We start from the raw sequence: 72,089 nt of genomic DNA, 5'->3' as shown, positions 1-72,089 counted from the left end.
TCTTGAAGTATGGTGATACGATACAATGGGAGCAGGACACGAGGATCTTCTTAATTCTAGTCTCTTGACAGGGAAAGGGGTAGCGGGACAGTCTTTGTTACCAATCTGGTACTGCGATGCGATGATGGTAGCTCACAATCCTCGAGCTCGGCGTTCGAGAGGGACGGGCCGCGGCAGCGCCAGCAGGTCCCGAGGTGGTCGTAGATAGGAACGGGCCGCGGCAGCGCCAGCAGGTCCCGACGAGAACGAAGGTTGCAAGAAGGCCGCGGCAGCGCCAGCAGGTCCAACGAAGATGAAGGTTGCAGAAGGCTGCGGCAGCGCCAGCAGGCAGGACCATAGTTCACAAGGCAGGGCTGCGGCAGCGCCAGCAGTCCGTCAAGGATGAGTTCTTCACGATGTCTCTCGACTCCAAGATACAACTGCCTTCCTGCTCTGGAGCTGCCCCAGTTATAGGTCTGGCGCCCTTTGATGTCCGGACCCTCGCACTTGGAGGTCGGGAGGTCCGGGATGAGGGAGTCCAGACACCCAGCAGGGGGGTGGAGCCAGCGCCCGGGGAGGCTGGGGGCGATCGGCACCTGGCGGGGGAGAGCCATCGACACTTCTTCCTCCCATTGACCTGCCAAGTGGTCCGTTCACCTCCTGGGTGGATGGTGGTGCCGGGATGTCGGGGCCTGGCCAGGCCCAGGGTTGGGGTCGAGCTGAGGCCACGCGGCCTCGTGGTGCAGTGTCCAAGATGGCGGCTGGGCCGGGCCATGGTGCTGACGGTTGCCCGGGCCAGTGATACAGAGATGTCCGGGAGCAGGAGTCCCGTAGGGGACGGTTTGCGGGTTGCTTCGGTGGGTCGTACCTGGCGAGCCGGTGTCCGGGCCCTGTCAGGCGGGGAGGGAGCGAGCCCTTCATGTGGCCTGTCCAACAACATGTCTGCCCAAACCAGTGCCCCCCTGCACACCTGTCTGCCCAAACCAGTGCCCCCCTGCGCACCTGTCTCTGCGCAAACTAGTGCCCTCCTGCACCTGTCTCTGCCCAAACCAATGCTCCACTGCACACCTGTCTCTGCCCAAACCAGTGCCCCCTGCCCACCGGTCTCTGCCCCCCACACCTCTCTCTGCTCAAACCAGTGCCCTCCTGCACCTCTGTCTCTGCCCAAACCAGTGCCTCCCTGCACCTGTCTGCCCAAACCAGTGCCCCCCGCGCACCTGTCTGCCCAAACCAGTGCCCTCCTGCACCTCTGTCTCTGCCCAAACCAGTGCCTCCCTGCACCTGTCTCTTCCCAAACCAGTGCCCCCGCACCTGTCTCTGCCCAAACCAGTGTCCGGGCCCTGTCAGGCGGGGAGGGAGCGAGCCCTTCATGTGGCCTGTCCAACAAAATGTCTGCCCAAACCAGTGCCCCCCACGCACCTGTCTGCTCAAACCAGTGCCCTCCTGCACCTCTGTCTCTGCCCAACCCAGTGCCTCCCTGCACCTGTCTCTTCCCAAACCAGTGCCCCCGCACCTGTCTCTGCCCAAACCAGTGCCCCCGCGCACCTGTCTGCCCAAACCAGTGCCCCCCGCGCACCTGTCTGCCCAAACCAGTGCCCCCTGCGCACCTGTTTGCCCACACCAGTGCCCCCAACCTCTGTCTCAGCCCAAACCAGTGCACCTGTCTCTGCTCAAACCAGTGCCCCCTGCACCTGTCTCTGCCCAAACCAGTGCCCCTCAGCACACCTGTCTCTGCCCAACCAGTGCCCCCACACCTCTGTCTCTGCCCAAACCAGTGCCCCTCTGCGCACCTGTCCCTGCCCAAACCTGTGCCCCACTGCGCACCTCTGCCTTAACCAGTGCCCCTCTGCCCCCGCACATGTCTCTGCCCAAACCAGTGCCCCCCTGCGCACCTCTATCTCTGCCCAAACCAGTGCCCCCCTGCGCACCACTGTCTCTGCCCAAACCAGTGCCCCCCTGCGCACCACTGTCTCTGCCCAAACAAGTGCCCCCCGCGCACCTGTCTATGCCTCAAACCAGTGCCCCCTGCGCACCTCGGTCTCTGCCCAAACCAGTGACCCACCGCACCTCTGTCTCTGCCCAAACCAGTGCCCACCTGCACCTCTGTCTCTGCCCAAACCTGTGCCCCACTGCACCTCTGTCTCTGCCCAAACCAGTGCCCCACTGCACCTCTGTCTCTGCCCAAACCAGTGCCCCCCTGCACCTCTTTCTCTGCCCAAACCAGTGCCCCCCTGCACCTCTGTCTCTGCCCAAACCAGTGCCCCCCGCACCTGCCTTTGCCCAAACCAGTGCCCCCACCGCACCTGTCTCTGCCCAAACCAGTGCCCCCCACTGCACCTGTCTCTGCCCAAACCAGTGCCCCCCACTGCACCTGTCTCTGCCCAAACCAGTGCCCCTCTGCGCACCTCTGTCTGCCCAAACCAGTGCCCCCCTGCCCCCCACACCTGTCTCTGCCCAAACCAATGCCCCCCAGTACCGCTGTCTTTGCCCAAACTGGTGCCCTCCTGCGCACCTCTGTCTCTGCCCAAACCAGTGCGCCCCTGCGCACCTCTGTCTCTGCCCTAACCAGTGCCCCCCTGCGCACCTCTGTCTCTGCCCTAACCAGTGCCCCCCTGTGCACCTCTGTCTCTGCCCTAACCAGTGCCCCCCTGACCCCCGCACACCTGTCTCTGCCCAAACCAGTGTGCCCTTGCGCACCTCTGTCTCTGCCCAAACCAGTGCCCCCTGCCCACCGGTCTCTGCCCCCCACACCTCCCTCTGCTCAAACCAGTGCCCTCCTGCACCTCTGTCTCTGCCCAACCCAGTGCCTCCCTGCACCTGTCTCTTCCCAAACCAGTGCCCCCGCGCACCTGTCTTCCCAAACCAGTGCCCCCGCGCACCTGTCTGCCCAAACCAGTGCCCCCTGCGCACCGGTTTGCCCAAACCAGTGCCCCCTGCGCACCTCTGTCTCTGCCCAAACCAGTGCACCTGTCTCTGCTCAAACCAGTGCCCCCGCACCTCTGTCTCTGCCCAAACCAGTGCCCCTCAGCACACCTGTCTCTGCCCAACCAGTGCCCCCACACCTCCGTCTCTGCCCAAACCAGTGCCCCTCTGCGCACCTGTCCCTGCCCAAACCTGTGCCCCACTGCGCACCTCTGCCCAAACCAGTGCCCCTCTGCGCACCTGTCCCTGCCCAAGCCTGTGCCCCACTGCGCACCTCTGCCCTAACCAGTGCCCCCCTGCCCCCGCACCTGTCTCTGCCCAAACCAGTGCCCCCCTGCGCACCTCTATCTCTGCACAAACCAGTGCCCCCCTGCGCACCACTGTCTCTGCCCAAACCAGTGCCCCCCTGCGCACCACTGTCTCTGCCCAAACCAGTGGCCCCCGCGCACCTGTCTATGCCTCAAACCAGTGCCCCCTGCGCACCTCGGTCTCTGCCCAAACCAGTGACCCACCGCACCTCTGTCTCCGCCCAAACCAGTGCCCCCCTGCACCTCTGTCTCTGCCCAAACCAGTGCCCCCCTGCACCTCTGTCTCTGCCCAAACCAGTGCCCCCCGCACCTGCCTTTGCCCAAACCAGTGCCCCCCACCGCACCTGTCTCTGCCCAAACCAGTGCCCCCCGCACCTGTCTCAGCCCCAACCAGTGTCCCCCACTGCACCTGTCTCTGCCCAAACCAGTGCCCCTCTGCGCACCTGTCTGCCCAAACCAGTGCCCCCCTGCCCCCCACACCTGTCTCTGCCCAAACCAATGCCCCCCTGTACCTCTGTCTTTGCCCAAACTGGTGCCCTCCTGCGCACCTCTGTCTCTGCCCTAACCAGTGCCCCCATGCGCACCTCTGTCTCTGCCCTAACCAGTGCCCCCCTGCGCACCTGTCTCTGCCCTAACCAGTGCCCCCCTGCGCACCTCTGTCTCTGCCCTAACCAGTGCCCCCCAGTGCACCTCTGTCTCTGCCCTAACCAGTGCCCCCCTGACCCCCGCACACCTGTCTCTGCCCAAACCAGTGCCCCAACCAGTGCCCCCCTGACCCCAGCACACCCGTCTCTGCCCAAACCAGTGCGCCCCTGAGCACCTCCGTCTCTGCCCAAACCAGTGCCTTCCTACACCTATCTCTGCCCAAACCAGTGCCCCCTGCGCACCTCTGTCTCTGCCCAAACCAGTGCCCCCCTGCACCTCTGTCTCTGCCCAAACCAGTGCCCCCCTGACCCCAGCACACCTGTCTCTGCCCAAACTAGTGCGCCCCTGAGCACCTCCGTCTCTGCCCAAACCAGTGCCCTCCTACACCTATCTCTGCCCAAACCAGTGCCACCCTGCACCTCTGTCTCTGCCCAAACCAGTGCCCCCTGCGCACCTCTGTCTCTGCCCAAACCAGTGCCCCCTGCGCACCACCTGTCTCTGCCCAAACCAGTGCCCCTCTGCGCACCTCTGTCTGCCCAAACCAGTGCCCCCCTGCCCCCCACACCTGTCTCTGCCCAAACCAATGCCCCCCTGTACCTCTGTCTTTGCCCAAACTGGTGCCCTCCTGCGCACCTCTGTCTCTGCCCAAACCAGTGCCCCCCTGCGCACCTCTGTCTGCCCAAACCAGTGCCCCCCTGCGCACCTATCTCTACCCCAACCAGTGCCCCCCTGCGCACCTGTCTCTGCCCAAACCAGTGCCCCCCTGCGCACCTCTGTCTGCCCAAACCAGTGTCCCCATGCCCGCCACACCGGTGTCTGCCCCCGCACCAGTCTCTGCCCGAACCTGTGCCCCCGCAAACCTGTCTCTGGCCAAACCAGTGCCACCCTGCACCTCTGTCTGCCTAAATACGTGGCTCCCTGCACCTCTGTCTCTGCCCAAACACGTGCCCCCCTGCGCACCTATCTCTACCCAAACCAGTGTCCCCCTGCGCACCTGTCTCTGCCCAAACCAGTGCCCCTCTGCGCACCTGTCTCTGCCTAAACCAGTGCCCCCTGCGCACCTACCTCTGCCCAAACCAGTGCCCCCTGCGCACCTGTCTCTGCCCAAACCAGTGCCCCCTGCACCTGTCACTGCCCAAACCAGTCCCCCCTGCGCACCTGTCTCTGCCCAAACCAGTGCCCCCTGCGCACCTGTCTCTGCCCAAACCAGTGCCCCCCTGCCCCTGCCTCTGCCCAAACCAGTGCCCCCCGGCACATCTGTCTCTGCCCTAACCAGTGCCCCCCTGCACCTCTGCCTCTGCACAAACCAGTGCCCCCCTGACTCCAGTACACCTGTCTGTGCCCAAACCAGTGCGCCCCTGCGCACCTCCGTCTCTGCCCAAACCAGTGCCCCCTGCGCACCTGTCTCTGCCCAAACCATTTCCCCCCTGCACCTCTGTCTCTGCCCAAACCAGTGCCCCCTGCGCACCTCTGTGTCTGCCCAAACCAGTGCCCCCCTGCACACCTCTGTCTGCCCAAACCAGTGTCCCCCTGCCCGCCGCACCGGTCTCTGCCCCCCCTGCCCCCCGCACCAGTCTCTGCCCAAACCTGTGCCCCCGCAAACCTGTCTCTGGCTAAACCAGTGCAACCCTGCACCTCTGTCTCTGCCCAAATATGTGCCCCCCTGCACCTCTGTCTCTGCCCAAACACGTGTCCCCCTGCGCACCTATCTCTACCCAAACCAGTGTCCCCCTGCGCACCTCGAGGGGACCCCTGAGTCCAGACCTCCTTGTACCATTTGACCGTACTCAAAGAATTGCTGATAAAATATCGTTTAACCTTATCCTTGTGTGGTGTCCGTCTGTGGGGGGGAAGTTACTTGTCTGTACGATCGCTGGAGACGGCTCCCCCTGGAGACCTCTCCCCGTTTACTCGGCCGACCCTCCCGGTCCGTCTAACAGTGCCCCCCTGCACCTCTGTCTCTGCCCAAACACGTGTCCCCCTGCGCACCTATCTCTACCCAAACCAGTGTCCCCCTGCGCACCTGTCTCTGCCCAAACCAGTGCCCCCTGCGCACCTGTCTCTGCCCAAACCAGTGCCCCCTGCGCACCTGTCTCTGCCCAAACCAGTGCCCCCTGCGCACCTGTCTCTGCCCAAACCAGTGCCCCCTGCGCACCGGTCTCTGCCCAAACCAGTGCCCCCCTGCGCACCTGTCTCTGCCCAAACCAGTGCCCCCCTGCGCACCTGTCTCTGCCCAAACCAGTGCCCCCCTGCCCCTGCGCACCTGTCTGCCCAAACCAGTGCCCCCTGCACATCTGTCGCTGCCCTAACCAGTACCCCCCTGCACCTCTGTCTCTGCCTTAACCAGTGACCCCCTGCACCTCTGTCTCTGCACAGACCAGTGCCCCCCTGCCCCTGCGCACCTGTCTTTGTCCAAACCAGTGCCCCCCTGCACCTCTGTTTCTGCCCAAACCAGTGCCCCCCTGCACCTCTGTCTCTGCTCAAACCAGTGCCCCCCTGCACCTGTCTCTGCCCAAACCAGTGTCCCCCTGCGCACCTGTCTCTGCACAAACCAGTGCCCCCCTTCACCCCTGTCTCTGCCTAGCCAGTGCCCCCCGGCGCCTCTGTCTCTGCCCTAACCAGTGCCCCCCGAACCTGTCTCTGCCCAAACCAGTGCCCCCATGCACACCTCTGTCTGCCCAAACCAGTGCCCCCCTGCGCACCTCTGTTTCTGCCCAAACCAGTGCCCCCCTGTACCTGTGTCTCTGCCCAAACCAGTGCCCCCCTGCGCACCTGTTTCTGCCCAAACCAGTGCCCCCCTGTACCCGTGTCTCTGCCCAAACCAGTGCCCCCTCACCTCTCTCTTCCATGCTTGCCTTTTCAGTCACAAATCCTTGGGATTTCGGGTGCTGGTCCGACGGAAGCATACACGAACTACAACTCCCAGAAGACATTTGGTGATCAAGCCAATACGCAGAACTAGTAACATGCTTTTCCTGAACGCAGAGACATGGTTGAGCTTCACCCAGAAGCGCAACTAGAGCCACATGTTGGGGGGGGGGGGGGGGCTGAAACTTTAAGCAACAGGCTGAGTGGAGCTGCGGGGGTCTTAGGAGGGATGAAACAACAGCGAGGCCTCATTCACAGGCAAACGGTCTTGTACAGACCTGTGAAGTGCCCTGTGAGCCCCAAGGGTGTGGCGGCCTGGCTTCACCCTCACTGCAGGAACAGGATCTGAGCTCACTCCCGCCCTCCGTGGAAGACCGAGCAGAAACAAGCACGCATGAAGCACCACCAGCAGCACTGCTTGCTGGCAGCGGATGGAGAGCGCCTAGAATCACCCCCTCCCTGTACTCCCTGCTTGCTGGCAGCGGATGGAGAGCACCTAGAAGCCCCCGCCCTCCCTTCACTTCCTGCTTGTTGGCAGAGGATGTAGAGCGCCTAGAAGCCCCCGCCCTCCCTTCACTCCCTGCTTGCTGGCAGCGGATGGAGAGCACCTAGAAGCCCCCGCCCTCCCTTCACTTCCTGCTTGTTGGCAGAGGATGTAGAGCGCCTAGAAGCCCCCGCCCTCCCTGCTTGCTGGCAGCGGATGGAGAGCGCCTAGAAGCCCCCCGCACACCTCTGTCTGCCCAAAGCAGTGCCCCCCTGACCCCCGCGCACCTGTCTCTGCTGAGCCGGCGGTGTCCTCGAGCGTGCACAGCTGAGAGGCTTCCTGCGCTCCCACACGGGTGCAGCCAGGGCAATCCATGAAAGAAAGGGCCAATCACAGGCAGGCTTGCAATGAGCCTCGAGCAGCCTCTGGTGAGAGGGGCCTGGGGGGAAGGGCCAAGCAGCAGCAGGTGTGTGAGCGGCTCCCCGGACGTATAAAGGCCCGGCCGGCCCGAGGCCCCTGCACGTGTGACCTGACTCTCCTCAACTCTCGCTGCCTACCTCTGTCGGCCATGGACGGAACGCCGACCCCCGGGCCGTGCAGGTCTTCATGAGGGACACCTTGGAGGAGGCCTTTCGGCGGGTGCTGCGCCGCTGAGCCCAGGGGGCCAGGAGGCCCTGCAGCACACCGCAGCCCAGCTCTACATGGCCGTCCGCGGCATGCCCGACCCCCCAGCCAGCCCCGGACCGTTCCTCCGCTTCTCCTGGAGACCTGCGGCTGCGAGCTGTTGCCCCCCGCCCCCCCCAGCAGGCCCTGGCGCGCCGCCTGCTGGAGGTGGTGGACCTACGCACACCAGGCAGGTGCTGGGCCACCTCTACCTGCCCCAGCTCCACCTGCAGGTCCATTACCCGGCCCAGCTGACGGACGCTGCTGGAGTTCAAACCCTGCACCGCGTGGACCTGGCGTTCGGCGAGACCTCCAGTCAGGAGGGGGGTCTCCCTCCTCATCAGCCTGGACCCCCAGGACGTGGAGGCCCTGCAGGTCAGCCGGCCCCGCTGGAGACCATCTTGAAGCCCATCAGGCCAGCGCCCCCTGAGGGGTCACCACACAGGAGGAGGGGTGCACAGGACGCTTTGAACTCTGACTGCACTCTCTGTGCCTGTATATTTGTAAATAAATGAGGGTTAACGGCAGCTCGACTCAGTGGCAGTCTGTCCACCTCCGGCTAGTCTACCCAGCCCGGACGACGGATGCCGCAGGAGCCGTCACCCAGCAGCGCGTGGACCTGGCCCTGGGAGAGGGCAGCAGCCAGGAGGGGGTCACCACACAGCAGCAGGGCCGTGTCTGCCTGCTGCTGGTGGTCCAGAGCCAGGAGCCCCCCCCCCCCCCCAGGCTGCTGGCGCGCCTCAGCAGCTGAGCTTTCGCCCTAGAACTGTAGGAGCAGGCATGAGGTGGGGGCCTGCATAGTGCCCATCAGGGGAGACTGGTGACTCAACTCTTGGTGCGTGACGCACTCTGTGTATATGAAAATAAATTGTTTTTTTTCTCCCGAAGCCTCGATTCTGCACCCTCATTCGTTTATTTCAGTTGTAAAGTGTTGCTGGTTGGGGGGGGGTGGGAGGCTCATGATTTTGATCCCTCCCTACTGCTGCTGCCGCTTACAATGCATCTTCGCCCTGCTGAAATTCACTCCCTACAGCCAGGCCTCCCTATACTTCCAACAGAGGATGCTTCAAATACTGCACGAGGAGCTTCACTCCCGTGGGGTCTTGGGGATCCTTGTCACCTCCGCCAAGGGCAGTGGTGCCCCCTTCGCCTTTGCTCCGCAAGTTCAAACTGCCTCTTGCCTGCGCACCACATACTTATGGGCCAGAAGGCTGAGTCCTATGTCGAAGGAATGTTTGTCTTTTTTTTCCATGGCTTCTTTAGGATGTTGTGAACCGTTGAGCTCCTTCCATATCTATCAGGCAGTTATGCCCATTGTGGTCGGATGGCTCAGTGAGTTAAACACTCGCTAATAAATATAATCTTTCTGGTAAATAACCACAACTATTACTTTACTTAAAGTGTGGGATTGCCAACTACATAGGTACCCCATATTAAGTTACACCTGTGAAGCTGCTTTAATTTCAATTAGTTATAAATTCATGTTTTTCAAAAGCGATTGCTTTCGGTTTCGCTATGGCGGCGTCACTTTTCTCATCCCCAAGAAGTTTCTTTAGAAATGAGGGTCTTGTTCTTACATGTCTCGTCCTAAGCGGAGCCCGTCTTCTGCCCTCCTGTCTCTCTTCCCCAAGGTCTCTCTCCTCGTCTTTCTACTTTCTATTGTCTTCTTTACCTCGCCCTTTCTCTTTCTTCTGTCTGTAACGATGCTGATTTCCTGGCCCGAATGGAACAATGCTCGTTTGATTTGAGATATATGCATTATCAAGAAAGCCTTGTGTCTTTACATCTGGGTCCCGTCGCGTGTGTTGTGACAAGTTGGTGACAACTCACTTGATGGAGCAGAGCCACTGTGAAGGTATTTTGTGGAGGGGGGGGGGGGTGCTCCTTCTCCGTGCGTCAGTGTACAGACGCTGGTGAGCAGTGGGGGGATGGAAGACTGCACACAAGATGACTGACTGGTCGTTGCTCTGCCATAGATGAAAAGAAGTAACGGGGCCACGGTGTCTCTTACCTACAAACCACTTTATGGATCTGTGCCAGGCCATCTAGGGCGCTTCCGGTGCTTGGGTATGTAGAGCGGTCCATCGGCTGCAGCGTAGTGCATCCGGTTCTAGAGAAAATAGCTTTTTATCCCAGTTTTGACATGCGTGCTTCGTGACCCGGCGAGACCCAGGCTGGACTTGGCCTGCCCTCAGGGATGGTGATTTTATCTTCCAGATCTGGTGCCAAGATGGCAGGTCTCTTGGCATGGCCCGTGTGTGTGCAGAGTCGCTGGGCCTGTACTAATTAGCGCCCATGTGGTCGCGAAGAGGCCCTCTGCCAGTGTCTCGTAGGCCTCTCAGTGGCACTAGCTGGAACTCCGCCCATTTTAGGCTGGCACTGGAGGCTACAAAAGCACTGAAGTGGGGCTGGCCAGTCACCCCTCCTCCACGGTTGCACAGGCACGCGCGGGTTTGCTCGGTGGCTGTGCTCTGCTTTACAGGCACTGCACCGGGTGCAGTGCTTTCGCCAGAGACCGGAGAAGCTTTGCAGAGCCAGGGCACACGGAGGGTGATGGTGCCCATGCTGATATGACGCCTCCCTGCAGGTCAGGGACCTCCTCTTCAGCTAAATAAACCTCACTGACTGAGCCCTTTCATACCTCCTCCTCTCACTTGCCTACCCACTCCCTTTCACCGGAACTCGGTGATTTTTCTCTCTGAGGTTCACTTGCCTAATCGCCTCCCTGCCGATCACTAACCCTCCTTCTCAGCGCTCTTCCTCCTCGGGCCTTCCCTTCATCCTGTCTACACGTGACTGATATCCCCGCCCGCCAGGCTACCCATCTTTAACCCCCTCAACCTTTGCAGATCACTGAGCCCCCCCACTTCTCTCCTCTTTAAATGTAGGTCACTGAATTCTGCACTCCTCTTCCCGGCTCCACCACCTTAGACTTACCGGTCATCCTTACCCCTTCCTGCAGGGCATTAGTCGCGCTCCATTTTTTTTTTGCCAAGGATTTTCCCCATGTCCCTCCATCAGGACCTTAAGTGGGCGGTTCTGCCGGGTCTCCAAATTAAAAACTGATGAGATGTTTTAAGAAAAGGGCAAAGTGGGCAGTTGCCCATGGACACCACCTTCCAAGGGTCCCTTATAAAATGAATGGGGCAGTCAGAAGTCGTTCTCATCTCTCTACGACTTCCTGTGCCTGTCTCTACCTATCCATACCTTACCACTCTACATTTTCATCTGTCTTTTGTTTCTCTAAGTGACGCTATGTCTTGCTCGGTCATACCTCTCTACCTAACTAGTTCACACCTCTTTATTTCTTGCTCTCTATTTGTCTTCGGACCTCTAACATAACCTTACCTTCTGCTGTTACTTTGCCTCGCTGTACTTTTCTGCTCTCTACCTCGCCCCTCTCTACCTCACATTTCTCTAATTTTCCCCACTCTCTACTGCTCTCTGGTATTTGATCTCCTTCTCACTAACCTCTTAATCCCTGTCCTTCTCTCTTTCTCACTAATCTATTCACCTTCTCCCTGCAAACCTGTTACCTATCTACTACCCTACCTCTCTGTCTGCCTCGCATATGTTTGTCACTTCTTTCTTTCCCCTCACCTCTCTTTATCTCCCTATTCAGATATATGCACCTTCCTCGTGTCTTTCACTATTCTGTCTACCTTGCCTCTGTCTACCTCATCGTTTTTAGGTCTCGCCTGGTGACCGCAGCCAAAAGTGCTGTCGCCAGCGAGATCTATTGTCACTGACTTGCCTCAGAAGGGAGACAGGAGATGGGCACGTGCAGGGCGGACTAGAAATGTGAACTTGCCGTGCACATCTCCTGTCCCCCTTGGTCCTTGCAAGCCTGTAATTTCACTTTTGTGTTCCATGCACACGCGCAACTCTGGATTTCCTTAAGCCCAGTGAGCGACGCGCTATTTCTTCTAACAGCCTGCAAGCTCCCACTCACCGCCTTGGTCTGCAGGTTGCCTGGCCGTCTCTTGGCACGCCGCAGGAGTATTCAATTCAATTTATAATTTTGATTTGGTACTTAAAAAGACACCATAAAAGCACATATACAATATACACACATGTTATAAAAAGGCTTTCTGTTAAAAAGAGATAAAAATTAAGTTTGGCTAAAACCATATTTCATTAGACAAGTGGGGAAAGGAATTCATTTTTAAGGGGTCAGGGAATGTTAAAGTCAAATTTCTCTAGTGTCCCTTAGCCGCAATGCTACCCGGATAAAGTTTATAGTACAGAATAGTGTGTAAGCGTCTTCGGCTTCCTGTAGGAACTTCAAGGCCAGTTTTGCTTGTCTTAACTTTGATTCTTTCAGAATCCCCACTAGGAACTTGCGTCTTGGGACTGAATAAAAAGGACACAATAAAACAAAGTGAAGGGTATCCTGCGGAGACCTGTTGTCGCAGCCGCAGGTACCCTTCGCCTCCACTGTGAGAGTGAACCCGGAAGGAACCGCAAATAAGTGATGAAGCATATTAAGTCTGAAGCGAGTCATGTAATAACGATCCTGAGCATTATGCATGACCCTCAGATATGGTTCCATTCCTTGCTTCACAGTAAGTTGACAGTAAGATAAGACAGTGGGCTTGTGTCTTTCACTCTCTGCCCTAATCGTCCGTAACCATTCTGGGAAAAGTTTTTTTACCATTGTTTTGCTCTCAACAGTTAGGGATTCTGGGGATGTGAAGAAGTTTGTGCAGTCAATCTCTTCTAGCGAGTCCTTAACATACTTCAGCCATGGGATGTTGTGTCCTTTATCACGTTTGAGGCAATCTATTATTTGTCTTGTTAAAACCGCCTCAGGGTTAGTCCATATTTTGACCCAAGCCACGAGAGGTTTGACTTTAATCCGGTCTTCTATAAATGGCTCTCCGACTTCCTCATGGATAATGTAGGCCGGGACGCTCTGGGGCACTTTCAAAATTCTTCTCAGGAATTTGTTTTCTTCTACCTGTATTTGCTGTACTTTGTTGTCTATAAAACCCCATACTTCTGCACCATAAGTAACCTTCGCACAGCAAATTGATCTGTACAAATTTAGTATTTGCTCTGGGGACCACCTTCCCAGTCTTTGGCCGTACCCCATAATGGCTCCTGCTGACGCCGCCAGTTTCATTGCGTGTTTCTCCACCAATGGTTTGAAATTGAGATGGTTGTCAAACAGTACACCCAAATATGAAAAAGTCTTAACCTGGTCAATCTTATGTGATCCAATATGATATGTGAAGTTCCCCATTTCCTTTGGTCCTGTTGACATGATATAGGATTTTTCCAGGTTTGTCGATAAATCCAGTTTATCCATAAAATCAACAAAACCGTCAATCAGCTTTTGTAGACCTAGAGGAGTTCTGGCTAACAGTACCGCGTCGTCGGCCTAAAGTAGTACCGACATTGCACGGTGACCAATTTGGGGCGAATCCACCTTTAGTTTGAGAAGTTCTTTTTCCAGGGAATTAATATATATGGAGAATAGAAAGGGCGCTAAGATGCAACCCTGCCTCACTCCACTGGTGCAAGCAAAGGGGTCGGTCTTATTTCCCTCTTGGTTATACCTCACACTTGCAGATGTATTCCAGTGTAGAGATTGTAGGGTATCTACAAGGGGTTGATCAACACCTAATTTTATCAGTAATGACCACAGTTTTCTTCTGTTTACACGGTCAAAAGCTGCGGAAAGGTCCATAAACCCCATATAAATGGACCCCTTACCAGCGATGGTGTATTTTGCTGCCAGAAGATATAAATTCAAACATTGATCAGTGGTGGATCTGCCCTCCCTGAAGCCATATTGGATGTCCGAGAAGACCTGATGCTCCACTGCCCATTCTTGCAGACGATGTAAGATGACTCGCCCCAGTACTTTCGCTGTCACGTCAATGAGAGAAATGGGGCGATAGCATTGAGGGTCGTCACGGTTCCCCTTTTTGTAGATTGGAACTATGGTTGCTGTTGACCAAGAATGAGGCAATCCTGCCACCACTGCCTCGTTCAAAACCCTCGTTAGCAGCGGGGCACACAGATCGATTTTACTCAGGAAGAGATCAGGTGGTATTCCATCCGGGCCGGGTGCTTTGTTTTTACTAAGCCCTGCTATTCCCATTTCAACTTCTTTCAGGGAAAAATCCAATTTTAAGGGCTGTGTTGAATGTCCTGTGTGGTTGTAAAGGCTCTGAAAGTGATTCTGCCATTGTTCTGGTAAGATAGTATTCATTATTTTTGGTGCTCCTTGGTCCTGGAAGCATGGGGTATTGATGACCTTCCAGAAACCTGAAATGTCTCGCCTTTCTGCAGCGTCCCTTAAGTCCTCCCAAGCTTGAATTTGTAGGCTCTTTTTGCGAGTGTTCAAAGCTTTTTTATATTCAGATCTATTCTGTGCTATTATCAACTTGTCCCTTGGCTTAGCGTGAAGGCTAAGTTTTTCAGTTTTTTGTGTGCCTTAGTACAAAGGGAATCGAACCAGCGAGGGGTAGGGGGCACTTTGCCAGTTTTAGAGGTCTTCAAAAGATTATTTACGTGGCATGCGATTTCTTCAAATGCCCTGACTACTAAAGCTCCTTCCGCCCTGGGATCAAGGCATATATTTATTGCATTTAGACCCTCTGTTATCAGTTTTTTATAGAATCTGTCCCTGTCAGTCCTGGCCCACTTGGATTCTCCTTCCTTGGTCCACTGCCTTTTCTGTCACGTCAGTTCTCTTTGGGCCTATTTTAAAATAAAACCCTTTTATAGTAAGTGTCACAGGGTTATGGTCGCTAAAGATGCTTGCGTCTATTGCAATTTTACTAAGGTTTCTTTTTAGTAGGGGCGAGACTAGGATATAATCAATATAAGACTGGCAACCTCTGCCTCTAAATGTTGGGTTGAGGTCTCCATTTTCGCCCAGCTCGGCAAGATCCAGAGTATGGACCAAATTGTGCCTTTTCGTTAATCTCTCAAGGTCCCATCCCTCTGTTACATGAGCAAAATGCGGCCCTTTCACTATGGTGCATCTTGACCAATCTTTATTAAATGGTTTTAATTTGTCACAAGGGTGACAGTTAAAATCCCCCAAAAGTATTAAACTTTGGGGGTTAGGTGTCTTATTTAAGGAAATCAATTTTTCTAAACATAAGTCCAGTTCATTGACAGCTGCTCCCTTTGCCATTGTACCAAAAGCATTGTACCAGTTAAGTAGAAAAAGGTTTAGTCTTTTAAAACGAAACCTTACTACTTGTAAGTTGTATGAGTCCCAGTTAAGATTTGACCATACTCCCTGGATGTGTAAGTTAACATATATTACTAGTCCCCCACTGGCTCTCCCTGATGATACCTTTTTGGCCGGGACAGAAAAGCATTTGTATCCCTCTAAGCTATAATCATTTGGTTCAACCACCCATGTTTCTTGCAGGCATATGATTTGAAATGTATTTATATAGTTATGCCATTCTTGAGATTCAAATTTGGCCACTAGTCCTGCAATGTTCCAGGATACAATTTGTAGGTTTTCGTAAGTATCCACCCTGGGTTGTTCTGTTAGTCCTCTTAATGGGTACACTGCCTGGTCTGCTTCTGGGGTTGGCGTATAAGTGCGGGATTGTGGGCTGATATTAGTAGCTGATCTACTTTGTTCAGTGGTTATCCTATGATCTGGAAGTTCTGTCAAGTTACATCTTCCCCTATCAGTTTTTAGAGTCTTTTTACCACCTCCCTTGCTGTCTGCGGGTCCTTTACTGTTCACTGTCCCCATTCCCATTCCTGTTATCAACAGTCCTCCCTCCCTTGGCCTTATAGGTGTAAAAAAGGGATGTCCCCATACGTGTCAATCAATCTCTTCAAGTGCACTAAACCTGTTCCAATGTGCGTGCTGCATTAAGAAGGGATCGTAATTTGGGGACGCATGAAATGGCATTTGCCACTGGGTCGGTCTATATTGGGGTTCCATCTGATAGATCCTATTCGTCGGGAATCTATTTCTCTGCACAGGTCTTTGGGGTGCATAGGGGTAAAAGTAAGATAAATGTACAGGGTGAATTTGTGAGTGGGCGCTGCTAGGGGGTGCATTGCAAATAAAGTTTACTGCTGCAATGTCTCTGAAGTTCACTGTTATTATATCCCCTGCTATTGGTTTTGTTCCTCTGCCAATCCACTCCCCCCTTCTTACTGAGAGAATTTCTCCATGAATATTGGGGGGTAGTGGTCTGTTTATTTGTAACCACTGTAGACATTTGTTTTTTAACTCCACTTGTTTCCCTTTTACCCTCTCTTAGGGGTGGGACTCCTGTCAACACGACTACAAAAGGCAAGGCTTCAGGAGGGAGATTAATTGTCCTAAAACGGGTTGATGTTTTATTTTCTATGGCCTTTACTGGTGGAGTCGGGTTTGTCTTAGGATTGACTTTTGGAGTTTGGTCAGTATTCCCATGTGTTGTTTGAGCTGTTCCTTGACATGGTTTGTTTGTTTGGGAAGTTGTTTGTCTATTGGTCTTGCCAGTATTAGGTGATGTGATGTCATTTTGTGCATTTTTTGTATTCATTTGTGATGCTCTAGGGGGGTTATTTGATGCCAGTTCCGTTGTTGGGATAGCCTTATCTTTTGTTAGTTTTTTAGTTGGGCCCCCATCCTGTTTTGCTGTTGTTGGGGCACCGTCTGGTGCTGATTGACCTTTTGGGCCAGCACCCTTGTTGTTTAGCAAAGATGTTAGCCTATCAATTTTGGCCATAAGGGGTTTAATCAGCGCGGTGATGGTATATTCTAGGTCCGTTTTTAGATCTGCCACCATGTTGGTGATCCAGCAGGGTATTCCCGGTGTGGGCGGATTTATAGGTGTCACCAAGTTATGATTTATGGTTTTACTTTGGCCTTTTTTTCCTCCACATTTCGAACCTTCCCTGGGCCATTTGTTTTCCATGGTGTTTGATTTCCTCTTTTTTTTTGTGTGAGTCCGTATGCTCCTTCCTATTTTCGGTGGGAGCCTGGGCGCACGGGAGATCAACAAAAGAAGAGGAAATGGTAGCCAAACTAGTGTCAAGGTCTTCTGCGGGGTCTAAGGTGACTACAGATAGGTTGATGGGTTCTTCCTGTGTGTCTTGAACAATAGTCACAGGTGGTAGAGACATCCTTCTCTCCGTGTTTGCAATAGCGTTAGATACAGCCCCTATTGTTTGTTTCAACATCTTATCAATGGCAGTTAGTGTTGGTAGTGGTTGTGGTGGATCCGTTTTCGGTTTTGTACTTGATCTTAGTGTGGGCATCTTTGGCTTTTTAGCTGGTTTCCTCATAATATGTCAAATGAGAATACAGTGTAAATAGCTTAAGTTAGCCAGGTAATATGTTGCACATACAGGTACCTTGTTAGCGCGATGCCTTAGGTGACTTTGGGGGGGTGGCCCAGCCCAGCCTCTTCTGGCCGCTGAGAGCCGTAGAGGGCCCGCCCTTTGCCCGGGCTTAGCCCGGCATCCCGCTGAGCGTAGGGCTAAGCGTTATATCGGCGGCGTTGCGAGCGTGGGGCGTGTCTCCCAGGGGGCGCGTCCAACAACAGCTGGTCAGCGCAGGGACTCCTGGTCTAGAGAGTCCCTGCTCGCGCTCCGTCTCCCAGGCTCCTCCGGTCTTCGTTTTAGCACAAAGGCAGCGTCTGCCCCTTGCCGCGAAGCGGGTGCTGTGAGGTGTTGCGCGGAAGCGGCGGTGTCCCCCAGCAAGGCGGAGAGGGCAGGCTGCACGGGTTCAGTTCCTCCAACTGCAAGGGTATCAGCGTCTCGGCTATCAGTGTCCCGCTGAGCTCCGGGTGCTCCCGCCTTAAGATTGATCGAGCGTGGGGCGTGTCTCCCAGGGGGCGCGTCCAACAACAACAGCTGGTCAGCGCAGGGACTCCTGGTCTAGAGTCCCTGCTCACGCGCCGTCTCCCAGGCTCCTCCGGTCTTCGTTTTAGCACAAAGGCAGCGTCTGACCCTCACCACTTGCCGCGAAGCGGCACTCGCGAAGCGGGTGCTGCGAGGTGTTGCGCGGAAGCGGCGGTGTCCCCCAGCAAGGAGGAGAGGGCAGGCTGCACGGGTTCAGTTCCTCCAACTGCAAGGGTATCAGCGTCTCAGCTATCGGTGTCGCCGCAGGAGTATCCTCACCACTCAGGAGCCCCGTGTTGCCTCTGGTGCCATGCGTCTGCCCTCTATCTTCGCAGGTCCTTCTGATGGGGCCGGGACTTCGGGACTTCAGCATGGAGCCTGCACGGTTCCAGACGTCCTCCCCGGTGGTTCCATCTGGGTTTTTTTACAAGCCCCACCCACGTCCAAATGCCGCCATGGGGGTGGGGGGTGAAGTGGCTGTCCTGTGGCCATTCAGATACCGTAACTCTGTTCTCTTCTCTTCTCCTGTGCTGATCTGCTATTCTCTTCCACCCCACCTCCTTCTCCAACTCCCTGTTCTCTTCTCCTGAGCTGATCTGCTGCTCTCTTCCACGCCGCCTCCTTCTCTAACTCCGTTCTTCTTCTGTGCTGATCTGCTGCTCTCTTCCACAGCCTCCTTCTTTAACGCCCTGTTCTCTTCTCTTCTCCCGAGCTGATCTGCTGCTCTCTTCCACCCGCCTCTTTCTCTACCTCCCTGTTCTCTTCTCCCATGCTGATCTGCTGCTCTCTTCCACGCCGCCTCCTTCTTTAACTCCCTGTTCTCTTCTGCTAATCTGCTGCTCTTTCACCTCGCCTCCTTCTCTAACTCCCTTTTCTCTTCTCCGGTGCTGATCTGCTGTTCTTTTCCACCGTCTCCTTCTGTAACTCCCGGTTCTCTTCTCCTGTGCCGATCTGCTGCTCTATTCCACCCTGCCTCCTTCTTTAACTCCCTGTTCTCTTTTGCTGATCTGCTGCTCTTTCACCTTGCCTCCTTCTCTAACTCTGTTCTCTTCTCCTGTGCTAATCTGCTCCTCTCTTCCACCCCACCTTCTTCTCTTCTCCTGTGCTTAACTGCTGTTCTCTTTCACCGCCTCCTTCTTTAATTCCCCGGTCTCTTCTCCTGTGCTGATCTGCAGCTCTCCTCCACCCCGCCTCCTTCTCTAACTCCCTGTTCCCTTCTCCTGTGCTGATCTGCTGTTCTCTTCCACCTGCCTCCTTCTTTAACTACATGTTCTCTTCTGCTGTGCTGTTATGCTGCTCTCTTCCACCCACCTCCTTTTCTTATTCCCTGTTCTCTTCTCTTGTGCGGATCTGCTGCTCTCTTCAACCCGCCTCCTTATTTAACTCCCTGTTCTCTTCTCTTCTCCGAGCTGATCTGCTGCACTCTTCCACCCGCCTCCTTCTCTAACTCCATTCTCGTCTCTTCTCCCGTGCTGATCTGCTGCTCTCTTCCACTCTGCCTCCTTCTCTAACTCCCTTTTCTCTTCTCCTGTCATGATCTTTCTGCTATCTTCCATCCAACTACTTCTCTAACTCCCTAGTCTCTTCTCCTGTGCTGATCTGCTGCACTCTTCCACCGCCTCCTTCTTTAACTCCCTGTTCTCTTCTCCTGTGCTGATCTGCTGCTCTCTTCCACCCGCCTCCTTCTTTAACTCCATTTTCTTCTCCTGTGCTAATCTGCTTTTCTCTTTCACCCGCCTCTTTCTCTAACTCCCTGTTCTCTTCTCCTGTGCTAATCTGCTTTTCTCTTCCACCCGCCTCTTTCTCTAACTCCCTGTTCTCTTCTCCTGTGCTAATCTGCTTTTCTCTTCCACCCGCCTCTTTCTCTAACTCCCTGTTCTCTTCTCCTGTGCTAATCTGCTGCCGCTTCCACCCCACCTCCTTCTTTAACTCCCTGTTCTCTTCTGCTGATCTGCTGCTCTTTCACCTCGCCTCCTCCTTTAACTCTGTTCTTTTCTCATGTGCTGATCTGCTGCACTCTTCCACGCCGCCTCCTTCTTTAACTCCGTTCTATTTTGCTGTGCTGATCTGCTTTTCTCTTCCACCCGCCTCTTTCTCTAACGCCCTGTTCTCTTCTTCTGTGCTAATCTGCTGCTCTTTCCACCTGCCGCCTTCTTTAACTACATGTTCTCTTCTGCTGTGCTGTTATGCTGCTCTCTTCCACCCACCTCCTTCTCTAATTCCCTGTTCCCGTACTGATCTGCTGCCATCTTCCAACCCGCCTCCTTCTTTAACTGCTTTTTTCTCCTGTGTTGATCTGCTGTTCCTTTCCACCACCTCCCTCTCTAAGTTCCTGTTCTCTTCTCCCATGCTTTTCTCTTACTCACGCCTTATTCTCTTACTCCCTGTTCTCTTCTCCCATGCTAATATGCTGTTCTCTTCCACCCACTTCCTTCCTTAACTCCCTGTTCTCTTCTGCTTTGCCGATCTGCTGCTCTCTTCCACATGCATCCATCTCTAACCACACTCAACCCAAAGCCCCCAACCCCATACGTCTATCGCCCTCCCTCTGTCTATCGCCCTCCCTCTATCGCCCTCCCTCTCTCTATCTGTCTATCCATCTCTAACCACACTCGACCCAAAGCCCCCGTCTATCGCCCTCCCTCTGTCTATCGCCCTCCCTCTGTCTATCGCCCTCCCTCTGTCTATCGCCCTCCCTCTGTCTATCGCCCTCCCTCTGTCTATCGCCCTCCCTCTGTCTATCGCCCTCCCTCTGTCTATCGCCCTCCCTCTGTCTATCGCCCTCCCTCTGTCTATCGCCCTCCCTCTGTCTATCGCCCTCCCTCCCTCTGTCTATCGCCCTCCCTCCCTCTGTCTATTGCCCTCCCTAACCACACTCAACCCAAAGCCACAAACCCCACCCGTCTATCGCCCTCCCTCAATCTATCTGTCTATCGCCCTCCCTCCCTCTATCGCCCTCCCTCTATCGCCCTCCCTCTATCGCCCTCCCTCTATCGCCCTCCCTCTATCGCCCTCCCTCTATCGCCCTCCCTCTATCTATCGCCCTCCCTCTATCTGTCTATCGCCCTCCCTCCCTCCCTCCCTCTATCTGTCTATCGCCCTCCCTCCCTCTGTCTATCGCCCTCCCTCCCTCTGTCTATCGCCCTTCCTTCATCGATCTGTCTATCGCCCTCCCTCATCTATCTGTCTATCGCCCTCCCTCCCTCTCTGTCTATCCATCTCTAACCACACTCAACCCAAAGCCCCCAACCCCACACGTCTATCGCCCTCCCTCTATCTGTCTATCGCCCTCCCTCTATCTGTCTATCGCCCTCCCTCTATCTATCTATCGCCCTCCCTCCATCTATCTATCGCCCTTCCTTCATCGATCTGTCTATCGCCCTCCCTCATCTATCTGTCTATCGCCCTCCCTCCCTCTATCTGTCTATCGCCCTCCCTCCCTCTCTGTCTATCCATCTCTAACCACACTCAACCCAAAGCCCCCAACCCCACACGTCTATCGCCCTCCCTCTATCTGTCTATCGCCCTCCCTCTATCTGTCTATCGCCCTCCCTCTATCTGTCTATCGCCCTCCCTCTATCTGTCTATCGCCCTCCCTCTATCTGTCTATCGCCCTCCCTCTATCTGTCTATCGCCCTCCCTCTATCTGTCTATCGCCCTCCCTCTATCTGTCTATCGCCCTCCCTCCATCTATCTATCGCCCTCCCTCCATCTATCTGTCTATCGCCCTCCCTCCATCTATCTGTCTATCGCCCGCCCTCCCTCTATCTGTCTATCGCCCTCCCTCTATCTGTCTATCGCCCTCCCTCTATCTGTCTATCGCCCTCCCTCTCTCTATCTGTCTATCCATCTCTAACCACACTCAACCCAAAGCCCCCGTCTATCGCCCTCCCTCTATCTGTCTATCGCCCTCCCTCCCTCTATCTGTCTATCGCCCTCCCTCTATCTGTCTATCGCCCTCCCTCCCTCTATCTGTCTATCGCCCTCCCTCCCTCTATCTGTCTATCGCCCTCCCTCCCTCTATCTGTCTATCGCCCTCCCTCCATCTATCTGTCTATCGATCGCCCTCCCTCTATCTGTCTATCGCCCTCCCTCCCTCTATCTGTCTATCGCCCTCCCTCCCTCTATCTGTCTATCGCCCTCCCTCCCTCTATCTGTCTATCGCCCTCCCTCCCTCTATCTGTCTATCGTCCTCCCTCCCTCTATCTGTCTATCGTCCTCCCTCCCTCTATCTGTCTATCGTCCTCCCTCCCTCTATCTGTCTATCGCCCTCCCTCCATCTATCTGTCTATCGCCCTCCCTCCATCTATCTGTCTATCGCCCTCCCTCTATCTGTCTATCGCCCGCCCTCCCTCTATCTGTCTATCGCCCTCCCTCCCTCTATCTGTCTATCGCCCTCCCTCCATCTATCTGTCTATCGCCCTCCCTCCATCTATCTGTCTATCCCCCTCCCTCCCTCTATCTGTCTATCGCCCTCCCTCTATCTGTCTATCGCCCTCCCTCTATCTGTCTATCGCCCTCCCTCTATCTGTCTATCCATCTCTAACCACACTCAACCCAAAGCCCCCGTCTATCGCCCTCCCTCTATCTGTCTATCGCCCTCCCTCCCTCTATCTGTCTATCGCCCTCCCTCCCTCTATCTGTCTATCGCCCTCCCTCCCTCTATCTGTCTATCGCCCTCCCTCCATCTATCTGTCTATCGATCGCCCTCCCTCTATCTGTCTATCGCCCTCCCTCCCTCTATCTGTCTATCGCCCTCCCTCCCTCTATCTGTCTATCGCCCTCCCTCCCTCTATCTGTCTATCGTCCTCCCTCCCTCTATCTGTCTATCGCCCTCCCTCCCTCTATCTGTCTATCGCCCTCCCTCCCTCTATCTGTCTATCGTCCTCCCTCCCTCTATCTGTCTATCGTCCTCCCTCCCTCTATCTGTCTATCGTCCTCCCTCCCTCTATCTGTCTATCGCCCTCCCTCCATCTATCTGTCTATCGCCCTCCCTCCATCTATCTGTCTATCGATCGCCCTCCCTCTATCTGTCTATCGCCCGCCCTCCCTCTATCTGTCTATCGCCCTCCCTCCCTCTATCTGTCTATCGCCCTCCCTCCATCTATCTGTCTATCGCCCTCCCTCCATCTATCTGTCTATCCCCCTCCCTCCCTCTATCTGTCTATCGCCCTCCCTCTATCTGTCTATCGCCCTCCCTCTATCTGTCTATCGCCCTCCCTCTATCTGTCTATCGCCCTCCCTCCATCTATCTGTCTATCGCCCTCCCTCCATCTATCTGTCTATCGCCCTCCCTCCATCTGTCTATCGCCCTCCCTCCATCTGTCTATCGCCCTCCCTCCATCTGTCTATCGCCCTCCCTCCATCTGTCTATCGCCCTCCCTCCATCTGTCTATCTGTCTATCGCCCTCCCTCCCTCCATCTATCTGTCTATCGCCCTCCCTCCCTCCATCTATCTGTCTATCGCCCTCCCTCCCTCCATCTATCTGTCTATCGCCCTCCCTCCCTCCATCTATCTGTCTATCGCCCTCCCTCCCTCCATCTATCTGTCTATCGCCCTCCCTCTCTCTATCTGTCTATCGCCCTCCCTCTCTCTATCTGTCTATCGCCCTCCCTCTCTCTATCTGTCTATCGCCCTCCCTCTATCTGTCTATCGCCCTCCCTCTCTCTATCTGTCTATCGCCCTCCCTCTCTCTATCTGTCTATCCATCTCTAACCACACTCAACCCAAAGCCCCCAACCCCACACGTCTATCGCCCTCCCTATATCTATCGCCCTCCCTCCATCTATCTGTCGCCCTCCCTCTATCTATCTGTCTATCGCCCTCCCTCTATCTGTCTATCGCCCTCCCTCTATCTATCTGTCTATCGCCCTCCCTCTATCTATCTGTCCATCGCCCTCCCTCTATCTATCTGTCCATCGCCCTCCCTCTATCTATCTGTCCATCGCCCTCCCTCTATCTATCTGTCCATCGCCCTCCCTCTCTCTATCTGTCTATCCATCTCTAACCACACTCAACCCAAAGCCCCCAACCCCACACGTCTATCGCCCTCCCTCTATCTGTCTATCGCCCTCCCTCTATCTGTCTATCGCCCTCCCTCTATCTATCTGTCTATCGCCCTCCCTCTATCTATCTGTCTATCCATCTCTAACCACACTCAACCCAAAGCCCCCAACCCCACACGTCTATCGCCCTCCCTCTATCTGTCTATCGCCCTCCCTCTATCTATCTATCGCCCTCTCTATATCACCCTCCCTCTCTCATTCTATCTATCGCCCTCACACTATCGCAGCATCACTCAGGGGCACCACATCAATCTGTGCAACCATTCAACAACAACTGGTTCAAATATGATCTCTCAATGTTTCAAGCTTTATTACAAATGCCCCAAAAAGATGTTAATATTTTACTTAATTTCTCGGATTTTCGTCACAATAAAATACACTGAACATAATCTTTACAAAAGTTTATTGCCATTATAAATTACAGCAACTATTAATTATTTAAAAAAATTAAAAGCCATTGTTATTTGTAATATCAATACATCTGTTGCGTAAATACGAAACATGTTGCATTACAAATGCTATAGGTGTCACATTTGCAAAAGTTAAGAGTATTGGCATTGTAAATGACAAAGCTATTAATTTTGCTATTTTCAATAAAAAAACTTGTCATTTACAAGACCAATAGCTCAAACTTTCCTAATGCGAGACCTATTTCGTTGCAAATGCTTTTTTGGGGGGGGGGGGGGAGGCATTGTGTGTTAACTTTGGCGGAGAGGTTGGCCACCCGCCTGGTTGCTGCGAGGTATGGTGTGACCTGCGAGCCTGCCCGCCTCGAGGCCCAATTTGTGAGAGCACTAGGTGTGCAGGGCAGCGTGGGTAGGCGCCTCAGTTTGGCTTTCGCTGGCATGGGTGGCCTCTGCTCAATGGTGATTGGGGTTCCTGGGGCCGGCTGTCCCTAGGTAGACTGGGCATGTGGTTTTAGGCAGGCAGTTGTTTTGACCCGAGTTTCAGCAGGGATGCCTGGTCGTGTGGATACCCATGCGTTAGAGTGGCTTGGGCAATCCCAGTCACCCAATACGGTCGGTCTGTTTCCGTGACCGAGGGCCGCGACGGTAGCCGTTTTCAGCTTGCGAGCTGGGGGTGGCAGTAAGAGAGGTTCAGGGATCGTGTCCTGATTGCGTCGGGGCACGTTGGGTCCTGGCATCAGCACGTAGGGGGAGCAGTATAGCGAACTGCCTAGACACACCGTATTAGGGGTAATCCACAGTGAAACTGCATGGGTGAGTTGCATCCCCAGCAGTTGCCTGGGCTCCCACTGTGTTCTAGGTGCATTGCGTCGCATAGAGCAGGGAACGAGCACAACCGCATAATGGCCGAGCGTGCAGTAGTGGGGGGACATCTGTTTTGGGCTTGCCCGAGGACACACAGTGGCCATAAGGAGGGCGGGCTCCTAGTCTCAGAGGGCTGCCCCGCCCCTGTATGATGACCAGCTCTCTTCTCCTCCCCAGTTGGAGGAGGCAGGCTGTGTCTCACGTCCGGGGCGGCTGGGAGGGGCCTCCAGGGGTACTTTAGTTCCTTGTCCCTGTTGAAGGGCCTCTTTGCCGCTCCAGACGCCGTCGCGTGGGCTCATCGGGACACTCTTTTGTCACCTCTGATCGCCGTCCAGAGGCTCGGCCGTGGTCGATGTGATGGGTTTTCCGAGGTACGATTGTTTGCTCCTCCTGCGGTGAGTCGGGGGGAATTTGTTGTGGTATCGCGTTCTCACGGAAAAGCATTTGTGGGCAGCTTTCATTGTCCGGTGGAAGTAGGTTAGCTGACTTTAACCACATCTATGCTTGTGTTATTTTCCTCCTGTGCTGACATTTTGGATATTCCATTGTTCATGACGAGCTCAGCTCGTCATGAGTGTATGGAGGTGTACACCATGACGAGCTGAGCTCGTCATGAGCGTCCAAGGAGTTAACGCTGGGGAGCATAGTGAGTGTGTGGCAGAGGGAACGGATAGATTTGTTAGGGGCATGTGCCCCCGGCGGTTGCAGAGAAGTGTGGTACTCTGGTTAGAGCGGCGGTCTCCGAAACAGAGAATGGGCCGGGGACCAGCGTTTAAGTTGCGGCGCGGCAGGGATACTCGCATCGGTGCCTGCTTCTCGATTGTTAGAGTGAAATTGGGGATTGGCACATACGACGTGTGGATGGAGCAAGTACTTTAGGTTTCCCCGATGCAAAAATAGGTGCGTTCCCGCGTCCATGCGTCGATTTCTATTCAGCACTGTGGGGAACTTTGCGTTCTAATGCCTGCCTTTGCAAATAGATTTTGCGGACGAACGTTTAGAGGCCCTCGGCAGTTAGCTGTGTATATGGGATGTTTTCAGAGGATCTGTGAGCGTTGCCTTCGTTAGTATTGCCCGCCTTTCATGCAGTTTGCAAAACGGTCCTCCGAAGCTATTCCACGTTGCTAATTCTTACATACATATTTATTGGGTGATCTCGTGAGTTAGGCCCCAGTGTGAGTGTGATTCACCAAGTGTGCTTAATTTCAGCTCGTGTCTCATATCGAGCACGGTGGGCGGACTCGGCACGCGAGCCTCGTGCTACAGCCTTTGTATTGCATACTGTGCGCGAGATGAGGGGTGCATTGATGCAATTGCTTTGGGGCCACGGAACTGAGGTTTTTCGAGCGTTGCGGGTTTTGCATCAGGAGTGCTATGCCTTTTCGAGCGCAGTGGTACTGAGGGCCCCCCCCCCCTCTTACAATGGGTGTATACTAGCATTGGCCTTGTATCTCGACGCGCAATTGAGAGCACTGTTTATTTGAAAGTGTACATGTATGGTGCGATCGTAATTTCAAGGGGAGCACAGTATCATTGGGCCTAGTATCTCGAGGCTCAATATTATCGTTCGCATGCAAACGCTTCTCATTTCCGCGGTTCGCAGCTGCAGTGTTGGGGTGTATGGTGCGTTCACCCTGGGCAAAATGTTCGATAATGTCAGTATATTATCGCTTGTTATTGATGTCATGTGTGCAGTATCAGGTCGCGAAGCATGTGCGTGGCTGCAGTGTATTTAACGGGCAGTTTTGTCACGCCATGCGTAGGTGGGAGGCCGCCGAGCTATTTCTTGATCCAATGCGTTCTGTGCATGCCTCGTGTTGGGGTTGCCGCCATTTTGGGTGATGCCGCCATTGTCGGGGGGGGGGCCACGCCTTCAGGGGCCGTCATGGCTTGGTTGCATGCTGTGGTAACATTACCCGTCAGGGGGATGCATGGTTTAAAGGGGCCACGTGACCCGCAGCTTCGGTGCCCCCCCTTTTCCTCCTCATCTGTGCCATGCTGGAATACTGCAGCGTTTTGGCAAGGGGTCCGGCGAAGCTCCGGTGGTTTTACCTCAGGGTCTCGTGGGAGCGCAGCCGCGCGGATTCGTCTCGGCTTGGTGGCCACTTGTTTTGTTTTTAACCCTCCCTCATGTCCGAACATTTCTAGGTGATATGCCTGGTATGTGGCGTATGACTTGCTCAAAGCGCCAATCTTAGGGCGGTGTGTCCGGCGTCTTTTGCGGCATGCGGCTGGGTTGGACAGTTTGGCAATGGGTCGTGTGGGTCGGCGTAGGGGCACGATGCGCTACCCCAGGTCCCACGTTGTGGAGTAAACGAACTTAAATTGTCTTATTTCCTCCCGTTACAGGCCCGATTCACATCCCCCCCCGCCTTTTCGCACTCCTAGGTGCTGTACTATGTCCCACGAATTCAGCAAATTGTGGCGAGGTCGGTATCTGCGAAGCGTGGGGGGCCAGCTCAAGATGGAGTCAGGCGGGTGAGGGATCATGCGTAATGTTTTAGGCCTTACGTTGGCTGTGGTGGGGTTCTGGGTTGCAATATTTGCAGTTGCCTGTTGTGCTGTATATATTGTGCTACCTTTTCTGAATGTACTCTCCAGGGTAGCTGGCCGTGTAGCATGCCATGAAAGTCTGCGCATATGGCGAGTGCAGCTCCGCCCACTGGTAGCTTATTTGGCCTTCATCTCCTAGTGATGGGTAGTTTAATGTATAGCGATGCGTGACCCTCCTAAAGTCTGCAAGCGTTTTTGAGTATTAAGGTATCATGCTACTCCTTTAGTTCAGCCTGGTGTAAGTGTGTGGTTGTATAGTGCTGTCGAATAAAGAGCGCCGTTGAGGGTGCCATGCTACCTCAAAAAGTATTATCGCAGAGCTAGTCAACCATCGCTCCTTGGGAATTGTGAAAGCTGAGTTGACTTGATTCCATTCATAACCGGCTGTCCCAGAAACAAAGTCGTCGAAATTCTTTCTGCCTGTACTACCTGTGTATTCTTCAGTGAGAGCAGTACATTTACGTCACTTACTTTCCTGAGCAGTTGTTGTGTCTCGTCCTGAGTTAATGTTGGGTCATAAGCAGTTAGGTTTTCGATCAAGCTACGAGCGAAGTTTTAGCACCCCCCCTTTAGTTACGCGTTGCATATGTAAGGGAGATACCTGTCGTAATCACTTAGTCTCAGGAGATAGAACGGCTTGCAACGTGTTACGATGGTTAGCAGTAAAGTGACTGGAGGCCCACAGCCAGGCACTACCAGATGTAAGATAAGTTATACACGACAGTATAACCTACACTCGGACGAGATAGATGGACTAGTTGGTGAAGCTTAGTAAAAGCAAACATGCTCTAGAAGGCTCCTTCTGAACACCAAAATAGCTCTAGATCGCCATCCTCTGGCTTTCTGACAGATTTTACAAAACCTGGTTAACGGGATTTTTGTTCAATAGAATAGTTTGATTTACAGGCATAAATGTAGCTATTTCCGCCCCATTAACATCACAAGATACCAACACGTATGTAGATCGAAATGTGATTTCTTGTAGTAGATTCCCCGCCTTCCACTGTTCTTGCATGTGGGGTCTATTCTTTGGGTTCGACTATGTTACCGGGGGATCTGGCTTCGAGATTCGAGTACAGGATTGCGCAGCATTAGAATGTGTTACCAGATACCGGATGGAAATGTTTCTTCAGCGTGCCTATGCGAGGTGTCACCTTCACAAAGAAGGCTTTGTTTCCTCCCTCCATTACATTATCGCGGCAATATGCAAGGTAGTGTGGCCCCCCCCCTTGTTTACTTGAATTAAGTGGAAAACCACAAAATCTTCTTCTCCATAAATAAGGATTCGCGCTTATCTTTAAGCTTCATTCATGTCAGGGTGTGAGTGTTCACTCTGGCTTTTGTCCCGGCGTTCACTGGTCTCCGTGACCCGGGCCCCGTTCTAGCGCTGTGATTGTCGCGATCGGGACCATATTAAATCCGGCCACGGAGAGTTTTGAACGACCGCTGAGAAGTGTCAGGTGTACAACAGTAAATTAAAAAGTTAGTCGGGGGAAATCACTGTCATTAAAGACAACGACTGCTCCATAGGCAGGGCCAGAAAGCTTAGTGTGCTAAGTACTTCAGGCGGGCGGCCTTAGTGTCTGTGGTGCCTACAAATGAAATCTTTACATCCTATAGAGTCAGCACAGCTTTCAACTTTCTGACATCAGTGCAAGGAGCACCAAAGTTGTGCCATAGTCTTAGAACTGCAACACTGTGGCTAATAGTGCTGCGTTAAGGTCATGTGTTCACACACTTTAAAGCTCTTAGAACAGGAACATTCTCTCGTCAATGCATCAACCCTTGTATGCCATAGGACTTTGATTTTGACCTGTATTTGTCTTTGGCATTTGAGTGCTGTGTCTAGTGTACGGATGAGCATATTATCAAAAATATACTTTCATTAAATTCTGTGAAAACCTAAAGCCCATATCTGTTGTATAGTAGCACGAGGTGGAGATTAGTAGAAGCAGTCTCAACCGTGGAGACTACATTTGCTGAATGCTCATTTTACATAACAAATCCAAATCGCACGATAGGGACCTTGACAGCGCTCGGGTTATTTCAATCAATTTCTTGTGGCTAGGTCCCCCCAATGATTGTGTTGTCGGCCCTGCTGTGTAGGCAAGACCGCTGTTGTCACCCCCTTCATGTGTAAACATGAGAGACGGTTACAGATTGTCATCTTGAAAAGATGGCTTTGAGCTCGAATTCTAAAGTTCTCAAACAACATAAGTGCAAATAAACAGCACATCCTTGTGATGCAATTGGAGCAAGGGGAACAATTTCCCTGGCAATTACAATGGAGATTAAGTCAATTTATCATTACATTATGGAATTTGTTTAACAGGTTATATTTGGTGGCATCCTGTTGATCGCTTGTATAGGGTGCTAAGCGTTAATCTAGGTATGAAGGAATATTCAAATGACAAATCATAGAAATATGCAGAAGCAAAGTTGTGAATTTCATCCAAAATTCACCAAGGGGTAGATATATCAACCATTTGAGTGCCATGCGTTATAAATAATATCATTCCGGACACCCCTATTTCATAGTAAGTGAGTGGTAAAGCAGCAATGTGATATTGGTCCAATATTGGGGAGCCACTTTTGAGCTTTCAGGAAGTTTTCACATTTTGTTTGGACAGTTGCACTGCTATGTTCAGCCTGACCCGCAAACAACGAGCCTCAGTCTTTCTAAGCCAATCACTGGGTAGTCACCATTGGCTGATTGCCACCGCAGTGTAAACGATCTCATTCGCAGCTGGGCATGGTCAAAACAACCACGAGGAGTGGCATGGAACAGACACAGGGTGAGGGGTGCGCAGCGTACATGTGAATGAGCGCCTGTCTCCCGCAGGAGTGATACTGAGCAAAGGGTCAATTGTGCGCAGAGGCGTAGTTAAACATGTTATATGTACTATCCCGGGTCCTGCGCTGTGTTAACCCGACCTACGAGAAGGTAAGGTCACATGACATTAGTCATTTTGCCCTTCCATATTACTGCTGTTGTCTGTCTGTTTATCCAAGGCTAGAGAATTGGCTGGCAGCCCACCCGCGGCGCCATCAGTTCGGGAGCTCTTGCTGCCTCCCTGTAGAATGTAGAGTCTACAGACTACAGTATCACACCCATTTCACGTGCAAGTGTAACAACTGTTGCAGCCTCAGCCCAGCCTGCGCATTGACTGTTAAGTATACCTAGGAGGTGGGCCCCTAGTAGACTCAATATAGAATGTTCCTCCTGGTATCTCTTCACCCCTTGGCTCTTTTTCTATTATGGGTGGTGGCTTTGCTCGAGGGGCTCCTATCTGGGTGGTCACACTGCCTTTCTTTCATGGTTAGTAGGGTGGGGGCTCCCTTGACTTGCGTGGAACAGCCGCATCAATGAACCAGAGTAACCTTGGATCCCCCCCTTTGCCCCTCCCGAAGTGAGAAGCTGGCCTGACATTTCGGGTCTTCTATTTTGACCCCCCCCCCCCCCCCCCATTGGTTCAGTGGAAGTTAACACTTTTAGGGGTCGGAAGTCCACCTTAAGACAAACTACCCTGGAGGTAGCATGGACTAAGAAGCCTCCAGACTGTACTGGTGGGCATGGGATACCAGATGTTTTCTTTGGCAATCCAGATATCTACTTAGTCCGCCACGCAAGTTTTATATCAATTTATGCATGGCGCACTGAACTATCCCTCTGTACTCCTCGTGTATATAGTTGCACTTGAGTAAACAAAGCACAACTTTACATTAGAATTTGGATAACGGCGCTTCGGCAGTAGCCGTACATCACTGGGTGTGGTCTGCTGATGCTTTGTGCGAAGGTGTGTAGTGGATCTCAGTGACAAGTGCCGGTTCTCCTATTGAATGTTTAGGGAGAGATGCTAGCAGGGGTGGCACTCTCGTCACCTGGTCTTTGCCAGGGGTTAGACCTCACGAACCTGAGATAGTCTACACTATGGTTGTAGTGGGATTGCATCCGGGGGTATAGGCTGATCAGTGTCAGAGGGGCATTGGTTTCTGCAGCGTGTCTTGATGCAGGTCAGGATCTCTTTGGGACACTTTGTTTCATACAGCATACCCTAGTGGGTGGTCGTAAGTCAACCTACAGACAAGCTATCTTAGTGGTAGCACGGCCTAAGCTGCTTCCAGACTAAACCCAGAGGGCAGGTGATGTCTGCTGTATGCTTGATATATCCTGGATTTAGCATAGGTTGGGACTTCACCCAAGTTACATAGGGCCAGATGTAGGTAAATCACATTTACCGATTTTGAAATACCGAATTTTACCGATTCGGTATTTCAAAATCGGTAAATGGGATGTAGGTACCAACATCTGGATTTTTTACCGATACCTTGAAAATCGGTATGTACCGATTCGGTAAATACCGAATCGGTATTTGCTATTGAATCCTATGGGCCTTGAAGACCATAGGATTCAATTCAAATACCGATTCGGTATTTACCGAATCGGTAAATACCGAATTTGTCAAGGGTGCAGGGGGTGTCACTTTGACACCCTCTAGCACCCCCAAAACGGGCATGTGTGCAATGTGGCACACAGACATGCCCTAAGGGCACGTCTGTCTGTCACATGGCACATGTGTACATGCACAGATGTGCATGTACACAGGAATCGGTATTTTACCATGGATTTGTATTCCATGGTAAAATACCGATTCTGAAAGCCATGTGCCAATGGAAAATTGGCTACCCACATTGCATTTTGGGTAATTTTACCGAATCGGTAAATATTACCGAATCGGTAATAATAACGATTCGGTAAAATTACCGAATATGTGCCCCTACATCTCCATAGCCCTTTACCGATCGGAAACGGCCGAAAATTGGTATTTTCGGCCGATTCTGATCGGTAAAGGGCTACCTACATCTGGCCCATAGTATATTATTAGGCTGTGGGGTTTTAGGTTTAAACCTATAATAACTGATAAAACCCCACTGAAAGAAAAATAGCCCTCACCGGTGAAAACATATAAACACTGAAAAAACACCAGCACAACCACAAACTAAATGCCATTCAAAGAAAGGAAAAAGAAAGTGAAAGAGTCATTTTGTTCTTACTGAAGGGGTCAATAAAATGTAACTTTGTATTACAAGCTAGCAGTAGGCAGTAAGAAAGACTGGCTAAAATTATTCTGCTTGAGTTGTGTTCTTTAGGGATGCCACTAAAATATGGTTTCTTCTTCCTTTTACTTTTTTCAGTTTTATGGCCTTTGGTCTAAAGTTGCAGGGTTTAGTTTCACGTTTTAGGTTTCGTTTAATTATTTTATAAACTGTAGAGAATCAGGACATATCAAACTCACATTTGATATTTGATATTTTGGCTGCATTTGATTCTTTCACTAATAGGTAAAATGGCTAGTTTCATAAAAATCTTTCCTAATATGTGTCATTACATTTACCCACAGAGAATGGGTAAAAACCATAGTTTCTAGTGGGTCAGTATTGATAGTAGGTGAATTCCCAACACCTCAGGCTTTAAACATTAAAGGCAAGGTATAGTGACAAGTATATATATTACCAAGCATCTGGGATAGTGGTGAAAACGTGACACTAGACTTTTGGAAAGCATGGAACGCAGAGTCACTTGTTATGCTCTGCAAAAAAGGTTCTTTCCAAGTTCAACAAAGATTAGAGTGATATTGTTTGTATTTGTAGTGATCCAGCTACGTATATAAAAAATGTGTGTGATTACCTGTCAAAATTGATACTCGAGCTGAAATGATTCCCTGTAGGAGATCCTTGCCACTTGTTAGATGGTATGCTGAAAGCATCTTTACAATCTTCAGAGTTAATGAGGGATGCTATTGACTTTTTAGTCCATTCTGGTGCACTGTTTTCTTATGCCCAGGAACTAAAACACAGATATTTATCATTTCGTGCTTTATGTGGCATCAAAGAAAGAGTCATCCCAACTGTGTCCCTTAGCTGACGGTTCTCAGCCCAAGGGGCTATGAATGCTGAGAGGGCCTTTTCACAGAAGTTTACATGGGAAGGAAAGCACGAGCGCACATGACCAAAGACTGACTGAAGAAGTATTGCATGGTGTACTGCAATAAGATCAATTTGCAAAAATCTCTTTGGACATCATATACACTATACATACACTGTCTATATACCATGTTTTTTCAGTGCAGAAAGCAAGCAATGATAAAAGCAAAACGTTCCATAAACACCGGAAAAACACTTTTTCTGTTGTTTTTAGTGGTGTGAAAGTGTGTAACCACTGATAACAACTGTTTTTTAAGATATTGAAAACACTGAAAAAACCCCACCAGAATTTACCAAAAATAGAAACTGAAAACAGGACAGCCTATATATAGGCTTTCCTGTTTTCAGTTTCTATTTTCGGTAAATTCTGGTGGTGTTTTTTCAGTGTTTTCCAGTGGTTTCAATACCTCAAAGAAACAGTGCTTTTCAGTGGTTACTCATTTTCGCGCCATAAAAAACAACTGAAACAGTGTTTTACCGGTGTTTATGGAACGCTTTGCTTTTATTATTGCTTGCTTTCTTCATTAATGTATGGTATATAGGCACCGTGCCACAGAGCTTTGGGAGCATTAGGGTCCTCGACTAAAGTATAACTGTTTGTGAATTGACTCAACCTACTCTTTAGTGCATGTGTCCTTTAATTAGATGTCAATGCTACCCTTGAGTCAACGTCAAACTAATTTTAACTGGAAATTGAAAAACTAAAACGGCAAAGTGAATTAATGACAGTCTCGTATTTTCCCAACTGGAAATGCAATCTTATGTTAATTTCTGTGTTTGGAAACTGGTGTTCTAAATGAAATGGTTGTGGGAAAGCACCAAATCATTGAATGCTGTCTTTTCCGAAAACCGGCACTAGTAAAACAAAATATAACAAGCATTGGCACAGCCAATAGGTCTCGCCTTTGGGACCTTAATAAGTGTTTAGCCATGCAACAGTTGATGTTGTTGCAATAAGGATATTGTGCTGGATAACTAAACACTTATAAGGTCCCAAAGACAAGACCTATTGGCTATGCCAATGCTTGTTTATCTTGTCCTATTGACGTTTGGTAGTTAAATGTTATTTATTTAAATGTTGCGCATGTGTTTTATATTTGCACTGTAACTTTTGCTGTGTTATCTTGTTCTTTAATGGTTGTTTTTACATGCTGAATAAAGATTTTATGATGAATCTTCACTGGATTTACCTTACTGAATTAACATTTACACCGACAAATACCTATTATTATTTAAATCTGTTTGCCTTAAAGGCATATATCAACTGAATTTTTTTTTTTCCATGCAGCTCTAACAATACATTAACCGGAGAGAACTAAGTGCAATTTGCCAATTGATACCAATGGCTTCTTTTTATGTAGAGCTTCATTGTGCACTTCTGTTGTTAAGTACTTTTAACAACGTGTTACTATTACTCAATGTGATGGGATTTCAGTTAACGTACATCTAAAGGATTACAATTATCATTGCTCAGATTCAAGCCCATAGCACGCAAATCGCCAAAGATGTCAGCAGTGAGAGTTTAAATAAGTGCGCCTTCTTACCTGCAGTCCGTGCCTTAATGCCTTTCATTTGACTGCTCCTTGCCAAGAAAAGTCACCTGCACTTCTTGTTTACCACGCATGTCCTTTCAGTTGTGCATGCCAATTTAATTAGCAGACGCTGCCCACGAGGGCCACCAGCGCTGGTGTGTATTCCACCCCAAGCAAGACAGGAGAAAACAACTCATTACACCTTTATCAGACTGTGCCACTTCCCCACTGAAGGTCAGCTGCGGGTGCAGGAGATATGTAGTGACCAGCAGATCTGTGGTGTGAATCCGGTTCTCCTTGTAACCTCCACGAGCTGGTAGCTCAGTGTGTTATTGCACCTGCTGCTGAGATCTCATGTGATGTATGTGTCCGGGCCTCGCACCTCATTCTCCGGGTGCTGAGTGCAACCGCCGCATCCCTCCACCTACCGCTTCAGGGCTGATGCCAGACCACAGGCAGGAAGGAAGGCGGGGTCTGAGAGTGTGGGGTGTTGTGTTTAAAGGGGGGCAGGGGGTGGGAGCATGGGCTGGGAGAGGCTGATAACATATTCCTGTCCATGGCCTATTGCAGTCTGTTCTTTGTAAAGTTGCGCTATTCTCTCACATGCCAGCCTTAAGTCTTTTCTTAAACTTTTGAATGTACTAAAACCTGGATATTCCCCAAAGAGAGCAACACGTCATGAACAGAGGCTGTTCACCAAATGAAGTCTTAGGAATGTCACATTCCAAGAACACACACATGAACAAAAAAACACAGACAAAACAAACTTCAAAAGTCTTCATTAGCTGCGTCCATTACATGTGATCTCAAATTATTGATTATATAAAGCTATATTTCAAAGTAGTTCACATGTTATCTCTGCAAACTAATACTTTTTGTGTAACAAGACTGAATCGCAAGTCGTTTCATCTTTGACGTGTTGCACCTTAGAATTAATACAACCTTGCCAGAATGGCGCCATGGTTCAATACAAAGGGGCCGAGGATTTCAGATCTGGTAACTGCGGGGCAGGGCGCGGCAAGCCGAGCTGGAGATTAGGCTCAGGGGTGCACTCACTCGCTATTGTAAACCAACTAAGTATCTGCTGCGAGTTCAGACATCTGCTAACAATAAAACGTAACTCGTGTACAATATTGAACACAACCTCCATATTTCCCAGCGTGCAGAATCACAGAAGAGAGCTCCCCATTTGAAATGAAAAATAACTCAACAATGATCGGCAGAAAGGGGTAACAGCAGGGAGTTTCTGAAGGTTTTATACTTCAAACCATCATGTTTTACTGTGAGAAGGGGGGGGGTAAGGGGGGCGAGGTGGTTTGAGTTACTTCATTGCAGCTGAATAACCACTTAATAACGTTTGAGAGCAGACGAGTGCTAGACAGACAACCGCATAGGATGCGACGTAGGAGCTTGGAAGCTGCCCGGCCTGACCCCTCAAACCTTTGACATGTCGACAGCTGCAATCGCCGGTCACTGCTTCACCGCCCCTTTCCCCCCCCTCACACACACACACACACACACGCCCCTTATGCTGCCGCACCTGATTCCATCAACTCCTGCCAGGACTTGTACAGATTAGTGCCGGGGAGCAGCTATTCACGTTACTTTAAATTTTAAGTGGCAACTGATATGGGGAATATGCGCTAACAGCTTTGGGCCACGTTCACGCTATATTCCGCACTATTCAAGATGAGCAAAGACAGCAGTGCAGTGGCTGATTGATTGGCTCCAGTCGCAATGGGTGCCCTCGGCTGCTAGGAGCAGGGCACAGTCATGAGCAAAGCCGGAGACAGGGTAGCTGCAGGGGCTCTAAGAAGTGCCGAAATAACAACAAAGACTCGTTAAGCTAATGGTCTTTTCAAAGACCTGTGAAGTACGTGGGTGCGGCGGCTGCAGTCAGACAGACGGCAGATAACAACAGCTCCTCTCCCCCCACTCGAGCAAGGCAGGGTGACTGGTGTTGGCCTGGCCCTTGGGCCATTCACACCTAATGGGGTGACTCACCTTCGGAGCTGCTTTCTTCGCTGGTCAAAATTGCTGTTTCCATGTAATGTTTTGGCTCCATCAAGTGGCCAAGTTATGCAATAACTCCGAAAATCAGCGACACTCGGTTTAAACCGAGTCAGCTGATTTTCATCCGGTATGGTATTATCGGCTACATTCAGTTTAAACCGAATTCCGGACAGCCTACCTATATATTATGTACCGATCCCGCCAATGCCCCTGTGCTCTTTAGAGTACAGCAGCACAAGCGTGCTACGTAAGCACACCTTCTCAGAGGTGATGCAGAGGATGACGTTGCAGCAGTAGCTGTAACTTCACCTGGGTGTAGTCCTCTAACGCTTTGTGTCTGGTTGTGTTGTTGTTCCAGTGGCATGTGCTGGAACGCCTATTTATGACCAGGAGGGCGTTCAGCAGTAGGGGCCCCTCCTCTCCCTAGGTCCTTTCCTGTTAGTATGGCCTCCCGAACCGGGGATGGTCTAGCTAAAAGGGTTATCTAGGTCCCACGGGGGTCTACAGATTAGTTGCAGAGGGGCCTTGGTTCCTTTTGCATGTACTGTTCATGTCAGGAGCTAAGGTCGCTTGGAGTTGGAAAGTGCCCCCTGTCGTTTGGTCCAGTCCTTGGACTGGATAGAAGCTCTGCAGAGCCAAGGTTGTAGGTCAGGGGTTATTTGAGGCAGATGGTGTTCATCTCGCCTGTGGGCGTAGACCCGCTCCCTCCACGATCGGAGGAAGCTTTCCTGAGCAAAGTTTGCAGGTAAAGAGTAGTAGCAATGGTGGGGGGCCCGTGCGGCAGCGGGTACCACCACACGGGCTGTGGCGGAGTTACTGGGCGATCCGGAAGAAGAGAGGTGCAAACGATGTACTTCAGCGGGCACATAGGGGTGCCAGAGCCTAACCTGTAACCTCATGGGAGGTGCAGGAATTCGTGTCGGCGCCCCAGTAGTCCTTCGGGCGGTTGTGGGCCTGTGCAACCGGGGGTTTGCCAAGTCACGCCCGCAATGGGTGTGTCAGTATATATTATGGTAATTGTACAGCAGTTGGGTGGTTCGCCACTGTGTTGTTTGGCTCAACAGGCGGGCAGGTGGCGAGAATGCGGCCTGCCCTTGGATCGCCCGAAAGTTAACCCACCATCATTACATATGTTGTATGTAATAAACCTGCAGCAATTTTTTCCCAAACCTAACACTTGTGTTTGTGTGTTATTTGCGGTTTGGGCATTGTGGGGCGGGGGTTTCTGGTGGCCCTGATGTAACTATGTAGGTCCACGCAAGTGCGGCCCATAGGAAGCCAACCCTCCCCTCCTCTTTGTGGCCTTTCAGCGTGGTAGGTCATTAGTGGGTTTTGGAGTGTAGGGAACAATTAGGCAGTATGGTGAAGGTGTGGGCATGGAACAGCCGAGCAGGCAAATCATCTCCGAGGGTATGTGGCCGTCAAGGGTATCACTTTGCAGGTTTGACCCGGGCAGGCCTCAATGGGTCGAGAAAACGGGGCCTGCGATAGGCGGAAACTGGGCACAAACAGAGTGTCTGTGTTGCGTTGTTGCAGGGTAACTCGAGCAGAGCTGCTTCTGCTGCTACTGCGGGCCGGGTAGGACCCCAGTAACACTGTATGCAGCTGCTTGCTGGGCTCTAGGCTAAAGGGTCAAGGCCCCCATAGTCTGACCGGGTACGGCAAGGAAGTCTTTCGAGGCCATGAGGATTCCTTGCGTGGGCGCAATAAAGATGGTTCGAGTGGCTGGACTTCGCGCCTCAGCAGGGCATAGGACTCAGTTTTCTGTTTGCCGGATTTTCGTTATATGCCTAGTACCCCAACAGCGGTGAACAGGCTCAGCAATTGGCAACAGGGTTTGATGCAGGCATGTGGTTGTCGAATTTGACGTGGGAGGCCAGCACAGGTGCACACAGTTTATATTGGTAATTGTGACACTTGACTACACACAACCTGGTTTTATCATCGGGCTCCCACTGCCATGCTGTCCCTGGGCAATCCCTCCAGCCTGCCTAACCCTGACCCTTGTGTACAGCAGCTGTCTGCCCATGCCTGTCCGTGTCATCTCCAACCAAAACTGATGGAGAGAGAATACACGGTTGTCATGCTCCCAATTGACTTGCCACGAATCCGAGACAAGTTAGCTTCTGAACACAATAGGCAGTAAAGCATCATGATTCCTGATCTCGCAGGAAACAGAGGGCTAAACTAAGTTTGTATGAGGGAGCAGGTTAAGCTTAGAGTTGGTAGGCTAATAACCCTCCTCTTGGTCTTGGGTCTTGTAGTTGCGCACCTTGGTGCTGTTGAGAACTGAGAAGCCAAGGTTCTGTTGCATGGCCTACTAACGTTATACCCAGCAGCATGCTTATCTGGTTAAAACTTGACTGAGTGCACCGCACCGCCCCGCCATGGAATTTCAACATAAGCGAACTGACAGCCTGCCACAAGGGCGGTGTTGATTTCAGAGATGACCACACCTTCAGGCATCAATCAACTTATTATGCATTGAATGTCTAGTGCCTGTTGTGCAAGCCACTCTTATAGCGTCAAGGGACTGGTATAGTCTGGATGTCCACTTGCACAAGCTCAGGGTTAGTTGCTGGGATGCTACTCTGTTTGGCAGCACAGCAGGAGCAAGGTGTGGGGCAAACGGAGGTGACAGCCTGAGGTGAGTGCAGGCTGATAGTTCCACAGCGGGGAGCAGTGAGGCAGGTGGGCCCACAAGGGGCTTAAGAAGTTCCCTGGAGGGTCTCTGTCATCAAAGGCAAAGGTGATGCTCCAAGGATGACCGGATAGAAGACTTACATTGTTTGGGGCTAAAATCTAGCATACACTTTGTAGTCTCGGCAGCATTGCCCAACATCCTGGAACTCTGGGCAAAACACTTAATCTCCCTGTGCCTTACAAAATGTAGGATCCTCGGATAATGGAACTGGTGCTCATGTAAAGCGCTCTGATACCCGACATCTCGGGTCGTAGTTCGCGCTATTTAAACTCTATAAATAAGTAAAATACATAAATATACTTAATCCAGCCATGAAGGCATGCAAAGATACAGTGACCCAGTCGTCCACATGAAAGGCAGAGCTAGCACATATTGGATACATGCTACTGATCAAAATGCAGGGGTTCTTATCAATGTTTCCTCTAATTATTTTCCTCTGTGTGCGGCAGTGGAGGGTCTCTATGCGCTGCAACCATGGGTATGTGCGCGCCAGGAACCAAACCGCGCGTGTCTGCGGTGCCAAATGCCACTCGTTTTTGGTGCCCTTCTGCCCTCTGTCCCACTCGTTTTTGGTGCCCTTCTGCCTTCTGTCCCACTCGTTTTTGGTGCTCTTCTGCCCTCTGTCCCACTTGTTTTTGGTGCTCTTCTGCCCTCTGTCCCACTCGTTTTTTTGCCTTTCTGCCCTCTGTCCCACTCTTTTTGCCTTTCTGCTCCACTAGTTTTTTTTTGCTTTTCTGCCCTGTCCCACTCGTTTTTGGTGCCCTTCTGCCCTCTGTCCCACTCGTTTTTGGTGCACTTCTGCCTCACTCGTTTTTGGTGCACTTCTGCCCTCTGTCCCACTTGTTTTTGGTGCCCTTGTGTCCTCTATCCCACACGTTTTTTGGTGCCCTTCTACCCTCTGTCCCACTTGTTTTTTTGCCTTTCTGCCCTCAGTTCAACTCGTTTTTGGTGCCCTTCTGCCCTCTGTCCGACTCGTTTTTGGTGCCCTTCTGCCCTCTGTCCCACTCGTTTTTTGGTGCCCTCCTGCCCCACTCGTTTTTTTGCCTTTCTGCCCTCTGTCCCACTCGTTTTTTTGCCTTTCTGCCCTCTGTCCCACTCATTTTTTCAGCTTTTCTGCCCTGTCCCACTCGTTTTTGGTGCCCTTCTGAACTCTGTCCCACTCGTTCTTCTGCCCTCTGTCCCACTCGTTCTTCTGCCCTCTGTCCCACTCAGTCTTCTGCCCTCTGTCCCACTCGTTCTTCTGCCCTCTGTCCCACTCGTTCTTCTGCCCTCTGTCCCACTTGTTTTTTTGCCCTCTGTCCCACTCGTTTTTGGTGCCCTTCTGCCCTCTGTCCCACTCGTTTTTGGTGCCCTTCTGCCCTCTGTCCCACTCTTTTTTGGTGCCTTTCTGCCTTCTGTCCCACTCGTTTTTGGTGCCCTTCTGCCCCACTCGTTTTTTTGCCTTTCTGCCCTCTGTCCCACTCGTTCTTCTGCCCTCTGTTCAAAGACAGGTATGTAAAGCATTTAAAAACACAATTTCAGTAAATAATTAAGACACAACACAAAATAAAAATCCAACACCAATTTATAAAAATAGGTAATATTTGTATCTTTTAAATGACACCCCCTTTAAGTCATTTCGTTTTCTCTGTCAGGGACACACCTTTATAAATTGTTCTGAAGAATTCTCCCCACTGTAGAGGGCCGCCTTCAGCAAGCGGGGTCCAGTTAGAACACCTTCCTGGCGTTCTGCTTGCGGGTCCCAAAGTATCCAACACACAATCCAAGGTTCTGAAATCTCCAAGAGGGTCCTTGAAAGAGTGAAACTTCAGTTCCGCAATCCACTTGAACAAAACCCTTACAAAGCCACTGGTACTCCAGGCTTTGAATTCTTTGTAGGGCTGTCCAGGTGAGCTCTGTTAACCTGTAGCTTGTAGGGAGTTTCACTCTTGAGTCCTTTGGCAGCAAGGTAATCCACAGGGCTGTAGTTTCAGATGGTGCAGTCTTCATAGGTCAGGCCTTAGAGTTCCTTGCACAGCAAACAAATCTTCAGCAGGGCACTTCTTGCTTCATTCAGTTTCAAGCCGCAGATCTGGAGGGCTCTGCCCCTCTCAGATACTTATTCAAAGTTCTCTGGGTGAAGCACCAGGTCACTGCTGACCAATGAGAGCAGGGCACCTCCTCATAGTTATGACCACATCCTGTGGAGTGTGGCATTAGTTTGTCCCAGAGTGCATCATTCTTCCAAATTCATAATGGCTGATTTTCCAGCAAGGAGGTACGACCTGGCTAAACACACCCCCTGGGATATCTTATTTCCATGGATTCTCCCCCTACCATCTACAGATACCTTCCTTAAGCCTAGCCCTGACTCTGGGTCAAGACTGTCATAGTGGACTGAAACCCAGGCCTCCACTCTGCCTTTGAAGAGCGTAGTTTACGACGCCATTTCCTGGCCTGGCATTCCTATAGAACAGCACACTGCCCTCCCAGAAACCTGGCTAATCCACTTACCAATCAGTGCAGACCACTAAAAGGCTGAATTTGGACTTACAAACAGGAAAGTCTCATAACTTATTGTATGTACACTTTAGGAGAAATTTAACAATATAATATTGTTGGATTTACTACCATCATTCTGGGAAGTCTTTGAATGGTCCGGCTAGTCCTCTACTATCAATATTTATTAATCAATCACTTCCTACCATGTTAACCTATGGACCATGGGGTTTGCAATAGGGAAAATGACCTGGGCCACTTTTCAAGAACCAGGGCTTATAAAACCATATTTAATAAGTATTTCCCTAATTTCTACAGGACCCCCACCCCCTGTGCAACTAGGGGAGACTTCAAGGGTTCTGAATCTGCAGAACGATTGCAGATCATCCTTACCCAATTCTTCTAGCATCAAATTCGAATTTGAGCACCTCTTTAATACAATGTGGGGAGTGAAATGTCCAATTTCACTTTACCCAGGCATATAAAAATCATTTCATAAGGGCGCTCCTTTTAGATAACTGACCCCCTACCCCTGGGATACCTAGAGGTGACCCTGGGGGTCCCTAATATGCAAAGACATGGTAGGTTTTTAATTTTTAGGGGCCCCTACCCCCAAAGTCGAATTTGGGCACACTTTAAGGTTTAGAAGCGGTCCTGGCCACCAGTGCAGCTTTTAAACTGAACTCAGGCTTCAGCACTGCACACATGCTGGTGCAGAGAATCTGCTGGCCTCTAAACTGCCATGCCCCAGGTTACTGGAGACTTCTAGGTAGTTTCAATCCCCCGCCCTATTACATACTAGGGGCTTAGGTGGTAGGTCATGCCAACTACAAGGGTACCTAACCATACTATTGTGTACCCTAGTGTATGTTGGGTGTCTTAACTGTGTTCCTTATAGCTTGGCACTGGCCCTGGGCCTCGTTAAACAGAGCCCAGGGTCAGTCAGAGTCAGTTACCACCAGTTCCAGTCAGCAAAAAGTTGGGGGGTGCCCAGGGCACAGGATGACTTTGCAACACATGCCTAATGTTCCCTAAAATGCGTGTGGGCAATGGAACGGATCTACTGAAGTCAAAACAGTTTATGGCGACTTGTGGGGTTTTGGAGGATATTTCCGTGTTGGCTTTCATTTATGTCATTAGGAAGGGTCTGCACTTGGTGGTGGTTAGCCTGCCTAACCCGGACCCTTGTGTACAGCAGCTGTCTGCCCATGCCTGTCCGTGTCATCTCCAAGCAAAACTGATGGAGAGAGAATACACGGTCGTCATGCTCCCAATTGACTTGCCACGAATCCGAGACAAGTTAGATTCTGAACACAATAAGCAGTAAAGCATCATGATTCCTGATCTCGCAGGAAACAGAGGGCTAAACTAAGTTTGTATGAGGGAGCAGGTTAAGCTTAGAGTTGGTAGGCTAATAACCCTCCTCTTGGTCTTGGGTCTTGTAGTTGCGCACCTTGGTGCTGTTGAGAACTGAGAAGCCAAGGTTCTGTTGCACGGCCTACTAACGTTATACCCAGCAGCATGTTTATCTGGTTAAAACTTGACCGGGGGGTCTGAGTGCACCGCACCGCCATGGAATTTCAACATAAGCGAACTGACAGCCTGCCACAAGGGCGGTGTCTATTTTAGAGATGACCACACCTTCAGGCATCAATCAACTTATTATGCATTGAATGTCTAGTGCCTGTTGTGCAAGCCACTCTTATAGCGTCAGGGGCCTGGTATAGTCTGGATGTCCACTTGCACAAGCTCAGGGTTAGTTGCTGGGATGCTGCTCTGTTTGGCAGCACGGCAGGAGCAAGGTGTGGGGCAAACGGAGGTGACAGCCTGAGGTGAGTGCAGGCTGATAGTTACACAGCGGGGTGCAGTGAGGCAGGTGGGCCCACAAGGGGCTTAAGAAGTTCCCTGGATGGTCTCTGTCATCAAAGGCAAAGGTGATGCTCCAAGGATGACCGGATAGAAGACTTACATTGTTTGGGGCTAAAATCTAGCATACACTTTGTAGTCTCGGCAGCATTGCCCAACATCCTGGAACTCTGGGCAAAACACTTAATCTCCCTGTGCCTTACAAAATGTAGGGTCCTCGGATAATGGAACTGGTGCTCATGTAAAGCGCTCTGATACCCGACATCTCTGGTCATAGTTCGCGCTATATAAAACTCTATAAATAAGTAAAATACATAAATATTCTTAGTCCAGCCATGAAGGCATGCAAAGATACAGTGACCCAGTCGTCCACATGAAAGGCAGAGCTAGCACATATTGGATACATGCTACTGATCAAAATGCAGGGGTTCCTATCAATGTTCCCTCTAATTAGTTTCCTCTGTGTGCGGCAGTGGAGGGTCTCTATGTGCTGCAACCATGTCCCACTCGTTTTTTTGACTTTCTGCCCTCTGTCCAACTCGTTTTTGGTGCCCTTCTGCCCTCTGTCCGACTTGTTTTTGGTGCCCTTCTGCCCTCTGTCCCACTCGTTTTTGGTGCCCTTCTGCCCTCTTTCCCACTTGTTTTTGGTGCCCTTCTGCCCTCTGTCCCACTCGTTCTTCTGCCCTCTGTCCCACTCGTTCTTCTGCCCTCTGTCCCACTCGTTCTGCCCTCTGTCCCACTCGTTCTGCCCTCTGTCCCACTCGTTCTTCTGCCCTCTGTCCCACTCGTTTGTGGTGCCCTTCGGCCCTCTGTCCCACTCGTTTTTGGTGCCCTTCTGCCCTCTGTCCCACTCGTTTTTTTGCCTTTCTACCCTCTGTCCCACTTGTTCTTTTGCCCTCTGTCCCACTCGTTTTTGGTGCCCTTCTGCCATCTGTCCCACTCGTTTTTGGTGCCCTTCTGCTATCTGTCCCACTCGTTTTTGGTGCCCTTCTGCCCTCTGTCCAACTTCGTTTTTGTGCCCCTTTTGCCCTCTGTTTTGCTCGTTTCCCCACCCCCTGACTGCCCACTGTGGCCTTTTGTTTAAGTATTGCTGTTAATCAGAGCCCCTTTACGGGCTCCGATTAACATCAATACTTAAACAAAAGGCCACAGTCTGCCCTGCGCTTTACTAACAAAAGCGTAGAGACAGTACACTCTGTGTTTAGAAACTGTCTCTACGCTTTTGTTATTAAAGCGCGTGGCAGACTGTGGCCTTTTGTTTAAGTATTGATGTTAATCGGAGCCCGTGAAGGGGCTCTGATTAACAGCAATACTTAAACAAAAGGCCACAGTCTGCCCCGCGCTCACACATTGCCACAAGCCCCACCAGCCCCCCGCCTCCTTACCTGCACTTCTCACGTGCCTGATGTCCGCGCCGCTCGCTTCTTTAAAGCGGCGGGACTCTCTCCCACGATGTCCTGTGTGTGTGCTCCACGCGAGGCGGTGCATGGTGATGTCAGGGCAGGTGCGCGCGCCCTAGAGGGAACGTAGCTCATAGGTATCTCACCTTTTCCTATTTGATAGGTTGACAAGCCCAGCCCCAATGTCAACATATATTAGATATCTCTAGATGGTAAATAGTGTTTGAACAGAACACAAGTAATCCTTCTTCTTTCCCCCACAGCCTGTACGCTTTTCTCCTATACCGTACCAATACCCAGGTTCATAACACAGGTGTACAGCCTGACAGCCCTCAAACACAAGACTCACATGAACAGACAGAAGGAAAAGCAGAGTTTAATAACAACAATACCAGCCCAAAAGTGCAGCAACAAACACAACTTACCAGAAAATTAAATAGCTAAGCAAAACCTAGAGATGCCTGTAAAATTTTGAGGACAATAAATCAACAAATTGTTTTTCACTTCAGAACATCTACTCTGAACCACTAAGGGAATGTTTGACAATGAAAGAATTCTACAAATTAGGTATGCCGTAATATGTACAGTCTTCAGGCCCTAACAATTAAAACACTTCACACTCAATTACCACATTTATAGATGTTTTTAAAATACACAAGCAAACACAACCAATCACAAAAAAATGAAACATGCAAACATAAATAACAACCTTTTTTTGAAATGAGAAATCATCTAAACTGGTGCCTAGTGAACAAAATTCTATGGGTACTTAGTTTAAAGCTAAGAAAGAAGAGGATCAGAGAGACATATATGACTGTCATATGAAATATTATAGATAATAATAAAACTACATACTCAAGAGGTGTGTGTTTGAATGTATGTGTTTGTGCACCTAGATGATTCATATTGTTTACTGAGAAATAGATGCCTCGGAAATCATGTGTGTTCCATTGAAATAAATTGCGTGCAATGTTACTATGAAAAGTAAACTTGCATATTTTTCATACAGATTGATATAATTTCTCGAAATACTCATTAGCATACCTCATATGTAAAACATGTTCCTCTATAATATTAAAGAAATAGAATAGCAGGAAGTCTTTAATCCTAAAACCACACTTTTAACCCTCTTCACCATAACCTTAAAAAGATTCCTGAAATACTTAAGACATACCCTTAGACCCTATACCTTATACTCCATGTGTTAATCTCTATTCCCTTAATCCATTAACCCTACACCCAAAACTGTCAATCCTAATACCTTATATCCCACAGTATTAAACCCTAGCTCCTACAGCTGTAATAACCCTAACTCCTAACCGTTGCACTCCTTTACATTATACCCAAAACCCTTAAGACTTAAATCTGTACCTCAAAATACTAACTATTATACCCTAAACCTCTAACCCAGTGGTTCCAAAACTTTTCACTCCTGAGGACCCCCATTGAGTCACTACCGGAAGCGGGGGACCCCCAAGCAATTTGTATGATCTAAATGTCAAACATTAAAACTGTAATTCGAAACAAATAAACACACACGTGTGCACATCAAACAAAGACTAGACTTTAATTACTAAAGATTTTTGTATTTTTATATTAAAAATCTTTGCAAAAATTGAAAAATCTTAATGTGAAGGTCGGTGCTGTATCTCGCGACTAACTTTTCATTGTTTGGTTTTATTTTGCTGCCTTCGGCTCCTGTTCTGCCCAAGGCTAGACTGGAAACCTAAAGTTGCTCTGGCAAATGTTGTCAGACCAGTCCCTGTACAGTGCACACCAAGTGTAGCAAGTGAACCTGACCACTACAAAGGGGGATTCAGGGGGCTCTCCCCTATGGAAAATACGAGGGAAATGGTGCATTTTACAACACATTTGACATTATTTATTGAATTGTATTGGCTTTTAAAGCATAGCAAATAATGACCTTACTGTGCACCAGGATACAACAATCTTTTGTCAATCTTCAATGATTGTTAATCTTCAATGATTCCCTCACTACTATCCTCCAACAGTGCCTCTCATCTCTCCGTAGCCCCACTGTCACATGTATTTGATTTATTTTATAGCACCTCTCATTCCACTGTAGGGTGTCGGAGCATTTTACATCACAAACATACAGAGACAATAAATCATACATGTGTAGATCAGTGAATAGAAAATGTTACATAAGGCAAAGGGGACTACAAGGTGTAGGATTCACGTGTCATCCATACAGGTAGGCATTTTTCTTTAGAGTACTTGGTCTGGTGAAGCACAAACTCGGGATTCAGAACATAAGACGGGTTAGCGTTGATTTTAATAATAAGGATTTATTTCTACCCAAATCACTCCCTGCTACACAAGACTATGGTGATTACTTTATTTTGATAGAGTACTAATTTGTAATGTATGTTGTTCCTATTGGGGTTGCTTGTTTTTGGGGCAACCAATGCTTCCTCTTTAGAACGATTGATTATAGGGTTGTTGGGGGAAAAGTTGGGCACTTTAGGGTTGAGTTGGGTCACAATACTACGTCTCATGCAAGACACATTGCACGGGCCCTAGTCAAACAGGCTCTTTTTAGGCTTTATTTGTTTACAGCACTATTAGAAAGTAGGCCTTGCACTTACTGCTTTGTGTGCGCGACAGTCCATCTCCAATATACGTCTGGCGTGGGTGACAGCTGCACTTTGTGCATTCCCTCTAGACAGCCATAACACAGAAAGGATAGATGGATCGGAGTACCCTTCTAAATACATCTGCATTCTGATAGCCTTGCTTGGGCAGGGTGGATGGGAGGGTCTAACATGTCACTTGAATAGGCAGTGTCCTGTCCTCACAAAAAGGACTGATTATCCCTGATGGACAGGAATGAGCTGAAAGGAGAACCTGTGCACTTCAGAGGGCTGCTTTGAAGTCACAACCTAACATCAAAGGCACTTTTGGGTAAGAGTACTGGGTCTCTGACCCCACCCTGAAAATCAGACACTTCTAGATCTTGAACTGAATCTTTATCAGAAGGACTGTTGTGGTACTCAAATGACTCATCTTTAGACTGCAAGCTTGAAAGGCCTGCTTCTCTTGTGCATTGCCATGCTGTCTACTGCTCTCAGACTCTGCTGAAGGAGAGCTTGACTCTGCCGTACCTCCAAGTGATCTCCAGGTGCTTATGGCTTGCCTCCTGTTGCTTGAAACTCAGGGATATCAAAGTCCTTACCCCTGCTCCTGTGCCTGAACGTACTGGAACTGGTCCAGATACTTGCAACATGGAATTTGGCGCATCTCCTGTCTGTGTGTAACAGAACCGGCGATCAACACTGTTGCTGGAGTTAAATTGCCACATCGCATTTGAACCAGCACTTTGCCTCTAGAGATTAACGCATTGGACAGCGCATTGCCGCCACTGCAGTTGGGTGAGATCGATGCATCCCCTCAACTGTGTGACAGAATCTGGTGTGGCACATCACTCAACACCTCTTGACTCTAGCACCCATCTTGGGAACTGACACATCGCCATCACTACGTGGAACAGATCGACGCATCTCACTGTTTGTGACCAGGAAAGGTACTTTGATCACTTGGTCCTGCATGGGTGCTGTAGCTGGTCTGCCCTTCCACGCGGTCAGCCTGAACATTGACTTTGACCCAGGCCGATGTAAAGTAACTTTTTAATGCTACTTGCTTCTAAGTGCTTCACTGCATTTATTCCTTTAAAATTCAATACCTCAACTTCTATACTTTGGATTTTTGTCATTTTTGTTGTAATAGTGTTAGTGCTTCTAAACCTGTATTCAGTCTTTTTGTGGGGTATTCTTTCTGTTGCTGTGTGTGTGTGTGTGCATGTGTGTTGCAAAAATACTTTACACCTTGCCTTTTTATATAAGCCTCACTGCTCTGTGCCAAGCTATCAGAGGGTGAACACAGGTTATATTTTAGTGTGGATCTGGCTTACCCCGACTAGGATTACGGCTTCTGCTTGGACAGGTTGCAAAGGTTACTTTTGCCAACCAGAAACCCAATTTCTAACACATGAGACCCAGAAGAAAGCTAGGACAGGAATATGACCCAGTTGACATGCAAAATTAAGTGAAATATGGTGAGATGGAGCTCCCCCGATCATGATGGAGTATAGAGCCAGTCATTATTTCAGCTCGGAGAACCATGAAAAGATTTACAAATTAAAATGATTAAAATACAATACATACATGATTCACAATAAAAAGGTAAAATCTCTATACAGATTTTACTCATAAGGCTTTCTGATCGCAATGGAGTCTCTTGTGTAATTAGCTACTGCAATACAGATTTCTGCCGTAGCCAAAAACTGTAAGGAGTTAAAACCATCAATACGAGCAAGAGTGAGTATTCCTTAGTAATGGGAGCAGAAATCTATTTCTCTTTGATTTATACAATGTGCAAAATAATACAAAGTCCATAGTTCTTTGAACTGAGACATCACATGGGCAGGACATAAGCTTATTTGACCACCCTCCTTGGTGAGAAAATGCCGGCAAAAAAGTGCACAGTGCATAAACAGAACCTGGTTAGATAAAATCAGAACTGGGACTTAGTAGAAATAAATAGGTAACATTGTGCAGGGGCAGGAAGCAAACGGGGCTCCAATATTGTCATGTTGGTAACTAATAAGCCTATTGCCCCTGGAACAGTATGCCTCCTTGATAATTCCTTTGGCATTTAGGGGAATTCCTTCAGGGTTTTCAATAAAGTATTCCAGACCAATCTCATGGTAAATCCTCCCTAAATAATAAAACCATGGAATCTTTAAAACATTGTCTGATTTTTTGGAATCTTTAAAAACATCACATGAAAATATTAAATCCTCAGAGGTCCCTATCTTGGCCCACAGGAGAAAAGGGGCACTGTCTATACGGTCTTCCATAAATTCTAGTTAAATTCGTTTGGCAAAATAGGTAGGAACACTTTTCGGGATCATCAGTAATCTTTTCATGAATTTATTTTCGATTACTGCAAGCTGTTGGCTTTTAGCGTAGCTCCAAACCCCAGCTCCATACCTGGCAATAGAGAGACATTTGGCTATAAAGGCTAATTAGTTCATTCACCGGCTTGTGCCCCAATTTAGAAGCAAAACAGAATAGTGCATCCGTCACCCTACTTGTCTGCTGTGCTCTTACGGTTAAAAGAGGTTCCCATCTCAACTGTTTGCTAAAAAGATTGCCCAAGTATTAGAAGTTACTGACCTTTTCTATCTTCTTTCCCTCAACATTAAATGTTTTGGTTTTAGTGGCTTTAGGTCCACATACCATTGTATATGATTTAATAAAATGTACTTTTAAATCAAACGAGGTCATAAAATTGGTAAAAGCAGCAAGAGATTTCTGCAAACTCATAGCTGTCCTGGCTAATAAAACCACGCCATCCACATAAGATAAAAGCAAGTCAGGTTTATGGCCAATTTTGGGAAAATCACGTTCCTTGCTTAATAAGTAAGCCTCCTAGCCATTTGGAAGGGGGATAGGATGCATCCTTGCCCGACTCCCTCCGTAGAAATAATAGGGTGTGTTTTTTCCCCTTTACTGCCATATCTTACTATGACTGTGGTATTGGAGTGACGCCTGCGGAGTAGGGTTACCCACACTTTTTCCCCACCCATACCTTCCAACATAGCCCATAATTTATCTCCGTTGACAGTGTCAAAAGCACTAGATAGGTCCATGAAGGCAAGAAGGATAGAACTCTTCAAGGACCTTCTGTGCTTATTAAGGATTAGAGATAAATTAAGACATTGTTCAGTTGTACCCTGCCCTCTCCTAAAAGCATATTGAGTATTGGACATAATGGGAATTTGCCTAGCCTAGGTGCCGGTAAGTTCCGATTCTATTAAGGACTCGGAGGATTATGCCTACTTTCTCCGCCTTTATTTTCACAGCAGCGATTACAAAAATCAACAAACTACATTTCCCATCAACACTTGGGAAAGGAAATTAAAGTCCAACAACAGTAGTCCTTCCTCAGTGACAGCATCCCAGCCAGCCCTGATAGTCCTTCTTCTTTTATTCCTCATCCTCTTTCTTCGCGTGATGGACTTGTGTTGGAGTTTCACGAATCTTGCTTGGAACCATCATTTCCTGCAATAGAGGCAGTGTCATAGAATAAGCTGCTCCAAAAAGGTATCACAACACTAGGCACAACAGCTTAAAGCCAGAGCCAAAAAGTCATCAGAACAAATAATCCCCATAAATATCTTCATTACATCAATACGGGGCGGTCCACTTCACTGAAGTCATTGGGAGGGATAACCCTCGCCTCCGAGTCCTTAATAGAATCAGAACTTACCGACACCTAGGCTAGGCGAATTCCCATTCTATCGCAGGACCGGAGGCTTCGGATTATGCCCGTTCAAAGCTTGTTGACCACTATCCTAGCCACCTCAACCACTTTCTTAAAATAGAACCTCTTAAAAGTAGAATCCGAGGACCAATCGGCCGCACGCATCAGATCTTCCAACCGTGCCCCTAGGGCAAAAGCTTTGGAAGCCATCGCACCCCTTGCTGAATGAGCATCAAACTGCTTCGTGTTTATACCAGCCTCCTGCATCACCCAACGCACCCATCTGGCGATGGTCGGGGAAGAAACCGATTTGTACGGCTTGCGTAGCGCAATGAGCAGTTGCCTTTTGCCTGGAGCGCGAGACTCATCAGTCATTTCTTTGTAAGAACGGGGGCACTGAACCACACACTGCTTCGGGGAGTAAGGAAAAGCTGGGTAAGAAATCACCCTTGTTTCCGACTTCGTCCTTCTGCTCACTGTGAAGGATACCCCTTCCAGGGAAAAAACTCTGGCAGAAACATCCAAGGCTCTTACATCCAAGACCCGTCTGCATGACACTAGACACCACAACATCGCCAACTTGGCTGTAAACTCATTACGGGAGAGGAACCTATTTTGTTGCCAAGAGAGAAACAGGTTCAAAACCCTATTCACGTCCCACAGGACAGAATATCGTAGCTCTGGGGGAAGCGACAGGCGTATTCCCCTAAGGAGTCGGCACACCAAGGAATGTTCGCTAATAGTGAGCCCTGTACCATCCAATGTCCAGCCAAGATTGCCTATCAGAAGATATTAATCGACCGATAGGCCAAGCCGTCCTCCGCCAAACTCGCCAAGAAATTCAGGAGATGGACTACATCTGCCCCCACGGATTCGACACCCCATCGCAGACACCAACGACACTATCGGTGCCAGGCTGATCAGTATCTCTCTGTCATGCTATCCGACCATGCCTTGGAGAGCAAGTCCTCAGCCTTTCCCGAAAGACCTGGGAGCATCCAACGATGCCGGAGATCCTACAGACCATTAGATTCAGCATCCTGTCTTGGACTAGGCGATGAGGAACGAGGTCCGGACTGAGAAGGATGTGAGGAGAGTGGGGCAGTGGGATTGGAAAATCCCAGGAAAGTTCCAGTAGAACCGAAAACCACACTTGAGACATCCACTGTGGGGTGACACCACCACCGCTTGCTGGCGACGCAGGAGCGCCAACACCCTCGTGATCATCGAGAATGGGGAAAAGGCATAGCCCTACTCCCACTGTCAGTCCTGGAGGAATGCATCCGTCGCCTCCGGTAGAGGATCTGGCCGCCAACTGAAAAATCTCGGAAGCTGGTGATCTACCCTTGAGGCAAACAGATCCACTGAAAACGTACCCCACAACTCCGACAGGTGGGCAAAGACCTGAGGGTCCAGCTTCCACATTCTGGCATCCAGAAGATTCAGAAAAGGGGGTGGTGATGAACAGAGTGTCTGAATTAAGCAGACCACTCTTACCCAGTCCAAAGATCAGGGCTTGATCCATCACCGTTATTTATTTCACTGCACCATCCCAGTTCAGAACCTGGCTATATGCAAATCAGTCTGACAGACCACACCACTAAAGCTACTGGGAAAGGGTCACCTGGACTTAAATGCTTTCTATTGAACATACGCTCATTACCTAAACACCACCTTCAATTGTGGGATCTTATCAATTCTGAGATGCCTGACATCTGTTTTCTCACTGAAACTTGGCTCAAACCACATACCACTCCCACAATTATGCTAGCAATACCTGCCGGGTATAAGATTCTGCATCTAGATCGATTGATCAAAACTGGAGGTGGGGTGGCTGTTGTCTATAAAGACAATTTAAAGGTCTCAATACTTGACCAGAGTAGCAATGACCAGCTGGAAATCATGATTTTTAGATTCTCCTCCTCCCACAAGTCACACTGGAAAGGGGCACTACTATATCGCCCTCCTGGCTCTTGTCAGGATTTTTCTTTAAATCTAATGGAACTACTGGCCCCATACCTTAGAGCCAATGAAGATCTCATTCTTCTCGGAGACTTCAACATTCATGTTGATGTCTCTAATAATCCCGATGCCAGATCCCTACTGGATGATTTATCCAGTTTAGGACTAAAAATTCAAAACAATGGCCCGACACACATAGGAGGCCACACACTAGACCTAATTTTAACTAACTGTCCTAGGTTAACTTGTAGCTCACCAACCCCTGTCTACTGGTCAGACCACTACCTATTGCCCTTCCAATTACTTGGCTCACACCCTCGGCTCCAAAAACCCCTTCCACCTACGTGGAAAAGAAAATGGCACAAAATAACTCCTGAGGCACTTCAACATATATGGAAAGAACCCAACTATCTTGAAGAAGATAATATTGAAAGTGGATTGGCCAAATTTAACAAAACACTATTAGAGGCCATTGACCAAATTGCACCACTAGAATTACATAAACAACGTATTAGACCAAAGTCTGAAATTTGGTACACTGAGGAATTGAGAGTCGAAAAACAGAGATGCAGGAACTTGGAGAAAAAATGGAGGAAAACCCACACTCCGATGAGTAAAAATCTTTATTTAGAAGCCCATTCCAACTACCTTAAAAACATAAGGAAAGCTCGGAGGAATAAACTTGACTCTCAAATTACGGAGGCCGGAAATTCCACTCTGGAACTGTTCAGAGTCATACAATCCTTTGTCAAACCTATGGCTTGTGAGAGCCCAGATGACTTCAACCAAAACTTATGTGATGACATTTCCATGTTTTTTTAGAAAAAAATAGACCTAATCTATGACAAAATCACCAAAACCTCTTATAACAATAGAGATAACATAGACAGTCTCAAAGATGAACCCACCCAAAATGGAATATGTGGGCCCACTCTGACCTCAATCCCAGAAATTAGTCTTGCTGAAGTAGAAATGCTTCTCAAATCAATCAAATCCGGATCACCGACTGACTTATTACCAGCTTCGGTGGTTGTGCTATTGGGCAGCATTCTTGCCCCAAGCCTTAGAGCACTGATCAATATCTCCCTTAGGGAAGGTAGAATTCCCCACGATTGGAAAATGGCGGTCGTGAACCCCATTCGTAAAAACACCACGTTACCGTGGTCAGATCTCAATAATCTGCGTCCCATATCCCTCCTACCCCACATCAGTAAGATGACTGAGAGACACGTTAACATCCATCTCTCTAAATTCATCGAGGCAGCGGACGGTCTGGACCCCTCTCAATCTGGGTTCAGACCAAATCATAGCACAGAATCAGCTCTCCTTTCCGTGACCAATACCATCCGAATGGCACAGGATGGGGGAGGTTCTATGATTCTGGTGCTATTAGATTTGTCCGCTGCCTTCGACACGGTGTCTCATGACACCTTGATCAGTCGTCTGGAGGGAGTAGGAGTGCAAGGAACTGCTCTATCTTGGCTGAAAAGCTTCATCTCCAACCGATCCCAAAATGTCCGCCTGGGCTCTCACTACTCCATCTCTAGAGAGCTCACCAAGGGGGTTCCACAGGGCTCATGCCTAAGCCCCACATTATTTAATGTGTATGTGGCCCCCCTGGTGAAGGTCACTAGGAAATTTGGTTTCATACCAATATCCTATGCAGACGACACCCAGCTGTTGTTCCCATTCCAAAATATGACCCCTACAGTAAGGAATTCCTTCTCTGCTGGAATGAGAGCCATTGCTGGATGGATGACCTCCAATTGCCTACAGTGCAATGTGGGCAAGACGGAGGTCATGCTTTTTGGGAACGCACCACTCCTCTGGACACCTGAGTGGTGGCCTCCAGAATTGGGCACAGCTCCTTGTCCTAAGGAAAGCGTGAAAAATTTGGGCGTTAAGTTAGATCAATCCCTGGTACTAAAAGATCATGCCACACAGGTTACAGGAACCTGCATGAGAGTCATTGGCCTACTTAGAAGGGTGTTCCCATACTTAGCTGACCATCACCGGAGAACACTCGTACAAACCCTAGTCATGAGTAGGGTAGACTACTGTAACGGATTGCTCATCTCCGCTAACACAGAACAGTTGAAGAGATTGCAGGTTGTTCAGAACACTGCTGCTAGATTGATCCTCAATGCCCCTGCGAGATCTCCCTCACATCCTTTACTGAGCAAGCTACACTGGCTTCCAATTCGCCAGAGAGTGCTATTCAAGATTTGTTGTACCATCCACAAATGCTTGTACGGTACTGGCCCTAGGTACCTAAATGAAATCTTCCAACTGTATCAGCCAGGTAGATCCTTAAGATCTGAAAATCAAGCCTTGCTGCAGATCCCTAGGATCAGAAGACAAAGACAGGGAGGCCGAGCCCTAGCTTTTAGAGGTCCTACTCTATGGAACTCATTACCCCCATTCATAAGACAGAACTCCAATCTTACCACCTTCAGAAAATATCTAAAAACGTATCTGTTCCCACCCAGCAACCCTAGTTAAGTCACTCATTCCTCTTGCTTCCACTGATCCTCAGTACAACACAGCGCGGAGATATCTCTTCGGAGATCGAATTCCTGCGCTTTACAAGAACCTAAATAAATAAAATAAAAATAAATAAATAAATAAAAACCAGAGTGTCTGAATTAAGCAGACCACTCTTACCCAGTCCAAAGATCAGGGCTTGATCCATCACCGTTATTTATCTCACTGCACCATCCCAGTTCAGAACCTGGCTATATGCAAATCAGTCTGTCCCTGGCCCAGTGCATCATGGGAACAGGGCAGATTAAACTACCAAGCCAATTCTTCACCAGAAAGGAGACAAGCTACCGGGGACCGGTTTCTGGCATTTCAGCCGTCGTCGGCCCGGCTTGCTTGAATCCTGATGGTGCAGTGAGAAACCGGTCCCCGGAAACTTGTTTCCTTCCCAGTGTAAGAATTGGCTTGGTAGTTTGGTTTGCCCTGTTCCCATCATGCACTGGGACAGGAACAGACTAATTTGCATATAGCCAGGTTCTGAGCTGGGATGGTGCAGTGAGCTAAAAAACGGTGTTGGATCTAGCCCTGATCTCTTGACTGGGTGAGAGTATTCTGCTTAATTCAGAAACTCTGTCCATCACCACCCCTTGTTGTTAAATATTTTGTCCACCATAAGCGTGGAAGGGTATACTCAGATGTGAGTCCCTTGCTCATTGCACCATCAGGATTCAAGCAAGCCGGTCCGACGACGGCTGAAATGCCAGAAACCGGTCCCCGGAAGCTTGTTTCCTTCCCAGTGTAAGAATTGGCTTTGTAGTTTGGTTTGCCCTGTTCCCATCATGCACTGGGACAGGAACAGACTAATTTGCATATAGCCAGGTTCTGAGCTGGGATGGTGCAGTGAGCTAAAAAACGGTGTTGGATCTAGCCCTGATCTCTTGACTGGGTGAGAGTATTCTGCTTAATTCAGAAACTCTGTCCATCACCACCCCTTGTTGTTAAATATTTTGTCCACCATAAGCGTGGAAGGGTATACTCAGATGTGAGTCCCTTGCTCATTGCACCATCAGGATTCAAGCAAGCCGGGCCGACGACGGCTGAAATGCCAGAAACCGGTCCCCGGAAGCTTGTTTCCTTCCCAGTGTAAGAATTGGCTTGGTAGTTTGGTTTGCCCTGTTACCATGATGCACTGGGACAGGAACAGACTAATTAGCATATAGCCAGGTTCTGAGCTGGGATGGTGCAGTGAGCTAAAAAACGGTGTTGGATCTAGCCCTGATCTCTTGACTGGGTGAGAGTATTCTACTTAATTCAGAAACTCTGTCCATCACCACCCCTTGTTGTTAAATATGGCATCCAGAAGATGGCAGGAGTGCCAAACGGCCACCTCGTTCTCCCGTCCTGGTAAGCACTCTGCAGTAACCAAAATCTGGTTGTCGAGGAAAAAATGCCCAAAAACCCTGGCTAGGTTTGCCAACATCCTGGACCTGGTCCCACCAAGGTGATTGATGTAACGGCTCGTTGAAACGTTGTCCCTCCTGAGAAGGACACACAACTGCACCCTGTCCTTTGCCCAGCACTGAACCGCGAAGGAGCCTGCCAGCAGTTGATGTGTAACAACTGCTCTTGAGTGGAACAGGCGCCACGACGCAGGAGCGCCAACACCCTCGTGATCATCGAGAATGGGGAAAAGGCATAGCCCTACTCCCCCTGCCAGTCCTGGAGGAACGCATCCGTCGCCTTCGGTAGAGGATCTGGCCGCAGGAGCGCCAACACCCTCTGGTGTGGGACTTGATTGCACTGTGGGGACCTGAACCCAGGTCCCCACAAGGCAATGTCCTTTAAATGATAAAAAATGGCTTCAGGAACATCTGTGTCAATTTTTACAACTTTTTAAAAAATTGTCTTGTGGGGACCTGTGTTTCATAAAGTGTGTTTATATTTCTGCTCGCTCTGCCCCGGTAGACAGGAGGCGGTACTGCAGTCTTGAACACACTTTGATTTAAAAACACTTTGTTCACCAGAAACACAAGTTAGCTGCAGAAAGCAGATATTTCGAAGGAAAAGCTGCAAAATCCTGGGTTAAAAAATATTTATCATGCAAAGTAACAATTTGCTCCATTTAATAAAGTAAAACTTTATTTACATGAACATTTTGAATTCAGACTATTTGAGTTTGAAAATTGTTAGTGGTTTTACAAACATTGCTACAAGCAATTTGGGTACGATTTGAATCCCAGATTACATCACTATTGCGGTTTTATCCTTATCTGCAATTAAAGAATGATGGTGCATTAAAACATGATACAATATAAACTGATTTTTTACAAATTTGATTACATATTAATATGCACTTTGGAATACTTCTTAAGATGATGGCTAGATGAGTGAGTGCCTAGAGTTAGTTGTATTATGCTGACAGCTATGCACTCTCAGATACCGAACGGCAGTAATGTTATGCACACAGAAATGGGAAGTTTAATTTTAACAGAAAAATCATGTTCTTAGAACATTAGTGATATTCCTAGAAAATATATTCAAATATTGCCATAAGATGAAATTACATTTAATTTACTTGCTTAATTTTCAAACTGTTCCTAATGCTTTACAGATTATATCAGCTTCATTCCCATAGATGGGTGAAGACCAGTCTTTTAACAAGCATTGGCAAAGCCAACAGGTGTCACCTACGAGACAGCTCCTGGCTTTGACAGAGTTTTTTTGTCCTGTTGTACAGCAGCGTCCCTGCTCTGCCTCACGGATGAAATAGAAATTACTTTTTTTTTTAAAGCACTATGATGCAGCCAAAACAGGCCATATCATTACACTTATTTTCATTACTGGCAGCAGGGTGGGGGCGTGTGCGGGGTTAACACTGTCAATGGAAGAGGTGGGGAAAAGAAAAATCACTGACGCTGCCACTACTGTTCACGGTATATTAAGAAGTTGTCAGAGCCTCCTTGGCCTTATTCAATTATAAAATGTAGACTCTGATATATATCAACCATAGTGAAGTAGGTGCAGAGGCACAGAGTCCTGGTACACCCTAATTAGTGGGTATGTTTTAAAAGCCAGAAAAGGGGAGGTGGATAGGAGACCAAATTCCAATCTTGCATTAGGGCTCACAGTACCCTTACTACTGGATTGGCACCCACACTTATTACAGTTTGGACTTAGTGCTTCAGCTAAGGTGCAAAGTTCTGCAGTAAAATTGGCACCCACATGTTGGTGTCCACTTCAATTTGCCCTTCTTGTGTATTTAAATATAATTTGCTTTCCAAGATCATACTAGTTTAACTACAACATACTGCAGTAGCATAGGCTGTGCTCAACCATCGGCCTTATGAGTGAGAATGTCTTCAAGCCGGAAGGGTGGAGATGATGTGGCAGTGTGCTAGAGCTGCAAACTTGGAACCAAGTTCTTGATGTTGGCTAGACATCCTGTGATTCTGGTCAAATCAATTAATCTCCCTGTGCCTAAAGAAATTGTACATGACTTAACTGGTGCTCATGTAAAGTGCTTCGAAGTGGAGTGGCACAAGCACACCAGTGGTGGGAATGAGGCATTTACAGAAGCATGTGAGAAGTGTCTTCTGTTGCTTCACCTTGAAAACGTTTGTGTGGGTCAAGTCTACTATTACAGCCACAGCCATGGGGGAATATGATATAGACTACTGCTCAGGTCTTGAGATCTGTCATGATGTAGCCGCAGCCTGTGAAACATCAGTACTAGACCTACTGAGAATATGAACTGCTTGTGTGTTCATATTCCTTCCTGTTTCCTTCAATTGGGATTGTTACCATAATCTGCCTTGAGAAGAAACTCAGACAGGGCTTCAGGGCAATGACCCTCGCACATAACTAATTTCCCATTAACAAGTGAATAGGTTGGTGCACCTGAAACTCCTCAAGTTGATTCCACTCCCATGGTGGCCCTGCTGGTAAGAGCACCCTTTTGGAAAGGGAAGCAGTGTGGGCAGTGCCTGACCTAAGACCTTGAAAGCAACTAAGCAGGGAATGACGCATCTAAAACAGAGGGCCTCACTGATCAAAAATATTTGCTCACGGCATAACATACATCAATATAAAAATGTCTGGAGCACAAAATTGCTGTACACAGCTGAACTATTTTAGCTACTCCAAGCCCTTACTATGGCTATACACTTATAAAAACGACTCAATCCCAGAGAGCCTCATACTCCACCAAGAGAAGAAGGGCTTTCACCGCAGACATAGAGTGCATAAATAATGGACAAGTATATCACATTTAGGGGGTAAAAAATGTCTTGTTTAGAAGTAAAAATTTTCTTTGGCATAATATGTTGTCTATGATCATATTGGCCAGCAGTTGGGAGCAGAGATTGTGGGATGCGCTTAACTGCAGACTATTAAGAGTGTGAGGTGCCGGGTTTTTAGGAACCCGGTGGTGCCAGGGGATAACACCCGCAGACCTCTGAGTTCTCCCTGTTCCGGACCACAGAAACCAAGAGTCTTCTAGGTGAAGTCAGAGATCGAGTTTTATTGGCTGCAACCAAGTAACAAGCGTCCTAGAATTACAACAGCACGGGTCGTAAGTTCTCAGGAGACTGTTCGTTTTTACAGAACCAGCCTTCTCCTTATATACAGAAATAACCGCTGCAGGCAAGAATTCTTGAGTTTACAATACGGCCATATACATATTTCTACAATAAAGCAGAAAGCGAAGTCATGACGGCCAACCCACATTTTAGATGTCCAGTTCGTGATGGATTACCCAGCCAGGCCCAGAACTCCCATCAGATATCGATGAAACCCCAATAAAATCGGGCACCTCCTTGTCGTAAAACTGGCCATAAACAAGGAACATGGACAGGTGTATGTGTGTAGAAAACATGGTCTGTATGTAGTGAATGGTTTATGGCATGTTGTGTATTGATGCTATCTTACTCAGCCACTGGGAGAGGAGCTGCCCAAACAGGTTTGGCTGGAGGCAGTGGAGTTAGTTTGGCCAGGTCATGGGGAAGTCAGCTAAGGTGGACGTGTCATTTTCAGATCAAGCTCGGCCTCAATCAATTGACTATATGAGGGCAAGCCATAAGATGGATGCCGTTCACAAAATGGAGTCCGAGGGTTCAGAACGGAAACCATGATTAAAAGGTGTTAGCATCACTTAATCACGATGCAAATGCATAGGGATAATGCCCTACTCATTACCGGTCTGCCGACATCAAATTCGTCATGGTACGATGATATTTTGTGACACGAAGGTTGGGCCTCGGGACCATATTACAGCAGGGTCCAGAATTTCAGAACCACAGACCCTCCTTTTGCCCTCATATTAGGCAATAACTCATGCTAATCTGAGTCCAAATCTGTATTAACCCCTTCCATGCTGATGACGGAATCGCTCCGTCATCAGCTACAGTTGAGCTGTGCTGATGACGGAGCGGTTCCGTCATGGCCCGGCCGCCGCGCCTGCGCGGCGCTGATTTCGCGCCTGCGCGGGCGTTCTAAAGAGCGGGGCGGGTCATGACGGAACCGCTCCGTCACCAGCACAGCTCAACTGTAGCTGGTGACGGAGCGGTTCTGTCACCAGCATGCGGCGGCCGCGCGGCCGCCCCGCCCCTTTAGCGCTGCGGCGGAATAGCCGCCGCAGCGAAGGGGTTAATGAATTCATGGAGATGCTGCTGTAGCATCATTCTGTTGCTCAATTCGTCCCTTGACACAGGCTTCCTTACACATGAAGTAGCACAGAGGCCACATATTGCAGGAGCGCACTGCACAAACAGGCAGAACATAAACAGAATGGCTAAGATCATCCCAATGAAGATCAGGATTTTCCATCCCCAGGCAGAGATCAGTTCCCAGAACCACCCTAGCAGGGACCAATCCCCTTTATCCACGTGAAGGGAATCAGAGATTTTGTGCAGTTTGGAGATGGCCTGGTACACTGTCGGAGCATTATCAGGGATGAAAATGCAGCAACTGGATTGGATCACCCTACATACACCACCACGGTCTGCAAGTATGACATCTCGGGCAACCCGATTTTGAAGAGTCATAAGTCGGTCTGACTGGAGCTCTGCAGTCAGGTTGCTAAGGGCACCGGCCGTTTCAATCACGGCCGATTCAACTACCCTCGTCAATTGGCGGATGTTCCTGCTGTTCACCATAGGCCCCCAAAACGGCAGAAAACCCTTTGCGAAGTCCCCAAACTCTTGACCCGCAGTGTCGTCTTGACTCACGACACCCCTAACTGTCCTTGTCCGATGGTAATCTGCCTCGGCCGTGTAGGTGGGTGGCAGCAGAAACGCGATGAAACATGTGCCCGAGAAGTCAGGGGGCAACCATGTATATGCTTTGTCATGGCAGACGAAGTAAGTGCCCTTAGCCGGTAAGAATGGATTTGAAGTTCGGGAAGCAAACACATACGTTTCCGTGCATACGCTCTTCCCCAACTGTGTTCTGGGATCCCTGCCAATACCTTGCAGACATAAGTGACCTCGGTGGGGTACTATCCAGACTGGGGAGGATTTCTTTGTTTTCTGGCTCTCACTCAAGGAAATCCCATACTTAGTGATGTTCCATCTACTGTACGGGGTAAACTCATCTTTGGGAATCGTTCGATACGTGTCGATATCCCTGCTCATATTCCTTATTCCTGCCACTAGCGCCTTGTTGCTAGAATTGCTCCCTGTGGGACGCGGGGGATATGGTTCTATGGCAAACAGGAACATTGTCTGGAAAGCCCACAGAGAACCATAGTAACTGAATAGCAGAACGAAGTAAGGGATGCCCTTATCTGTTGTGTGTGGCATAAGTCCACATATCCAACAGTTCGATGTGTTCATTATAGACTGGTGCCGGTGTAGGAGCTAGATGAATGAGTTATTTACAAATTCTAGTCTTCTGGCAGACTCGTGTTCAGGTAGAGGGTGAAAGGAGTGTGGAGAAACAGTAGGAGAAGGTGTGGTCTGAGTGTTATTTACAAAGGTAACTTGAAATGTGGATAAAGTATAGCCAATCAAGAACATCATTATGCTACACAACATTAAAATACATATTATCAAGAATCTCTTTCTGGCCATCACAGTGCATATTTTCTTTTTAAAGTTCGTGGATCTAGCAGGTCTCTCTACCCTTGGAAACTCCATCCTCTAGTTGCTGCCCGCGGCGGGAGATTGATTCTGCCAAGGAGTGCTTTCTGTTCAGTCTGGGGTAATTCCCTCAGACCAACCAGAACCGTTGACCTAAATGTCTCCAGCTGCACTCCCCAGACTATCAACCGCGACCCTAGCAGCAGAACCGGATGGCGGTTCGAAAATCAAAAATGAGCAAGTTCCCTGGGCGAGAGAGCTGTAAAATCAAAAACAGTTCTGGGGGGAAACCCTTATAAGCTTGCTTTTATTAGTTCGTGTTTCTTGACCTTAGATTATACCGTTGTTTCCCAGGTATGGTGTGGTCTTCAAGTAACGTTTCAGGTTCCGTAGTGTCCAACTGCATTGACGGTGGCACAAATCCTTGCAGAATATGATCACTCTCCTTTTCGGTACCAGTTCCTTTCAATCGTGCATCGCTGAAGAGTGCAAAACGTGGTACGGACTCGGTCTCGGAGTCAGCAATTCCCTCCTGGACCCACCGGTCATATGGGAGAGGCAAAGGGATCCGTTTACAATGGATCCGTGGATCCAGTTCTTCTTCCCTTCCACCCGAACGGCTGATCTTGTGGAAAGAAGGACGAGGTACGGGCCGGTCAACCTGGGCTGTTCGTTCGTCGTTCTCTGAAAGTTTTTCACCAATACCCAGGTGCCGGGTTCAATTGCGTGACCTGGATCATCAGATGCTGGCGGAGAGGAACTGTGTACCTGTTGGTGTAAAACACTCAATTTAGTTGTCAATTCACACAAATAGTCAAGCAGTTCAGGGTGCTCTATCTCGCTTAGTTTCTTGGGCCTCGGCACTCCCCATATGTTTGCTGGGCGCCCGAACACGATTTCGTGGGGGCTAAGTCCCAGTCTAGAGTGGACAGTCATTCTGGTAGACAGGAGTGCTAAAGGCAGGGCGTCAGGCCATTTAAGACCTGTGCTGGCTTGGATCTTGGCCAACTTCAACTTTAACGTGCCGTTGTAGCACTCTACTAATCCTGCTGATTGGGGGTGGTTTGCAGCGTGGAATTTCTGGTGTATGCCTAGACATTCGCACACTCTATTCATCACTCGTCCCACGAATTCACTTCCTTTATCACTCCAGACCATTCTAGGCATACCAAATCTAGGGAAGAATTCTTTGACAAGGGCTTTGGCAGTCGACAAGGCAGTGTTGTCTTTAAGGGGATACACTTCCACCCACCTGGAGAAGGCGCAGACAACAACAAGCACGTATTTCAGATTGTTGCATCTTTCCATCTGGATGAAATCGAGCTGCAAAACCTCGAACGGATACGTTGGAGGCGCAAAATGACCAGCTGGAGTTGGGGTTCCCCTACCAGGATTGTACTTCAAACACACCATACAGTTCCTGACCAAATTCTCTGCGCATTTTGGGATACCACTATTCTGCCATACTGGGGCCAACAACTTGCAGATTCCTTTCGCACTAATGTGGGCCATACCATGGGCCATTGTCACCACTGCAAGCACATATGCATCGGGTAACAGCCATCTCTGATGCTCTGATAATTCGACCCAACAACCATTCGCATCCAATCTACCCTTGCTTTCTCTCCATTCATTCACCTCTTTCTCAGTGGCATCAGATTGTATAGACTTCACACTTTCAATAGTGTCCTCACACATACCCACATCGGCGATCCATCTCGCAGGACCCACAACGTACATCCGACTCATTGTGTTCCTTGCAGTCTCTTTCACAACCTCATATGCAAATGCATTCCCACGACCAACATCATCTTGAATCTTTCTATGTGCACTGCATTTTACAATCGCAACTTGTAGTGGCAAGGTCAGTGACTCAAGAAGCTCGCTAACTAGCTGACCATGTTGGATTCTTGCACCATGTGACTTCAGGAACCCACGTTCACGCCACAATCTTCCAAAACTGTGAGCCACGCCAAAGGCATATTGGCTATCAGTATACACTTTCACTCGCTTTCCTTTTGCCAACACACACGCTCTTGTAAGTGCAATCAACTCTGCCGCTTGCGCAGAATTGTGCGGTATGCGTGCAGTCTCTACAATTGTGTGCAATGTTGTTACAGCATATGCTGCAGTCGTATCACCATTTGGCAACTTGAAGCATGAACCATCAACCCATAAATTATCATTACATTCAGGGAGGGGAGTGTCCTGCAAGTCTACTCTCCCTTTTGTCTCTTCTTCTGTCCTAAAGCAGCAATCATGTCTTTCAACCTCATCTGTGTCTGCCGGAATAGGCAATAACGTAGCGGGGTTAAGTGTATCACACCTCTTTATGTGTATGTGACTTGCTAATAGTGTCAGCTCATAACTGGACAGTCGAGCACTAGTTAAGTGCTGTGTCTTCGTTCTGTTTAGTAAAATGTCTACTGCATGTGGGACCATTACGATCAGAGTATTATTCATGACTAACCCAGCAGACTGTCGAATACAGACAGCTGCTGCAGCAGTGGCCCTCAAGCAACTTGGTAATGCCTTAGCTACAGGATCTAGAGTCGCTGAGAAATACGTGCATGGGCGCTGTTTGTCCCCAAAGTATTGTGTCAGGACTGATAATGCGCAACCTTCCTTCTCATGGACATATAATGTAAAAGGCTTACTGTAGTCGGGGTTGCCCAACACAGGAGCCGAACACAATGCATCGCGCAACTCGTGGAAACTGGTCTGACAATCTTCAGACCAAGGCATGGGATCGGGTGTGTCTTTACAGATTAGTGCCAGCAAAGGTTTAGCCAATAGTGAGAAATTCGGTATCCATTGTCTACAGTATGATGTAATGCCCAAGAAGGCACGCACTTCTCTCTGTGTCCTTGGGGCACTCAATCTTGCAATTGCCTGTATTCTTTCTGGGGTCAGTCTCCTTCCCTCCTTCGATAAGATGTGACCTAACTAGGTCACTTCTTGTCGACAAAATTGCAGTTTTGAGAGAGAGACTTTGTGCTTCATGTCAAATAAATGACGCAACAACGACAATGTGGCTTTCTTGCAAATCTCTTCAGTATCTGCAGCGATCAGTAGATCGTCTACATACTGAATCAGAGTCGCACCATCAGGTAGAACAATCATGTCAAGTTGTGTTTTCAGAGCTTGACTGAATATAGATGGACTTTCACAGTAGCCCTGAGGAGCGCGTTTGAAGCGGAAGCTTCGTCCTCCTAAATTGAAGCCAAAAATATCCCTGCTCTCCTCAGCAATCGGGATGCTGAAGAAAGCGTTCTTCAGGTCAATCACCAAAAACCAAGTGGCTGAAGCTGGAACCATTATTAATAAGGCAGTAATGTCGGGAACAACTGGAAACTGTGGCACAACAATCTTATTCACTTCTCTGAGATCAATCACAAATCTGTACACAGGTGGCTGTGAAGGATCAGTATGCTTTAAAACTGGCAGAATAGGACTGTTACAAATGTTGCCTGTTGTCTCTTCAATGACATCTTTCTCGATCAGATCGTAAATGATCGCTAACAACGCCTTTTCACATTCGCTAGAGATCTTGTATTGGGGAAGACGTGGCAACCTAACATTGGCTTTCAATGTTATGACATACGGTGCTATCTCCAAACGACCTACATCGTTAGAACCAGTAGCCCAAAGTATATCTGGAAGAGATGACAATTCAGTTGGAATATTTTCCTTTGACAAATACATTGGGGAAATCACTTTCTTACCTACGGTAAGTTGTACTCCCGAAGGAGAACAGTACAAAGTAGCATATAATCTCTTCAACAAATCCAAACCTAACAAATTTTCGCCACAACCTGTTGTAAGAATGAGGGGTGCTTCTAATTCGCATGGGCCAACAGAAAGGGACATAGGACTAGAGATCGGGTTTCTAACCGGGGCGCCAGAAAAACCTACTGAAACATTCATTTCGCCAGACAAAGGTGCGCCAGGAAGTTTTGAGTGCATAATCGAACTTTTTGTAGCACCAGTATCCAGCAGAAAAGGTTCTGACACTCCTGATGTAATCACCTCAACATAAGGTCCATTCTGATCTACTGGAACTGAAACAACTCCCTCTCTTTGTCCATGGCTGTCCTAGCAATTATTACCCTCATTCTCGTTCTCTGCGTTGTAGTCATCAGCATAGTACTGAGCTGACCTAGAAGACGCATTATTCTGTTGATCAAAGCTATTCATAGAATTCTGAGGCGGAGAAGAAATAATATTCTGGGGGAAATTTCGGCGCCCCCTACCCCTAGGAGCCTGTTGAACACCTCTACCCCTTGCACCGGAAACACCATTTAGACGTCGCGCCAGAGCTGGACAATTATTCTTGAAATGACCCTCTTCCTTGCAATATGCACACTGATTCGGACCATACGGTAAACGCTGATGAGAAAACTTGTTTCCTTGCGGGTTTCTTGAATACTGCTGTGGTTGCTGATAATTGGGCTGACTAGGAGTGCGAGGCGGATAAGCTTGCTGGAGAAGAACTTTAGTTTTTAAATCTTTAGTCTTTTTGTCTGCTTTATCTAGCTCATCTTTGCGCCTATTTTCGTAGTACTGGGCTGTGGCTAAGATCTGCGCTGACATGGAAACAGCCCAAGCACTCTCTGAATCTTTCAATTTGTGACATAGTTCAGGAAGCAGATTATGTACGAATTTGTCTACGAACAATCTTTGGCCACCCTCGGTAGCCATATCCTGACCACTATGATCGACGAAAGTCTCTTCAAATCTCGTGAAAAAGTCAGACACATTCTCATCTTTCTTCTGCTTGCACGCAGACAACTTATCCCAATTCACACGCAATTCAGGCATTAAAGTTTTCATGTACGTGATAATTCTACCAGGAAGTTCAGCTACTAACGGCTCAGGCTTAGAACCACCAACTTGTCTAGCATCTGCAGCAGTAATATTAGCCCACGTGTCACCTAGTTCTTTATCATGATCTGCATGACGAATCTTACTCCACAAGGGCTGTGGAACAACATTCCCAAACAACATGTCTACATCCGCTAAATTCATTATACACGAGCTTGCAGTCTGTGATAACTCCTTATAATACCCTGCAGGGTTTTTGCGAGGATCAGGTCATGTCTGCTTGAGTGCTAAAACTGCAGATCTTTTCCATGGAACATGTACCCATACACGCTGGAAATGCGGCAGAATGGGTGGATTTGCATTCGCATCACCTTCCCTCCAAACTGGAGGAACCTCTCTCATGGGGTACTGTCGCGGCTTTTTCCTACCTGACACGTCATCCTCATATAATGATCTAGAGACGTTTCCCTTACTCCTATAAGATAACAACAAATCTATTGCTTTCTCAACATCGGCACCTACAATCATGCCTTCGTAGAACTTGAAACGCATACGGAATAATTCCTTCATTTTGAGTTTTGGTTCATTTGTCTCCAAATCTTCGCAAAGATATACACACATCTCTTCCAATACATATCTCTGAGTGGGTGCGTCCCATTGTCGGAAGACTTCCATAACAGACTGAACGTCATACCTAACAGTATCGGTAACCCATTTGCGTGCTAACTCATTCAGCACTTCCCTTTCCTCGTAATCAGGCAGTTGACTACGCAACTGTCTAAGTCCTGTTTTAGGGGTCGTCTTAGGCGACCCAAAGAAAGGTGAGAACAGACCAGTGACAGTACTTGCCACTCTCTGTCGAACAGAAGGAGAAGCTTGCAGAGAGGCAGATGTGCCAGAGAAGACAGGCTGATGAAAGGAGGAAGTCGAGGCAATAGCAGAGGAAGTCGAGGCAGTGGCAGAAGTAGTATCATGAAAAACAGTTGGAGCAGTAGGCAGAGTTGTAGGAACAGTAGGGGTAGTATGTAGCAAAGGCGGCGGCCCTTGACAAGGCTGCGCCGGAGAAGTAGGAACCAGCTGAAGAGGAGCTGGTGCTTGTGCAAGAGCTGCATTTCGCGCACCGGGGCGCGGTATAACAAAACGCTTCGGTGGTCCAGTAATACTCGATGTGTATGGGGGTGGTGAATTCAGTAAATGGGACATTAATGGATCTTTCTCGGATGTCTCTTTTGAACCTTGTCCTTCATGTGGCAACATCGGGTAGCATTTATCTACTGCTAACTTCTTGCTTCTGAGCATTTGTTCACTTTCCTGCTCTTCCTCATTATCCCTGTATGCAATGGCAGCTTGCACCATTGACATACCTCTTTTATTCTTTTTTGCTAATTTTATTTCTTTCTGTTTGGCTTCTTTGCGCCATAAGCGAAAAGAGTCAAACATCGCCGGCCGGGCTTTCTTCTTGAAGAGTTTGACCTCGAGGTTACCTAAAACTTCTGCGTCAAAGCTACCATATTGGGGCCATTTTAAAACACCATCTTTTCTGGTGTACTTTATCCATACCTCGTTATATGTGATAGGGCCTACTCCGTGCTTTATATAAAGTTCATATGTTGGAGTTCCAATCGGAGGAACCGGACACGAATCCTCTAATCGGGAGTCCTTACTACAACCAAGACAAAACAAGTTTCCAAGTCTGCTAAGACCAGGCATCTTTGCTCACTAGTCTAGCTTCAAACTTCAAGGGATTATCTACTTATGATATTCTCGTGAATACACAAATCCCTCGGTTTTGGCGCTTGCAAGTTCCAAACAAGGTGTATCTCAAGGATACCAAAACTAAGAATCAAACTAAGGACTGGGAGACGCTCCACTTATACTTAACTGAAGTATTGAAGATCGATGACTTCACCAGAAGACTCGTCTATCGTTTCGCTCTACCAAGGATCACTGGGTCCAAAACAGGGCGATAGTCAGGGCAGCAGTCCTTCGTAGCCGTCGGGACGCGGGGAACCTCGCAGCAAAGACCTTCGGAACCACGTCGACATACAGGGGTCGCTGAAGTGGCTGGCCGTCCTCTGGAATTTTCACACGAAGCTCCTCACGAACATCTGGCTTGGACCGTCACCGCTTGATACCGCCCCGAGTTGGGCGCCAACTGAGGTGCCGGGTTTTTAGGAACCCGGTGGTGCCAGGGGATAACACCCGCAGTCCTCTGAGTTCTCCCTGTTCCGGACCACAGAAACCAAGAGTCTTCTAGGTGAAGTCAGAGATCGAGTTTTATTGGCTGCAACCAAGTAACAAGCGTCCTAGAAATACAACAGCACGGGTCGTAAGTTCTCAGGAGACTGTTCGTTTTTACAGAACCAGCCTTCTCCTTATATACAGAAATAACAGCTGCAGGCAAGAATTCTTGAGTTTACAATACGGCCATATACATATTTCTACAATAAAGCAGAAAGCGAAGTCATGACGGCCAACTCACATTTTAGATGTCCAGTTCGTGATGGATTACCGAGCCATGCCCAGAACTCCGATCAGATATCGATGAAACCCCAATAAAATCGGGCACCTCCTTGTCGTAAAACTGGCCATAAACAAGGAACATGGACAGGTGTATGTGTGTAGAAAACATGGTCTGTATGTAGTGAATGGTTTATGGCATGTTGTGTATTGATGCTATCTTACTCGGCCACTGGGAGAGGAGCTGCCCAAACAGGTTTGGCTAGAGGCAGTGGAGTTAGTTTGGCCAGGTCATGGGGAAGTCAGCTAAGGTGGACGTGTCCTTTTCAGATCAAGCTCGGCCTCAATCAATTGACTATATGAGGGCAAGCCATAAGATGGATGCCGTTCACAAAATGGAGTCTGAGGGTTCAGAACGGAAACCATGATTAAAAGGTGTTAGCATCACTTAATCACGACGCAAATGCATAGGGATAATGCCCTACGCATTACCGGTCTGCCGACACCAAATTCGTCATGGTACGATGATATTTTGTGACACGAAGGTTGGGCCTCGGGACCATATTACAGCAGGGTCCAGAATTTCAGAACCACAAGTGTTTATAAGTTTTGGAAACCTACCTTCAGCAAGGAATTTACCATATGAAAATTGGAATTGAAGCATGCATGTTGCTGTAATTAGACTGTCATTTAAGTAGGGCAGTACTTTTTAAAATGAGGCACTACACTTAACATTTTGGGTAAACCTAGAAAATTATTGATATACATCTAAGAAGAAACAGCTATAGCATGGATATAGGTGCAGGCAGAAAGCAGTAGATGTGTGTCTGTTTTGGAATGTACAGCTCATACCCTAGCATGGAAATAGTCTAAGTTAGTGGCTAAGCTGAAGACAGTATGTTATATATACAGCCATGATTTACTCACATTTTGATTGTGTACATTGCATTGGGGGGATTCAATCAACTTTGCCACACAAAATGTTTTTTGTGTCAAACTTTGACATGAGTGCAACACCAAATTCTCTGTTCTGGGGTGCACAAACCCACTATCAGAGTGAGATCAGTTCAAACACAACTTTAATCCACACAAAGCCAGGTATACTTAACTAATGTGCCCTGCCTTTGTATGAAGTTATACCACCAAATGAAACCAGGAGCAAACAATGGGTATACAGAAAAGCCTAGGATATTTGCTGACATACATCTAATTTCTGCAAAAATATCCACTTGACACAGCTTACCCTTAGCCTCTTGACATTGTGTTAAAGTTTGTTCTGAAGGGCTTCATCGAATATAAATTACACAAAAGGCAATACTAGCTTGGTTTAGCAATGTCGTGCAATGCTTAGAATCACACAAAAAAGCATCATTGGCATGCGACTCTTTGAAAATATGGTGCTGTACTATTTTAACTATTTGTCCAAGGGAGTGCAA

This window comes from Lissotriton vulgaris, chromosome 9 (genome assembly GCF_964263255.1).
Source record: "Lissotriton vulgaris chromosome 9, aLisVul1.2, whole genome shotgun sequence".
Taxonomy (NCBI): Eukaryota; Metazoa; Chordata; class Amphibia; order Caudata; family Salamandridae; genus Lissotriton; species Lissotriton vulgaris.
Note: the sequence above shows the minus strand (reverse complement) of the source record.